We start from the raw sequence: 72,089 nt of genomic DNA, 5'->3' as shown, positions 1-72,089 counted from the left end.
GATAGGCGTCAAAAAGGATTATGTTTTAGATGTGGAGGAGCTTTTCTTCCTAGACATCAGTGCCCGGATAGACATCTAAGAGTTATAGTTATAGAGGAAGATGAGGTCATTGATGGAGAACTCAAGGTTATGGAAGGGATGATGAAGAGGTAGTAACAGCAGAATTGAACTCTATGAGTTTGTATGGGTTGATCACACAAAAGAAAGGACAGTGCGGGTCTATGAAGGTAGTAGGAAACATCCGAGGAGTGCCGGTGTTAATGTTGGTGGACAGTGGAGCAACCCACAATTTCATTTCACCTAAGGTGGTGAGAGCTTTGAGGTTGGATGTTACTCCGATGCCACAAATGAGAATACGGCTCGGAGATGGTCATCTTAACACAAGTGTAGCTCAATGCCAAGACATGTGGGTAGAAATACAAGGATCAGAATTCAAATTGAATGCTACGATTCTGGAGTTGAATGACATAGACATGGTGTTGGGTATGACATGGCTGACATGCATCGGGCGTATGTGGGTTGACTGGAATGAAAGACTGATGCGTTTCAAATCCGGTAGGTCGGACCAAATTGATAGGAACCCAAAGGATCCTATCAATGAATCAACAGTAAGGTAACCAATTAAGAAACAAATAGTGATCAAAGAAAATAGGGTGCTTTATTGATACGAATGAAAATAGTAAAATAGTAGAAGAGAGAGGATCTCTAACTACTCCCAGAGCAAAGCTCCGACACAACTCAGAGAGGAATCCTACTCTGGCCCTAAACAGAAAACTCAATCTATCATGTTCTCTAAAAGACTATTACTCCTACTTAAATACTACTAAAGAGATAAGCCTACTCATAAGGGATAAACTCTGAATGAGATCTTTCTAGAAGATATTATTCAGAGATTATAATTATTAAATAATGCTAGTAAAATAATTCTACTTAGACACCCTATAGTTTACTAATGCTCCTCACTATTAACTTTAGCCACTAGTCTTCTTATCTCTTCTTTTATAAACTCTCCATATCTTTGGTCTTCCTATAGTACCCTTCTCATCATTAGCGTTCCCATCACTTTAGTACACAGAACCAGATCATCACAGTATTTAGCCTGGAATGAAGTCTAGCTTCATAGGCTAATCATGTAAGTGTCGCGACCTTTGAAGCCTGGATATGCCAAATTAAAGGCATAAATGTACTTTTACCAATTCTCTCTTAACTTAAAGAACGTGTCTTATATTAGTTTTATACTAATATTAAGTGTTTTATTTTTGCCATATCATTACTATAACTTCAAAAGTTGTCGTATCCCTGCAAATGTGTTGCATTGTGTCTGCTGTTTTTAGTGCACAATACTAAGCTAACTAGTTATCATAACATGAATGGAAACATATACCTCTATATAGATTCATGCAAAAAAAATTAAATAAAAACAGTTCTGTGATTCTATCAAATTTATAAGGAGAAAACACAGAAGCATGTTCAAAAAATACCTTTAAATGACAGTAATGGGTTATTGAAATTGAAAGTAGAAACAATTTCTTCAATATACCGTGCCTCGAAAGCACCACCAGCATTCTCCATCACATTCAGAACCGAAAGACCATTAAGGACATACTTATATTACAAAGTTAACTTTTCTTCTCTTATTGGAAAAGAAACCTTTCTTGTCACCTTTACACTTCAAACTTTCACTCAGTCTCTGATTATCTACACTCCTGATAGAGAATTTGTAAAACGTGATGTAAATATTAACATACGAGAATACTGGGAATGTGAAGTAGCATATACTTTAATATTCAAACCTGATAACAAGCTGTCCATGACGAACACCTTTTGTCATCCAATTCTTCAGCATTTCATTATTCTCATGAGAATTATCTGACAAGCTACGTGTATCATACAAACAGATAGAATTTGAGTCTCTTGGAATCATATGCTCACGTAGGAAGTATGTTCCATCCCTTCTAAGTGAATTATCTGGGATTAAAAGATAAATTTAACGGAAATTTCTCAGGTCAATGAACAATTATTTATCCTGATGTTAAAAAGATATATTGATGGAATGAAACCAAATTACTTCTTTATTATTCAAGTCGATAGCAAAGTAAATCGAAGTAAGTGCTAAAAACCATACATGATACTTGTGCTCTTGCAGGTGCAAATTTGTCGTCATCGAACACCTTAGAGATTCTATTTATGAGACTACTTTTCCCAGATCCACTTGGACCAACCAATATGAGGCTTGTTGTCTGGTACATCGTAATCATGTAACTTTAAGCCCCCGGCTTTCTCAATCCATGTTCCAGGCCTATACCTGTGACAATTGAACAACACTCATGATAGACTTCATTCAATCAGGGGCGTATCCTTTCATTATGAAGGGGTAGCCTTGGCTACCCCAAAAAAATTATTATTCTTTAATTAGCTGGTATGTATTTATATCCGGCTACCCTAAATAATAAACATTGAGCTACCCCAAACAAGTTTAGTTACCGAAAAATAACATAAATAAAAAAGTAAAAAAAATTATTATATGATTGAGATTTATTTGTATTGGTTTGGTACTTTCGCTCTCAATAACAATTATAGAGAGAACCTTTTCAACAAAAAAAAACTAGCACAACAATAGTCATAATTAAACATTCTTTCAAAAAAAAAAATAGTCATAATTAAACATAACCTATTTGTGTACATTGAAAAATATATTATTAATCTATTTTGTAAATAGTCATTTATAGATAAAATTGGCTTCTTGAAACACATTTTGTCCAACTTTTTAAATAGCTATTGTCAATTTTTATCATTTGAGTTAACTTTCATGTATTGGTTAATTTTCCTTTCAAAAAAAAAATGTATTGGTTAATTTTCAGATTATTTTGATTTTAGTCTACAAAGCTTGCGCTTTTTTTAGTTAAGTTCCTAAGATTTTGTTTAATTTTAGTCCTTAATTTTTTGTTATAAAGATGAAATCCATGACTAAAAACACCTTTTTTTTTGTAAAATTTAAAAAATCGAGACAAAAATGGAATAAATTTATTTGCAAGGACCAAACCTAAAAAATTATAATTTATAAGACTAAAAATATATTTTATCTTTAAATTTAATACGTTGGTTTTAATTTTTTTTTTTATAGTTGGCCCCTGCATAAAATTTTTCCTAGCTTCGCCGCTGCTTCATTCACATTTGAAACTCCACATATGCGTCATTTGAAATTTGATTCAGAATGTACATGAAGTACCCAGCACAATTCCAAATATATTTTAAAAGGATTACAAATTTACATCCAATGAAGCATGTAAGGGTAAGAAAGAAGCATGATGCATAAATAATAACACTATCTAGGGGTCTGTTCTTTGTTATTCTGTTCTCAAATTTTTCCTCTGTAATACTATTTGCATGGCAAAAATGAAAAAGAAAACTCAACATCGTGTAGTTTCCTCAGAGCACGCGATACACTTTCGGTTGTTTGAATACAGAATTTCAAAACAACTAAAAAAAACTTAGATGCTTTTGTTTATTATTAAAACGTACATTGTTAAGTAAATAAAAATAAATGAAGTATGTGCTCAAATCAATACCTCAAAATTTTTAATTTTGCCCATTTCAAATTATTGCTATCAATCTTCAATTCATCATAACTTTGCAGGATTTCTTGGTAGATACTAAGGCTCTTCCTTTCACCAACAACTAAACCAACATGGTTTGAAGGCTGTGCAGTTTCTTCATTAACTTTCCCGAAATCTAATACATTCTTTTCATTCACTCTATTGTCTTTATTCCGCAAGCGCAGAGTATCCCTGAAACATTAGAAATCACAAAATCATCATCAAGTCACTGTAAGATTACTAATGCCAACCAAGTGATGGTACAATAGGGTGAAGAAACAAAAGGAATCAACATAAATGTACATTAATAAACTGAAATGAATACAACAACAACAACAAAGCTCTATCCCACTAAGTGGGGTGGCTACATGAATCAAACGACGACGCAGTGTTCTATCAAAAACCATGTCTTTCTCCAACTCATTGATATCTAGATCCTTCTTGATAGTTTCTCTAATAGTTTTTCTAGGTCTTCCCCTACCTCTAGTGATTTGACTCTCCTTCATCTGGTCTATTCTCCGTACTACATGTCTTCTCTCTAATGTTTTCATTTCTAATTCTAATTATATATATTTCGTCTAGTCTTAACACACGTTACATCTAACACAACATCTTCATCTCTGCTACGCTTAATTTATTTTTCGTGTTGGTTCTTTACCCCCCAACACCTTATTTTTGTACACACTATTTTCCCTAAAAACAGAAATGAATATTTCCCTAAAAATATAATACATTTTTGCACAAATTTATTTACTTCAAAACATTTACACATTATATTTTCATAAATAAATATTAATCAATATTTTTTCTTTAAAACTATAACTAGAATTAAATCCTAAATAAAAGATTCATAACACTATAATCCTTCAAGCTTATACCAAATTGGTAGCAGCAGTTGAACAAATTAAAAGAATTGAAACAAGAACAACAAAAAAACCAGTGATCATTCATCACATTACCTGGTAGTGGGTGGAAAATCATCATCCGAACAAGAATCTAAAAGCTGTTTACCTGCTTAATCATTAGGTCAAACACAAGAACTTATCAAGTTTATTTCTTGGAATTCAAAGAAAATAAAAAAGAAAGAATGAAATTAGGAGAGAATGGAAACAGAAACTACCATTATAAGAAACAATGGAACCACCACCCATGATGAAGAAGAAACCCTAGGTAGCGTTGCGTTCTCTTCGTATTCAGTGGGTTTTGGAGTAAGTTCAAGATAACTTTCAAGCTAAGTAAGAAGAAAATGTATCAGTGAGGAATCTTTATTTTGTTTGTACAAATGAGGAAACTATTTATTAACGTGACAATGGCTCCTATCATATGGCACTACTATATGTTTAATGTTCGTTTGAGTGTGGGTGGGAATAGGTCAGGTCATACTTTGATAGGCCTCAGCCTAGCCTAAGAAAAAATTTATAAGTCTGAGTCTGGCATGTGGCTTATCATAGGCCGTTTTTCATGGTTTGGTCTGACCTATTTAAAAGTCTGAACTGACCCGAAAGCCTACTTACAGGCCTATTTTACATTAAGGCTATCAAATACTCCCTCCGTTTCAAAATACATGTCCAATTTTTGCAATGTGCACTATTCACTTGGCTTACTTTGACCATACTTTTTAACTAATGTATAAATACAAATATTAGCATATAAGATGTTGTTTGATTTGTCTCGACAAATATTTCCAAAATATTAAATTTTTAGATAATTAAAGATATTAACAGTCAAAATTGTGCATTAACATGTGTGAAGTGGTTGACTTGGACATGTATTTTGAAACGGAGGGAGTAGTTCATTTAGGCTACTAAATAAGCTAAACAAGCCTTAAAGCCTACTTAAAAGCCTATAACAACAAAGCCTATTAAGGGATTAATAGATAGAGAAAAAAAATGTTTATATTTTTAATGTATGTAATTATTTTAATATAAAAAACATTTTTTAATAAATAAGTATTAATAGGCCGATCTATTAGGCTTAATAGGCTAATATGAAAGCCTAAACCTGACCTATTTAACTAAACAAACTTTCTAAAAAGCCTAAGCCTAGACCTATCTACTAAACAGGTCAGACCAGGCCGTAGACCCCTGTAGACCGACATGACCTATTCCCAACCATAGTTCCCACTATCTTAACACTCATATTCCTACTTATTAGTGTGTTCCTTGTACTTTAACAACAATAAGATAATAAATAATCAATAAAAAACTTCACAATGTGATCCAAAATCTTTTAACTTAACTTGGAAAAATATTACAAATCATAATATATTGGCCAAATAAAAATCATCTAAAATATTAAAAAGGTAAAATTACTATCTATAAAAATTAGGAATATAGCAAAATATATTTTAATATTATTTTATTTGAATATAAAAAAAAGTATAATTTTCATACATTGTCAATCTAAAAAGTTTTAAAATGTTCACATCAACGGTTTCTCTAATCTTAAATCTAAGCAAGAAAATTTAATCAAATTATATAGCAAACACTTTTTTTTTTATAAAATACTTATGAATAAAAAATTTAAATTTATATTTCCGAGTAAATTATATGGAATAATTTTTTAGTCAGTGAAACAAAAAATAATACTAAATACATCCAAAAGCATCCTATTATGTTTGATGTCCTCTTCCTCTGACCACAATATTGAAAGGCACCTTATGCATCCATAAGAATCTCACACACAACAACCAAAAGTGGAGTGCCCTAGTCTTCCGTAAGACCTCCATCCTCTTCTACCATAGCCTCTTCATCTTCATCTGCCTCTTCTTCAACTGACCTTGACGACTCTTCTTCAGACATGGGCATCCGACAAGGTTGCGACATCCTAAAAAACCACCTCATGTATCCCGATGCAATATCCCAAGTGTATTGAACGTGGTTGCCTCAGTCTTCTGTTGATAACACATGGTCTTAATACTGAGTAGACATATGTACACATGGTCTTAATATCTGATCTAGACACTCTTGATTTGCACGCGAGCCCTCAACCTTCATGACAACCAACCATTATGACTTTCTCAATGTTATCTTGCTCCTTCTCCCTATTCTCTCATCCTTGCGATCACCAAAATGCCAAACTTTAACTCTCTTATCACCCAACATATCGTTCCCTATCAACCATATTACACACTTTTACCATGTGAAAAAGGAATTGTTCCATTGTGGTGTGTTTGAGAACCAAAGTATGCTATTTTTCTAATGCCTTTCATTTCTTTTAAAAATGCTAAATGGCGAGAAAGTATTCACACAAAACACACAAATGAGTACAATCTTTGAATTGCTATTCATTTTTGTCAAATTTAATCTCAAATGAAGACGGAGTTTGAGTAGTTCAATTGATTTGAGCTAAGGGTTAATGAGTTGGATGTCAGAGTTTGAGCTCTGACAAGGAGAAACAACTAACATACGATTAATATACTAACATTTTTTTTAAAAAAAAAAAAAACTTAGTTGAAGACTTTCCTTTTTGTCAAAACACACGAATGAGTACCCCTAATAGCAAGGGTTTGTATGAGATTGTTTGATGAGAGTAGTATTTATATTTTTAACTAAAAAATCTCACAAAATCCACTCCATCAAAATCTATAGACTTTTGAATATCAAGAGATAATTTTTAAGTCATGAGAAATCTCAATTGAATACCAACGAATGTTGTTGACCTAGAAAAAAGTCATGATTAAATACCAAAAGATTTCTTTATATTTTATAAAAGTCTTGATTGAATATTAATAAACTTTTTTATTATAATTTTTTTTTTTAAAAATCCCTTTGAAATTCGAATCCAATAGTCCTAGTCGTTCTTCTTGCTCGACGCCAACACTGCTATACAACTTCTACTTCTTTTACTCTTCACGTTTACGTTTTCTTCTTTAATTTGATTTCATTTAACTCTAGTTGTTGTGGTTCTAAAGACCGAAGATCAAGTAAATGGATAAAAGGGTTAGGATGAAGGTTCTGTAGTTATGATCAACTAGTAGATGACACTTTACCGTCAAAAAATGAACAATTCCCTTACTTTTCTACAATTTAATTCACAAGTGGGTGAGTAAAAAAGAAAAAAAAATCACAAGTGTTAAAAAATTCAAAATGTCTTTGAATTTATATATGTGTAGTACTTCTCATTTTTTTTTAAGTATATATAACTAATGCCTTTAATATCACACATCAGATTGATCATTATGGGTTTTGTCATGTATTAGTGGCAGGCGTACGAAATTATCAAATTGACGATGACAACCTTTGGAAAAAGAACATAAATGAAAGAAAGTGAATGGTAAAATAATAGCTTAACAATTTTAATTAATGGTAAAATAGTATGCGTTTGTTGCATTTATATCGATTTTAGTGAGATTAGTGTAATTTTTCCTTATTTATTAATAAAAAAATTGAGGCCAGAAAACATTTTAAAAGCCATTATAAAAAATCTTTCAAAAAAAAAAGCCATTTTTAAAAAAAAAAAAACTCATTTGGTATCTCTGTGTACAAACATCGATCATCGAAGTCTGTCGAAGTGGCTGGTGTGTGCGAGTGTTGTAAACCTCAAGATATTGAGTCACATTCCTACTCGTAAAAAAATTCGAATTTCACTAAAAAGAGAGTATCATTAAGTAAAGTTCTAGTAGAACTTGCCTAATAAGTTAATTGGGAAGCAATGCACTGCTACAATTTTTCTAAAAAGATAGTTTATACTTTGGATTTCAAATTACCATAGCAAGGAACAAAAGTAATAGATCCACATGCTTATTGTTGTTAATTCAATGGTAACCAAGTACTCCTAATTACAACAAGTTAAGCATATAACTAGAGAATATATACAAGTTCAAGATATTGCGCGAATTTTGAACGCTCTATCTTGGGTTCAGGGGCGTCCTTTAGCAAAAGCAACCAGCTCTGGTCTCCAATTTATGAGGGCCTCAAATATTTGTAGGGTTAGCACTATAAATTATAATTGTTGGGTGTAGAGTTAAATTGGTAGGCACAAACCAAACATTTATTATTTGATTAAGAAAAAGAGTAAATAAACAAGTAAAGACCAACCCAACCCATACACATCCACCAACGCCAAAAAAAAAAAAAATCAACCAAACTAATTGAAATCAAAATAAAGCTTATTGTTAATTTGAAATTGTTCAAATTACCACTAATTTTTTTTATTAGTGATTGTGACATCTACTACAAGCTTGCAGTTGAGGTGCATGGAACTGGTGCATGAACTTCCTTTGTACCAAGCCAATGGCAAATCCTATTGCTAGTATCAGCAAAATCATGAATAGTGATAGAAATATTTTATGAACCTGCAAGCACCAACAAATTGCAAACTCAATGAGGTTTTATTAAAATCTGCATTGAGAAATAAAAAATCGAGATAGTGTTTGATTTGATGGTCTCGATTATAAGCAAAAATTAGTTGTTTTTATGGTCCAAATATATAAAATTTCAACCTATTTCACTAAGTCATATCAACTGAAGAAAAAAAATATTTTACTATCAGCTTATAGCTATAAATTTAGAGAAATAACACATACCTTATTCATAACATAGCTTTTCTGAGGAATATTTCTGTCAGCATGCTCAAGAGTATATCTCAACATTCCAATTATGGCAGATTGAAAAGAAAACAGTTCTGTTATTAAATCAAATTTATAAGGGGAAAACACATAAGCTTGTTGAGAAAATACCTTTAAATGATAGGAAAGGGCAATTGAAAGTAGAAACGATTTGTTCAATATACCGTGCCTCCAAAGCACTGCCAGCATTCTCAATCACATTCAGAACCGAAAGACCATTAAGGATACATATAACGGAATTAACTTTTCTGCTCGTACCGGAAAAGAAGCCTTTCTTGTCATCTTTACCCTTCAAACTTTTACTCGGTCCCTGATTATCTATACTCTTGTTAGAGAATTTGTAAAACGTGATGTAAATCTTAACATACGAGAATATTGGGAATGTTAAGTACTTAAATATACAAACCTGACAACAAACTCTCCATGACGAACACCTTTTGTCATCCAATTCCTTAGCATTTCATTATTCTCATGAGAATTATCCGACAAACTACGTGTATCATACAAACAGATAGAATTTGAGTCTCTTGGAATCATATACTCATGGAGGAAGTATGTTCCACTCCCTCTAAGTGAATTATCTAGCACCAAAAGATAAATGCAATGGACATTTAGGTCAATAAACAAAGATATATAGATGAAATGAAATCACTTCCTCATTATTCAAGTTGATATCAAAGTTAAAGTGCTAAAAACCGTACATGATACTTGTGCTCTTGCGGGTGCAAATTTGTCGTCGTCGAACACCTTAGAGATTCTATTTATGAGACTACTTTTCCCAGATCCACTTGGACCAACCAATATGAGACATGTGGTCTCTGGTACATCATAATCACATAACTTTAAGCCCCTAGGCTTCTCAGTCAATGTTCCAGGCCTATACCTGTGACAATCAAACAACACTCATGATAAACCTCATTCCAATTTTCAACTCCACATATCCTCTCTTACAATCTTTTGAAATTTTATTTCAGAATGAACATGAACTACAATTTCAATTACATACCAAGATGATAACAAGTTTTCATCCATGAAGCATGCAAAATCAAGAAGAAGAATGTGGCAGAAACATTCATTATGGAACAAGTACAAGAAAAGATAATGATTCTCTACTACTTGACTTTGACTAGGCCATTTAAATTTTGTTATTTTCTGTGATTAACTAATCAGAGATCAAATTTCCTTAGAAGATGCTAATGCTATACACTTTCTATTTGAATGATGAATATCAATTAAAACATGTGGCTAATGCTATACACTTTCCTTAGAAGATGCTAATGCTAATCCTTTGAAGCTTTTGCTTAATATTAATTAAAACATGTGGCTAAGTAGAAAAACTTAAATGAAAACACCTCAAGATTTTTTCTTTCGCCTCTTTCAAATTCTTGCTATATATCAATCTTCATTTCATCATAACTTTGTAGAATTTCTTAGTAGATACGAAGTCTCTTCCTTTGACCAACAACAGAAGAAGGCTGTGAACTTCCTTCACTAGCTTCTTCAAAATCTAGCCCATTCTTCTCAGTCACTTCATCATCCAAACCTCGATTATTCCTTAACATTATAAATCAAAAAATCATCATCAAGCCACAGTCAGAATGCTAATTTCAACCAAGTGATGAATACAATAGTATCAAGAAATAAAGGAACCAACTTCAACTCTAAAGCCTTAAAAGCACTGCTCCTAGAAAACAAGTTTCACATGATTTCTCTTATAAGCCAAAATGACATGTATTACCAACACTGTATATTGAAACACTTAAGGGAGCTTCTCATAAATACAATTTTAGGGCTCTTAATCTAAGGAAAAATCCATATAAGCTTTAAAGTGTTCATAGAGAATTTTCATTTTTCTAATATAAGAATCTAAGGAAAAATCCATATAAGCTTTAAAGTGTTCATAGAGAATTTTCATTTTTCTAATATGCAAATGTAAGTTGTTAGAACATTGTGGAGGGTGAAATGTTAACAGTAGGGATCGAAACCACCTTCTTAAACTCTTTCAGCGTCCCACCCTTTAACCTTTGGGCTATAGAGAAGTTATATGAGAGAGTCTCTACAAAATTTCATAAGCAAAGCTAATAATGAGGGGTAAAAAGGAAAACTATTCAAACAATAACTACACCTTGTAAGTTGTGACATTTTTCTATAGGCTAAAATATGGTATTGGTCCCTGTAAAATAGGCCAGTTTTGGTTTTAGTCCCTGAAATTTTTTTTTATAGTTTTTGGTCCCTGCAAAAATAGGCTAGTTTTGGTTTTAGTCCCTGCAATTTTTTTTTATAGTTTTTGGTCCCTGCAAAAATAGGCCAGTTTTGGTTTTACACGCAACTCTGCAATGGGTGTCAAATATTCAATTCGACAAATTGGACTTTGCAATGGATTCTAAAAGAGTTGTTGATCATGTTAATTAAATTGTAGATGATAATAGTGAGTTTGGTTGTATAATTTATGTTGGTAGACTATTGTTACAAAATAGATTTCAATAGGAGACAAGTAAATAGGGTTGCCCACGAGTTAGCTCGGGCAGCCCCATTAAATCCTAGCTCCCACATCATATATGATGCTCCTTCATGTATTTGGAGCATTTTAGCTAATGAAATGCAATGGATTTCTTCCTAAAAAATGTTATTAAGAGCCTGTTTGTTATAGTTTTTTTTTTTTTTTATAAGAAAAAAATCACTTTTAAGAGTATTGCATAGTTTGTTACATCTTTTAAAAAAAAATCAGAATCTAAAAAAAATCTAAAAACAATTTCAAATGAGAAGCTATTAAGAACAACTTCTCAAAAATTATTATTTTTTAAATGAGAGAGAAAATATAGATCAAAAGATTGAACTAATTTTGTAATACAAAAGCGCTATTATATAGTTGTATCCAAATAAATTAAATTATTTTAAAAAAATGATTTTTATTAGGATAAACAAATGAAAAAAGATTGTGATTTTTCATAAAATCTCTATAAAGTCACTTTTATTTTAATCTGTAACAAACAGACCCTAAAATATGTTTCAAAACTTTTAAATCAAGTTAATAGTATATAATGACAAAATGTCTTCAATTTTTTTTTTTGGGTCAATTAGTCTAGCGTCTACAAATCACTTTTTAAGGTAAATATAAGTGGGTGCCCGGGTTCGAACGATCTCTGCATATACTAATGCATTGTCCCTGTAACTGAGTTATCGAGTTATGCTCACTGTGACAAAAAAAAAATATTTGTGGTGATTAATAATATTAAATGTAGTGATACTTAAATTATGAATATAGCAAAATGATATTCTAATAATATGAACTGAGAGACAAAACTGAGTCAAAAATGTTACACCCACCATAAAACTTGAAACACTCCATGCATACCGTCAATGGAACCACGTCAACAAAAACTCCACCCTGCCAACATGAAGATTTGATACCACTACTCTGAATACTTGACAAGATATGACCATACAAATTACCTTTTGAATCCCAGAGATGACAAGGGATTGGGAAGAAGTAGAGAGATCAAAACCAGACATGGTCTATGTCTAGTGCAATATAGATTTTATAGAAAACTAAAAACTATTGTGTAACTATGTTATGTGACATGCATACACATAAATAGAGACATGCATGCACACATATTTCTACATTTTTTGTCATTTTTGTTTTAGATGTTAAAATATATGTATATATTTTATAGAGCTGCAATAATATGAAAGCCTTGATATATGGTATCGTTTGAATGCTTTTGAAATTGACTTTCCTTTTCATTTTACACGTTGTCTAGTCTTTTCCATTGAAATTGACTTAATGCAACATTTGTTACTGAATCCTTTTTTTCTTTCGAATACTACATGCTATGTATTCTTATTTAGTAATTATGATACGATGGTAATTATAATTTATTAAATATCATTTGATTATTCTGTAATGTTTACTTTAAACTTTTTGATTTCTTATTCATATTTGTTAAAATGTTTCAATATATCAAACAACATTTTAATTAATGTGTTTCTATTTGACGTTCTTTCCTTTTCTACAAACATTATCAGTTGTTGCTCGTATAGTGCTTAACATTGTGATTGTTGATATAGGTTATTAGAATTAACAATCTCTTTGAAGAATTAGTCTACGCAATTAGAATAAAAAGTTTGAAGGGGGCATAGTGATGGAAATTAATTGAAGCACTATCTAGAAGTACTATTTTGAGATTCTCAACAAGCGATTTTTTTTTTATAGAAAAAACATCACATAATTGGAAGCAATAAAATGAGGTGCTTCAGATGATAAAATAATATTTCGTCCTTAATTATAAATTCTTTTTAAAAAAACTCAAAAATTGTTGACGGTTGTTATTGTTTTACAAGTTTACCTCTTAAGAGAGATAATTAGTTAACGTTTTCATAAAATATTTATTATATATTGTAGAAAAACATGTAACACAAATAGAGGTATATTAGTCAAAAATAATTAATGTATTTTGAAATTTCAAAATAGTCTTCCAAAGAAGGACAAAAGAAAAAACTTGTTTTATAATTAGAGGCAGAGATAGTATATTCATAATTGTCAAGGGGAAAAACAATGTTGAAAATTGAAGAAAAAACTTAGAATAGTCAAAGGAATGAGTTTGATGATGATTCAAGAAGTTTATACTCAAACTATTTTGAACAAGCTCTAGAAAGCTCATTCCCTTTGACTATATGTTAATCTTATCTTTTAAATTTTCTTTGACTATATTGCTTGCCATTTGATAAACCTGTCAACATGTTCCTATTATATGGCAAAAAAAAAAGCTCTTATCATGATGGGTTTATTTTTATTTTTCTTTTGAATTAATGGTGCATATTTACCCTTTGGTTTTGTAAATTTGAAAAGGAAATTATTATTTGAGTTATGAGATAAATCTCATTCTACTTCACTTCACCAAAGTCTTCAAGTCCTCTCGCAAAAAATATCTCAAGTTCTTCTTCCTCTTTTCCCCCTCTCAAACTTCTTTCCTCTCTCTTCTTTCTCTTTTACCACTTCTTTCCTCAAACTAATTACTCTCTTCCTTTCTCCCTCAACAAAAAAATATCTTCAAAACTCTCCTTCTTTTTTTCTTTCTTTCTTTCTTTCACATTTAAATTATTTTCACTTAAATCCTCAAAAAGATGGGTTAAATGGGTTAATGAGAGAAACATGCACTACCTTGTGAATACGAGTTGAAGGGGGAAATTCTAGCTCGTAGGCCACAAAACCAATGTTGTGAAGGACTTTGATGAAGAAGAAAACAACTATAAAATTCCCCCAGAGATTTGTTTAAAATATTTCCCAATAAAAAGATACCTGTAAAATAAAAATCAAGAGGAACTAGAAGAAGAAATTGACACCTTTGTGGAGTTTGAATCACTTAAATAATTTGTAAGAGAACATACACGAAGAAAAACTTTTTAACCCCTACATTCACAACTCTGGATGATTTCCTCCAGCCATCCACTACAAGATCCAAATTCTCGACAACTCCAATTCTTTAGAAACCACCGCCAAAACGAACGAGCAAAGTCTTTGCTCCACCTTCGGTGTTGGGGGCTACAATCAAGACCCAGGCACTAGAGGTGGAGAAGATAATTTGTTCGGTCATGTTGACAATGATGTATAAAAGGCTAGAATTGTCAAAACTTTGTCTCCTGCAATGGAAGAAAGAAACTCATTACGAGTTGTGAGGGCAAAGTTCAAATATCGTCCTCCTTATATATTACCTTAAAATGATTTAAGTGATTGAAGATCCACACATGTGTAAATTTTTTCTTATAGTTGCCTTTGGTTTTCTTCGACAAATTCCTCGCGCTCAAACAATATTTTAGCTAATCCTTCAAGTGTTATAGATAGTTCTTCGAACCCCGATCAAGGTCCATCGACACATTAGTTTAATGGCCTAAACAACTCGACTTCCCCTCAACTTGTATTCACGATGTAAGTGCACATTTCTCTCTTACATCCTTTAGGGCAAATAAGTGGTAAGAGAGAGAGAGGGGAAACACATGTTGGAGCATCTCTAGTTGTCACACACACAATACCCAGCGATTCATCTAATATGTTACCATTTTCGTGAAACACACTACGCATGACAATGGCACCACAATGTCACCCAAGTGCTACCCCAACAACACAAATTGTGTTAACAACTATAACACTCCACGTGCCTTAATAATAAATGTCTCTGAAAATTGCAAACAAGCCTTTGGTGACATGCCTTTCTCGGCTAACCGATCAACGCCACATGTCAACCCGAACCTTGAGGAAAAATTTCCTCTTGGTTATGCGATTAATGTTAGTATAGCCTTGAATTTGGTCATAACTGACTCAAAATAGAGACCCAGTTGAACTATTTATTTTAATTGCAAAATTATACAAACTCCATAAACACAAAAAGGGGATATTAAACTAAAAGGATTCAGCTTTGAAATATTCTACAACCGTGGTAATACTATAAACCAAGTGGTTGTTGCTTTGATCCCTAAATACTCTGATGATATTTGATACTCATGTTGGTTATCTCCTGGCTAGCCCCATATTTTGTCACCCGACTCAGAATATTATGCATTAGAAAAAAATGAAAAATAATCTACCAAAAAAAAAAAAAAAATTCTTAAATTATAGTCTCATAATAACATGCAACAAATATACAAACTGACAAATGGGTTACTCAATTTTAAGGAAAGATTGTTTGTACCTGACTTTAAGGAACTGCGACAAGATTTTCTTTAAGATCACACTAATCATGAAGACCATAAATGTTTTTTTATTAAAGAAGAAGAACTTACTCAAAGCAGAACCACCAATTGTTCAAAAAGAATAAAAATAGAAGAAGAAGAAGCTAGCAAAACACCAACAAAAAATAAACATCAATCAAAGCAAATAAAAAGAGCATAACAAAGCATTCCATCTTGAGTGTGGTAACAATCTTTTAAACTCAATTTCACATGAATATTACAGTCCATATTCAGTAAGGTAAGACTTTACAAATTCTAAACCTTTAATATTAAATAAACATAAAAGCTTTTTTATTTCATTTTTCTTTTTATTAGTATTTATTTTTATCTTCTTCATCCATACAAACTACAAATAAATTAGAAAAAAGTGACAAAAAGACATCCATTTTTTTCAGCACAAAATACCCAAATTAAAAAAGGAAGAAGGAAGAAGGGTGGAGTTTAGCATGGGAAAGTAAAGAACATTCACCTTGGAGCCACAAAAGTTGAGACAAGGAAATATATAGTGTGTGTGGGTGTGAACTTAAAGAAGTTGAGTTGTATTATAATTTTTTTTATCCATATACTATTATTATTTGTCTATTATGAAAAGGAAATTTAGCAGATGGAGAAAGGGCAGTGGAGCAATAAGTGTGTTTGTTACATTTTTATAACAAACTATGAAATACTCTCAAACTGCATGTGATGTGACTCCAATATAACAAAGTTTTACAAGTACAACTAGTCGAGATACCCGTGCTACAGCACGGGTAGCGCGGCTTCGCCGCGCGGTACGGTGCGGCTTCGCCGCGCTTATCGACATGGTACGTTGCAAAAGTAATTACTTTTATTGTTGATAGTGAAAAAATGAGTTGTAGAACAAAAATGCAATATAAATTTATTGTAAGAAGAACATAGGAAAATATACCATTTCTCAAAGTTACAGAATAATTATAACAATAAGAATAATAGACTTTTAATATCGTCTAGTTAATCTAAATACAATAACGATGTTTTTTGCCATGATAGAGTCACACTTGAATTCTAGAAGAGTCTCAGGAGCAATGTGATTGCATGAGCAAAATCTTCTCCATCCACTTCCAATTATAACAATCGTGGTATTTGTTTGTGGATCATTTATGAATAGCAATTTACATATTGTGACGTTGTTAGCTGTTCCACATAATCTAAGATATTCGTGGTTTTTAGCTTGTAAAAATTTCCCAAGATCAGTTGGTAAAATCTGCAACACCAATGAAATGATATAAAATAGTGAAATATTTAGAGTTGTAAAAAATGGGAACTGTAATAAGTAGTATTAAAAAACTAACTATAGATATAAAAAAGCTTACCAATTTTGAACTAATTATTGAATTTTCTGGAACTGTGAGTTGAAATGTTAGATCTCGAGTAATGCAAGTAGTCAATCTATGGTAACGTAGATATTCATTTTTTGGTGTAGAACCATCAAATATTTTGATTTGGAATACACTATCACCTAAATATGTGAAAGACATAAGCAGATTCATTGCGATATGATAAAAATCTCTAAGTTCATGCCAACCGGTAGTAAGTATCGGTGTAGTGAGGATTTTGTTAAATTCAACTTGATGACAATTGCCAATACCATCTTGTAGCATCCATTGTTCTTGTAGTTCATCGAAATATTCTGCTACAAAAAGTGGATCTAATTCGCAAATAATCTGGAAAATAAAATAAATTATGTTAGTGGTGTAGCATGTATATAAAAGTCATGAAAGAGATATTGATAAAATTTATTAAGTTATGTATGCAATACTTCTGTGCAAACAACTAAGAAAGAAGGTCTATTGGATTCAATTGTCATCAATGGAGCTCTGCTGGATTGCCCTCTTCTTTGATTTGATGGTAGTTCACTGATAGAAGAAGCGCTGGACTCCATTGTTAGTGGATTGAAAGGAAAATGTTTAAAACAATTTGAATGAAAAATATGATAATGAGATAAGTGTGTTGATTCACGTGTCCTATATGTCTCCAACATCCTCCAGGTGCTTTCACTAAAAATAAGAAAACATACATGTTGGTTTTATTGATGATTTGCCAATTCAAGTTGCAAGACTATTGTTTGTATGACCTAGTAGCTAGGAGATGAAAAAATTCAATATAGGAATCAATGCACAATATGACAAAATTGAGGGTAGAAATGTTTTGCGCATGCAACTTGGGTACTTACAAAGTGCAGCATGATTTTTTGTAGCTTTTATGTAGCACATGTCCTTGTATTTTAGAGATAAGGTACATAAAAGAATACCAAAATAATATTATGAATATTAGTTTTTAATAACCTTTTGTTTCAGCAATATCACGTGAATTATTCAGCAACTTGTGATCACATGGTATTGATTCCATTTTGACATAAGTTAGAAATAAGGTGACAAAATAGTATTGTTTGTTTTGATAGCAATTGAAAGTAGATGTGTAGCTTTGTAAGCTTTATTGACAGGATCCAGATACATCCATTTATCTAACGTGAATTGGTCAAAGTTATAGTTGGATATAACTTACTATCAGGTTTTCATTGATATGCTTCCTGTCACACATCAGTTTGCCTTCCTCCATCTTGACTGACTTGTTACAAAATCTGCAAGCCTCATATGTCCATCCAAACTTGTTTGCATTGAGCTTTTTGATTTCAGCAACAGTCACACAGATGGTTTCCTACTCAAAATATGGAGGAAAAAAAAATCAATTTTATAAGTGTGAATTCTAATATGATTAAAACAGTAATAGATGACAACTGTTATAGTTAGCCAAATGTAACTAATGGTACGAAACAAAACTACTTACATGCATAACATGATTGATATTTACAATACAATATCTATGCAAACTTACTAATATAAAGTAACAACAAATATAACCAACTCAATTCACCTTTAATGTTCAAAATAAAATTCAATTTAAAAATTCTTTTGACTAATTTTTCCAATGAGTTATAAACATGAAATTTAACTTCAAATTCAATTCATACTTTCTTTTGTAACCTGAGTCAAAAATTCATACTTTCTTTTACTTTTTAATAATTTAAGACAACATGATTACCCTTCAAACCAGCCAGCAGATCTGTAGAATCCAAACCTTACTGTTTCTGGTGAAGAAGTGATGGAATCAAACACACACTCACAAACAAACAAAGCTTATAAAGTTGATGCCAATATTATCATGTGAGTGTGATTGCCTCTATTAAATTCAAGCATGTTTGGAACCCTTATTGAACTTGACTCTAATGTGTAAATAGTGGTAGAGTGAGAAACAAAGCTTATAACATCTGAAAAGAAAAACTTAGTTAAACTAAAATTGACTTTTTACCATGAAAGTTCTTGTAATTGTTCGATTTAGTTGATAATCAAAGATTAAAGTAAAGATCTAAGCTTTATGGCTATACATAAAACAAACACCACTTTTATCTAAGATTGAATTGAAAATCAAATTTACAAAGTTATAGCATATTACGCGGCAAAACATGAAATTTAAATCCAAAGATCATGAAACTAACAACAAACACCAAATGTATTTTAACAAAAAAAAAAAAGAAAACTAACACTCATACAATAGAAATCAAAAACTGACTTTTGAAGCATGTAATCTTTGCATGTTGTTCGATTAGGTTGTAATTTTACACTCATACATTAAAGTGAAGAACATCAACACGACTACAGTATAAAATGAGAAAAAAAACATCTTCAAGACCTTCACGCTTAATTGAACAACATCCAACAACATGCAATCGGTAAAAAAAAATAAAATCATTCGACAAAAAAAATGAGTTTTGATGATACCTGGGAGAGATTGTGATCGGCGCTGAGCTTGAGAGAGAGAGAGTGATGGGAAGAGTTGTATTTCACAGAGAGAAATGAGAAAGATGAAGTAAAGAGAGAGAAATGAGAAATGAAAGGTTTTTGGTTTATGTCTCTGTATCAGCTGTTTTGTGAAAGGGTAAAATATGTTTTTCGTCCCTGTAATTATAGGCCATTTGAATTTTCGTCCCTGAGCTTATTAATCCTCCCATTTCGTCCCTGTAAAAGTTAATCACTTGAAATTTCGTCCCTCGCCCCTTTTAATCACTGCCACGTCAGCAAATTACCAAAATGGCATGGGAAATGACGAAAATACCCCTGACTTATTTTTTTTCCTTAAAAAAATTTCAAAATTTTGAAAATTCTTTTTTTAAATTAAAAAAATCTGAAAAAATAATTAAAAAATTTCGGAAAAAAAATGTTAAAATTAAAACTGAAAAAACTGAAATTTTTCGAAGAAAAAATCGTAAAAAAAAATTCGGGAAAAACTGGGAAAAAAAATTTTGGAAAAATTATTTTTTTAAATTAAATTATCTGAAAAAATAATTAAAAAACATAAAAAATTTCGGAAAAAAATGTTAAAATTAAAACTGAAAAAACTGAAATTTTTCGGAAAAAAAATCGTAAAAAAAAATTCGGGAAAAAGCTGGGAAAAAAATTTTGAAGGAAAAAAAAAAAAAAATAAGCCAGGGGTATTTTCGTCATTTCCCATGCCATTTTGGTAATTTGCTGACGTGGCAGTGATTAAAAGGGGCGAGGGACGAAATTTCAAGTGATTATCTTTTACAGGGACGAAATGGGAGGATTAGTAAGCTCAGGGACGAAAATTCAAATGACCTATAATTACAGGGACGAAAAGCATATTTTACCCTTTGTGAAATGATGTGAACAGTGTTTTAACTTCTCTATGAAGAAAAAGCTGGATAATAGGATGTAGCGTGCAATACCCAGCGTGTATCCCGGTCTGATGTCATCTAGAGGCAAAAAGTGAGTTTTATCACCGCAAATGACCATCATAACCTTAGGTTTGTGAAAGGAAAAAATTGTTAAGTTAAATTGGTTTTGGGTAGTAAAGTAAAAATGGTAGTATTCTATTTTCATATAATGAGAGTGGATACTTTAACTTTGACCATAACCAATATTGGGGACCGCTATTTTGATAGATAAAGCTATTGCACTCTAGAAAAAAATTTACAAAAATTTAGTGTTTAATAGATGGACGGCACTTCAGTGCCATAGTCATTTGGTGACATTGTGCCATAGTTCCTATCATATTTTGACACGTGTCAAGGCTTATTAAAATAAAATTAAAAAAGAAAATGCAAGTTTAAATGAATTAAAAAACAAAACGCATGTGCAGAAGGGAAAACACAACCAGTATTGCCGCTCTTTCTCCTTGCCATTTCAAAGCAGCAGCGGTGACAAAAACGATTGCCGCTCTTTTTCCATGCCATTTCCGCCTCCGATGACAACCTCTGCCGCGCCGTCGCTTGATAGTCTGGCATCGTAAGGTTCGTTTCTTTCTTCCTTATCTTTTTTTTCCTTCATCTTTTGAATAGTTATGGTCATGAGAACAAACAAAAACCAAAATCAAAATTAAAATAGGAATAACTACACTTGATTAGGGAAAGAAAACAAAGCTTTTGAACCAATTTCAATTCTGTAGGATTAGATTTTAAGAAATTTAGGGTTTTATTTTAGGATTGAAGTAAACCCATTGCAAGGGGTAAATATGCTCTGTTTTTTAGGAGCAATACATATGCTCTGTTTAATAGTTAAGCATTAGATGAATTAGGTTTGTGTAGCTTTTGTTGCGTGTTATCGAGTATGCAGGTTGGAGCTTCACTTTTGGAGCTGTTGTGTTTTTTTATTTCTGTTTGTCTGTCATATCAGTGGTGGTGGTTTAAATTTGGTCTGATGTCTGAGTAGGTACCTTCATTTGGATGGATTGTTAACCTGTTTAGTGACACTCCTTGTTCTTACCTCTTTTATTTACCTGTCAGGTACCTTCATTTGGGTATTTGACATGGCTTCTTCAAATGATGATTGGAAGCCAAAACTTGGAATGAAATTTGACACTAGAGAAGAGGCTGAACAATTTTACCTTGCTTATGCTTTACGTGAGGGCTTCGGAGTTAGAGTACGCTTTACAAACAGGAAGAAAGACGGTAGTGTATCGTCATGTAGGTTTGTTTGTTGTAAGGAAGGAATACGGAAGAAAGAGGATAAATGTGCATATGAAGGAAAAATTCGGAGAGGCGAGACTAGAACGAAATGCTTAGCAAGAATTACACTTTCAAGTATAAATGGAAAGTTGGTTATCAATGAGTTTGTAGAAAAACATAACCATGATCTACTAAATCAAGAGACAACGCACATGCTTCGATCACATAGAAAGATAACTGAAGTACAAGCATATGAGATTGATATGGCCGATGACTCTGGATTAAGGCAGAAGGAAGTGTATCAACTTATGAGCACACATGCAGGGCATAGCGCTAATGTTGGATTTACAGAGGTGGATGTAAGAAACTACATCACTACAAAAAGACAAAGAAGTATGGTGTATGGTGACGCTGGATATCTTTCACAGTATTTTCAACGACAGTTGTTGGAGAATCCGTCCTTCTTTTATGCATATCAGATGGATATAGATGAACAGATTACAAATGTGTTCTGGTGTGATGCAAATATGATCTTGGATTACGGGTATTTTGGTGATGTTGTTTCATTGGACACCACATATTGTACCAACGATGCCAATAGACCACTTGCTTTTTTTTCTGGTTTCAACCATTATAGAGGTACGATCATTTTTGGTGCAGCTCTAATGTATGATGAGACAATTCCATCATTTAAATGGTTGTTTGAAACATTCTTACAAGCACACAACAACAAAAACCCAAAGACGATCTTCACTGACCAAAGTCAAGCAATGTCTAGGGCAATTGAAGAAGTGATGCCTGAGACTCACCATGGTTTATGCACATGGCACTTGTTGCAGAATGGAATTAAACATCTTGGAAACAGGATGAAGAAAGGAGCTTCTTTGCTAACAGATTTTAGCAAGTGCATGTATGAAATTGGCATTGAAGCAGATTTTGAGAAAGCTTGGTTGGACTTGGTCAATGAACATAATCTTCATGGTTCATCTTGGATCAAGTCAGTTTATGAAATAAAAAAAAATGGGCTGCATGTTATATGAAGGAAGCATTAACACTTGGCATGCGAAGTACACAAGTTAGTGAAAGTTTGAATGCTCACTTTAAATGTTGTCTAAAACCGAATTTGGGTATCCTGCAATTCTTCAAACATTTCGAAAGAGTTGTTGGGGAGAAGAGAGAAAAAGAACTGAAATGTGATTATGAGTCCTCACATAAGCTTGCAAGGTTAGTGTATGAAACTTCACCATTACTACTCCAAATGGGAGAGATATACACACACACACTATATTTGAGTTGTTTCAAAACGAGTTTAAGTTATTCTTGACTTTGTCTGTACCCATTAGACATGAAACTAACTCTCTATGTGAATATGTCATCACTAATGAGAAGCATGAAGGATCTTTTAGAGTGTCATTTAATCGTGTTTCAACTTCCATTACTTGTAGTTGTAAGAAGTATGATACATTTGGCATACTTTGTTCGCATGCATTAAAAGTATTTGAGCTGAACGATGTTAAGGTGATTCCTGATAGGTATATTTTAAGAAGGTGGACAAGAGAAGCCCGTTGTGGCATTGTGCAAGATTTTAGGGGAAAAGAGGTTGAACAAGATCCTAAGTTATCTAGAAATCGAATGTTCAGACTAGTTGTCTCTAAGTTCATTAGAGCGGCAACTGTAGCAGCATCGCATAGTGAAGAAAGTCTCATGTTTGTTGATAAAAGTGTAGATGAAATGTTCAAGAAAGTAACAGAATGTCCAACACAAGGTAGAGACAATGACAATGATCATCCATCATTTGAGAGTTCTGATGCCATGCAACCAAAGGGATTCAAGAAACAACCCGGCTCAAAGGGAACTAAGCGACATAAAAGTTTCCTTGAGCGTCAGCCCAAGAAAAGAAGTGCTCCTGCAAGTAAACACGCTCAATCTAGCCGTGTCCCACCTCAAAGAAGTTCACAGGTATATAAGTTGATATGTAGATTACTTGTTTTAGTTTTACATGTACTTTCACTTATTTTAATGTTGCATAATCATTTTAGGTTAGAGAATTAACAACTAATATGGTCGATGGAGTATCTTGTTCCGCGCCCCCAACTTATGAGCCCCCGCTAGCACGTGAGGATATGTTTGTGTTACACAACTATGTTGATGGTAATTTCATATTTTTTTTTCATAACTATTCTTATACTAATTATTTTTCATCACACAATCATGATTTAATTATTTTTTGTTATTAATGTAGGCACCTTTTGATGATACAAATATTGGAGCATTACTTTAACCTTCGATCTCAATCGAAAGAAACGGGGCTGGTTATTTTTTGAATATTATTATGTACAGTTAGTTTGCATCTACAGGGTTGTATTTTGGTTGGAATATACTGTAAAATGCAGTTATAAAAGTGGACTGATGTAGCAAAATAGTGTAAACAGAGCTGTTTCAGCACTGTTTTTGCAATGTTTCAATGTTTCAGCACTGTGTTTTTGTTAACAGAGCTGTTTTTTCTGCTGTCATATCAGTGCAGCAGCTGCTGCATTTTTTGGAGGCAGTTCAGGCTTGGGTTTTTTGGCAGTTTTTTCACTTGCTTGCTTGCCTGAGGTTAGGGTATGTGTTGGGGCCAATAGCGGCTTAGCTATGAGACTGAATTTCGGAGCCTATTTCGGATTTCATAGTCATAGCTTACGCCATTTTGGAGTGGCTTGGTGCAGCTGGTTTTTTAGTGTTATTCCTTACCTTTCCGGTTGGGATTTTAGTGGTTTGTGTCGGGTGATGTTACGCCTATATGCGGCATCTTTGTACTCTTTTATTTACATGATTAAATGACTTTCATTCAATTTCAAAACATTGTAAGGAAGTTGTTATATCAGTGTACCATTATTCTACAATTGATTCAAAATAGCACCAATACCATTGTTTTCAATCAAGAGTAACCATTGTTATGAGGAAATCATGAGAAAGCATAATACTAACCAAAAAATAAATTGAAAAAGAAATGATTTCATTGATGGATAAAACTTAATTTCATATACACGTTGAGGTCCAAATTACATAACAGATTACATGACAGAGACTTAATCTAATATACATGTAATCAAAATCTAACTTAATTGAATACACATAACAAGATCTAAGCCTTCTTTAGAGACTTTCCTTCCCAATAGCACATGTTTTCTTGTTCAAAATCCTTCAAACTGATCCAACCCTCCTGCGACCCTTCTTTAGAGACTAACGGTGCGGCGGAGGGCGGTGGTTACAGGTCATGCGGCGGCTGGCGAAGAAAACCAGTGGTGGTTACAGGCTCGGGGCGGGGCTTTCTAGAGAGATAGAGACCCATAAAGAGTTCGAGTATGAATCCGACCATATAAGGATCTTCCTCCATGCTGCTTTCACTAATATGCACGAAGACGAAAGTATGGCACACGCAACATTTTTAGTAAGGATAAATATTAAACATAACATTGTAAATTTGTAATTGTATTTCGCTGGTACCAATTAGTGAAATTCTTATTTGAGTTATGAGATAAAGCTCATTCTACTTAACCAAAGACTTCAATGCCACTCGTAAAAAATATTTCAAGTTCTTCCTCTTTTTTATTTTATTTTTATTTATTTATTTCCTTCTCAAACTTGTTTCCTCTCTCTGCTTTCTCTATTACCACTTCGTTCGTCAAACTAACTCTCTTCCTTTCTCCCTAAGAAAAAAATTATATTCTTTCCTTTGATAAAAAAATCTCCTTTTTCTTTCACATTTAACTTATTTGCACTCAGATTTCTCAAAGATGGGTTAAATTTTCTCTTGTATTTTGACAATAATAAGGACATAAAAGAGAAATGTGCACTATCTTGTGAATACAAGTTGAAGAGGGATATTTCAGCTTGTCGGCAACCAAACCAATGTTACGAAGACTGTGAAGAGTGAGACAACAACTAATAAAATGACTTAAATCTTGCTAAAATAATGAATGAAACAGAGATAATTGTTAAAGAAAAGCAACAGAAACTAAAAGAATAAATTGACAACTTTTTGGAGCTTGAATCACTTAGATTATTGCAAAAGTATTTATAAGAGGAACAACGTTTTAACTTTACATTCACAACTGTTGTTGGGTTTCTATCTTCCACTGCAAGAAACAAATTCTCGACAACTCCAGCTCTTTTGAAATTACTGCCAAAACGAATAAACAAAGTCTCTGCTCTACCTCCAACGTTGGGGGGACACAATCGAGATCCTGACGACGTTGGAGGAGGAGAAGTTAATTTGTTCGGTCATTCTAGCAATAATTTGTTACAAACTGGAGTCACAAAAAATTTATCTTATGCTATAAAAGGAGAAACCCATTCTGAGTTGTGAGGTCAAAATTCAAATATTGTTCCCTTAGAAATGCTCTTGAAGTGATTGAAAATCCACAAATATGCAAGTTATTTTCTTATGGTTGCTTTTGAATTTCTTCAACAAATTCCTCTTGCTCAAGTAAAATTTTAGTCAAAGCTTTAAGTGGTTTAGAGAGTTGTTTGAAACCCCATCAAAGGCCATAGACACATTAGTTTGGTGGCATATAAACTGGACTTTCCACATCAACTCATATTTACAATACGGTGTACGTTTCTCTCTTACATCCTTATTATCTTGAAAATCCAAGAGAACATTTTGCACTTTTCACTGATGATTTGAGTGAAAATATGTTGTGAATAAAAGGACTAGAGATTGTTTAGGGGAAGAAGTAGGGGTGGCAAAACGGGTCCGGCCCGTCGGGCCATCCCGTTTAACCTGTCATTTTATGCGGGCTGGGGTGAGATTTTGAGCCCATATTTCTACTTGACCCGCCATTGTTAAGTCCGTTAAAAAAGCGGGTCATAGCAGGGTGGGGCGGGTTGGCCCACAGGCTTATTGAACTTTCTATTTTTACTATTAGTGACCAAATTTTTAATTTACACTCTCGGTCTGAGTCTCATTTGCTCTGATTCACTTGGGTTTAAGGTAAGCTTTGTTGCTCATTTATCTTAGTTGTTGTTTGTGTTGAGTGAACTTAATGTTTGCGTTGATCTGCTTATTTCTTCCTTTCTTCTTTTTTGAAGCCATGATATGTTATATTAGTTTCTTTCTTGTCTTAATTCTAAAAACAAAAGTTTCTATTTAAATATCCTTAAAATGGGTAAAATTGAACTGATTTTAGTTTACATGACATTGTTCAATGTATGATGAATTTATTTTGAGATTTGTTTAATGTTAAAGTCTTTATATTGAATTTATTGTTTTTATAATAGCAGCTTATTTGTTAATAACAATCAACAAAAAAATATTTTAAAAAATAGACAGGTCAGCCTGCCAGCACGCTAATCCGCCTTTAGGCTCTGCGGGGTGTGAGTTTGAGTCCACCCCCTCAAGTTGGCACGCCCCCGCCCCATCCTGTTTTTGGCGGGCTAATAGCGGGTTGGGCCTAAACAGGACGGACTGGCCCGTATTGCCATCCCTAGGAAGCAGTGGTGGGGGAGAGAGGATTAAAAAAAGAGGAAGAAGATCGAGTAACTTTTTCAAAGGGACTAAAATATTTGGTGAAGTGCAATATGAACTATATTTGATAGAGCTCATATCAAAAGTGTATTTCTAAATTAATGAATCGAAAGTGTAAATTTAAAAAAAATAAATTCATCATAACAACACATCCTAAAAAAATATCAAAGAAAACATGGCACTATTTTCTATTTTAGTGTCTTTCTCCCCTAGCTATTTTTTATTCATCATCAATTTCCTCATATGTTTAGCCTTGCTTCATTTTAACATTGTGGGTTCATTTCTTGATTTAATTTCTTTATTTTGTCAAGATTTCCTGATTTAATTTAGTCACACTCATTTTTTTACTCATTTGGTTTATTCAGATATTTTACTTTTTTTCACTATCTCCTTTTTTGTGTTCAATATGAAGTTTCTACTCTTTTTTTTCAACTTTTTTTATGGATTTCAATTTTCTCTGTTTTTTTCCTTATTCCGCACATTTATCAATGACGAAATCAAACTTCAGTTTTATATAATACATAAAAAACAACAACATGAAAACAGAATATTCAATATTGTCACCGTCAAAATAAGTCGCAAGGGAAAACATGAAAATGGGACAATCTTGAACTCTTGGGGGGAGGTTAGTTGAATAAAGAATATGAAAAGTTAAAATGCAAATGACAATTTCAAATAAATTAAATAAATGATTCATTACCAAAATGAGAAAATGGTAGCAAGTATAAGAATTATAAAAAAAAGGAATAAAGTGCTTAATTATGATTGGAGTGTCTCAATGGAGTGCGATAAAAAGGGTGATCTTGATGTTTCATAAGTCTAAAATGGTTAGACTTGTTTGGGGTTTTAGAGAAGGATGAGAAGGGATGACTTTGAGGGATAAGAAAATAGAGAAATCTTTTAAAAAATTTGAGTGTTTTTGTAGAGAATGATAAATTAACACTTATCATTAATGTATTTTTAATTTTAAAAGTATTCAAACAACATATATTTAATTTGGAAAATTTATCCAAAATCTTCCAAATTTCTACTCCAATACAATTTTTTAGTTCCTCCAAATTAAGACAATTTTGTATTACGAAAAAAACTAAACCCTCCCAGAACTCTTCCCTCCCAAAACTCTCAATTATTTCCACTTATTCCTTTCTTTTTTACAAACTTCCTTTCCTTTCTCCTCTCCTCAAAACTCCCAAACATAACTTTAAATTTACTTTGACATTTGTTCGCGCTTATTAGAGTTGTTACTAGTTAGTTATGATTAGTTTCCTTGTTTCTCTAAAATAAAGTTTTGATTAGTTGTTAGTTGGTTATATTAGTACCTTAGAACAACCAAAGATAATTCTACACACTTTGTAAGTAAATCAATTTCATTCTCTCAATTTTGAATTTCTTATTTCTCTCATTTTATCATTCTTTTTGTTGGGTTCTGTCATGCTTCTCAATATTAAAAAATCGATTATTTTTTCTCTCAAAAAACAAGCGAAAATCTGAAAACACTTTTTGTCTCATGGATAAAGATTTATAAGTGATAGAAATGGAATCTATAGATAAGAACATCAGGTTTTTTCTCCTGAATCGTGAACCACATAAAGGTTTTTTTTTTTTCTTTAAAGAAGAAGAAAGAGAACTTCTCAAAGAAATACCAATTGTTCACAAAAAAAAAAACTAGAAGTACCAACAAAAAATAAATAACAATCAAAGCAAATAAAAAGAGCATAACAAGCCATTTCATCTTGGGTGTGGTAACAATCTTCTAAACTCAACTTCACATAAATATTGCAGTCTACATTCACTAAACATTTCAAATTCCAAACCTTTAATATTAAATAATTAACATAAGCCTTTTTCTTTCATTTTTTCTTATATTAGTATTTTATTTTTATCTTCTTCATCTATATAAACTACAATCAAATTAGAGAAAATGAGAAAAAAAGACATTCATTTTTTATCACAAAACACCCAAAACAAAAAAGGAAGAAGGAAGAAGAAGGAAATAACATTCACCTTAGAGCCACAAAAGTTGAGCCAAGAAATAGTGGGTGTGGGTTTGAACTTAAAGAAGTTGTGTTGTATTATAATAATATTTTTATTTGTCTATTATGAAAAGGAATTTAAACAGATGGAGTAAGGGCAGTGGAGCAATAAGTGTGTTTGTTACATTTTTATAACAAACAAAGAAATACTATCAAAATGCATGTGATGTGACTCCAATATAACAAAGTTTTGTAAAGTACTATACTTCGACATTGACAATAACCGAAATGGGGGACCACTATTTTGATAGGCAAAGCTATTGCACCTAAAATTTAGTGTTTATTAGCACAACATTGACAAGGTGAAAAAAATCCAATGTCTTTAGTGTTAGCAAGTCAAAAGTATGATACACAACATTTTTAGTACAAATGATAAATATTAAACATAATATTTTAGTATTTCATCGTTTCGAAAGAAATATACTAATAGATAAAAAAAAATCGTCATTAAACAAATAGAGAAGAGGAGTTGAATATCAGGTTGCAAATACGGTCTTCTAAAAATAGAATCTTTTAAAATAAGACATTGAATACAATTGTTTACCATAAATTGAATCCTAGACGCAATGGACCTTATAAAATAATGTACAAAATCAGTATAGTTGAGTATAATCTCAACAGGAAGCAGGGTGCATCTAGTTTTCCAATATCTTTGCTCAACAAATATAACGAGTTCAGTTAACATTACCTCAATTTTGTGGAGATCATTAGCAGCTAAGAGTTCAACATGATGAAGAGTTACCAAAGTTCTTATTGAATGGAAAATCAACAAGGTATTGCTTAAAATTTGCATTCAGACATGCTCATCGATGAAATTCTACCTCAAGGTCTTTGCACGACGGGGTTCATCCTCAATCTCATCCCATGTAAGATTACTGAAGAATGTAAATTATTGAAATTGTAGTTCGTTGGTACTAGGGTCGACCCATCAGATTAAGAGGCCTAAAGCAAAAAATTTAATGTGGCCTTTAAAATTATTATTTTTAATAGAAGATTTATATAAAATCAATTTTATGGAGACCAACATTTGAATTTATGACCAAGAGGCATTTTTGGTAAGAAGAATGCTTTATAGTACGAGAGGAAATCATGCACGACAACATGCGAATGAATTGTGGCCCTTGGATTTTCATCTTTCCTTTAACTAATTCATTTCTCTCTCCCCATGTTTTGCTGTGCTGCACATGATTTCCACTATTTACGGTCGTTGGCATTCGTCTCGTAACATATAGCACTTCTGTTTTGGTAATTAGTTAAGCTATGCAAATGTCTTGAATACCTCTGTCGCCACATCGCGAGGCATCAGTTTGAATTTTATACCATAGTCACAAAGTTCATGCACTAGCCTGAGAACCACAAACCTGTTCGCACGAACCAATTCCACAAACTGGTTTGTCAAAATTCACAAGGGAATTCTTGGAAATACACGGATAATACTTTGGTGACATAATGTCACCGTGACATTAAATCTGGGCCACACAAATGGTTGTGTTGTGTGGCCCAGATGTGTTGTATGAGTGACATTAAATCTGGGCCACACAAAGGTGTGTGTTGTGTGGCCCAGATTTAATGTCACGGTGACATTATGTCACCAAAGTGCCACCCGAAATACACGTACCAACAATCCATCTAAGAGACACTAGGAAAATAAACAAAAAACCTTGAACTAATTAAGAGAACGCCTGCACAACTTTGATGCAGCGGATGGAGAGGAATAAACAACGGTCTTTGGTAGTCACCATTGCTCTAAAGATCTTCTCAATCCCCTACAACCAAGAAGTGAACACCCTCTGGTTTATACCTCCTTTAAAGAGAGGAATAAGCCCTGGTCCCACCAATTAAAGGCATGGGATCTGTTATTCAATATGAAATGCAAAAGGAAGCTTCTTTATTTATAATATAGCTTTCCACTCAATGTTCCCTGCTAGCCGATTTGGGACAATTTTAACAGCTAGTACTCATGCTTTCAAACCTCTCTAGCTCTAAATTTTTGTAACGGTTAAATTTTATTATTTTTATTGATAGTATTAATACTTTCATTGTTTATTTTATATTTTTAATTAAATATTTTTGTTATCAATAGTATACTGATTATTAAATTTAAACTTCTAATGAACTCAAGCGTACCGACTCTATATACTCCCTTACGTACCGAATTTTTTAAGAGTGGCGAACCGCGTACCCGAATTCATACCACATACCGAAGCGAATTACAAACCGTGTGACTATGTTCTATACTATCAAAAATAAACCTTAAATCAAGTGGATCAGATAAATACTCAGAACGATTTAATTGTTTGTAAATACAAGATGATAAAGGAGGAAAAACTAGAGAATTACTGCATATCACATAGCTAACATATCTATTTGAATACTAAACCTGGAGTACAGAAAGTTAAATTTTCTTAGCAATACATTATGTATACATAACTTTATGATTAGTACAATTTACAAACCCATGCTTGATGCATTAGATAGAAAGACATTTATCTGTCATATATTAAAAATTTATCACATTATGTTTAACATACATTCACACCTCCACATATCATCAATCCATGTTAACAACAGCAAGCCAATATAAGTCTGTTTCTCAATCTTTGATATTTCTTTCTGTTTGTAAGATGGTGTTGTTCATTAACAAATATTAGAAAATTCCAAACATAGCACATAACAGTATCAGCATATCAAGTGCTTCCTCTTCATAGATTTTGTCATCAACACCTTCATCTGTAACTGTACCTTTATCTCTAGTAGATTCTGTTTCATTTTTCTTGTCCAACTCGGATTATTTATCATCAACATTCAACATTCTCCTCCATCAATCCATCTTCTTCTGTTTTATCCTCGTCTGTATTATCCTCTACTCTCTTATATTGTCCTCTACGTCGATTTTGTAGTAATGGCGAAGAAAATCAGGTTAGGTTATCCTTGGGCTTACCTCTCTTGTCATTGGAAACAGAACTAGGCAGAAAAACTATTGTGAGTAAACATGTGGTCGAAGCGAGAGTCAAAGGCCACCTTTGTTTCATGCTTCGGTGTGCACATGTGAAAATCGAGGATCATTGATAACATTGTCATGACGGGGTGGTGAATGACGCGCCTTAACCTTCTTCTTCTCCTTATTCTTGTTGTGGTTCTTCTTGTTTGTGTTTTTAGATTCCATTATAATATTCTAGTCAAACACTATTGATGTGACAAAGAAAAGGTAAGGCATTCGATAAATCGACATTTACATTGAAAAAAAGTGCTGTCAATTTCGATTCGGCAAATAGAATTTGATCTTGTAAAGTACAAAGTGTTTTTGAAGGAAGCTCATAAATCTGTTCAAGCCATATAATGATAATCATCAATCTTTAATTCCAGAAAATGTGTAAAAATGCACAAGAAATTAAAATCACCTGCACAATCCTTCTTAGCATTACTTCAGATTCTCTAATAAAGTCAAGTTGGACTATAATAAACAATTAGAAGAGGAAACTATCGATAACAAACGCAACGTGGTGAGTGAATAGATTTAATGCATGTCATGTATTGGCAGAATCAAGGTGAGGCACTGTGATACTTTGTAGCTTCAACCAGACATATACACTTGGTGCATATTTAGATTCATGGTGAATTTGACGCTGTGATTTTGGCACACATTACACTTTGAAGATTCAATAAAATCTCAATGTCATTATGATTCCGTCAAATTCATCATGATTTACAACACACACTTATAACATTACTAAATAGGTTTCGTTTGATTTAAAAATGGTTTTATCTCCTCGCCTATTTTCTCAGAAGCCCCCCATAATCTTTTCTTTTTTTACCAAATTGACCCATTCCGAGTTACACAATTCAGACGAGATTTATGTGAATTGTACAATCCAGGCACGTTATTTTTCTGTGCGTGTTCATAATTTTGAAACTCATCATCATTAGGTTCCATGTACAATCAGCATCTGTAGCATTTAATTTTTTAAAACTGTATGTTATTTTTTAAAAAAAAAATCATTAATGGATGTTAAGGTTAGAAGAATGTCTTGTATTAAGGGACGACAAATATAGAAACTGGATCTTATAATTAGGGATAGAGATGAAGTGTCGGAGAAGATGAAAAGACAAAATGAAACACGCACACAAAGGATCATGCTAACATATAGAATGAACACATTAAATACACAAAGTATGGTTGTCAGCAGTGGCGGTCGAACCCTTTGCTTTGTTTGGGTATCGACTAATGTCACCTGTTAACAATACCACGATTATATGGAAATTATTAGCAGCTAAGAGTTCAACATGATGAAGAGTTACCAAAGTTCTTATTGAATGGAAAATCTACAAGGTATAGTTTAAGATTACTGAAGAATGTAAATCATTGAAATCGTAGTTCACTGGTACCTAACCAGAGAAAGGAGTGAAAACCTACCAATTGTTATTATATTGCATAAATAATCATATAGACATTTTGAATACCTCTGTCGTCGCAACATCGTGAGGCATCAATTTGAATTCTATACCATATTAGTCATAGAATTCGTGCACTAGCATGAGAACCGCGAACCGGTTCGCACGAACCAGTTCACATTACTTTTGCAAACTGGTTTGTGAACCGCGAACCGGTTCGCACGAACCAGTTCACGGTACTTTTGCAAACTGGTTTGTCAAAATTCACAGGGGAATTCTTGGAAATACACGTACTTGGTTGCAAGGGATCAAGAGGGAACACTAGAAAAATAAACAAAAAACCTTGAACTAATTAAGAGAATGCTGAGGGACAGAATGCCTAGGGACATGATCCCAGACGGTGCACAACTTGGACATAGGGGATTGAGAGGAATAAACCTTGGTCTTCAGAAGATCCTCTCAATCCCCTACAACCAAGTGAGCACCCTCTGGGTCATACCTCCCCTTAAAGAGAAGAATAAGCCCTGATCCCACCAATTAAAGGCATGGTATTCTCTATTATTCTATTGAATTGCAAAAGGAAGCTTCTTTATTTATAACATAGCTTTCCACTCAATGTTGCCTACGAGCTGATGTGGGACAATTTTAACTACTAGTACTCATGCTTTCAAACCTCTAAATCTAAATTTTTGTAAAGGTTAAATTTTATTATTTTTATTGATAGGATATTAGGATTAATACTTTCATTGTTTATTTTATATTTTTAATTAAATAATGTTGTTATCAATAATATACTGACTATTAAACTTAAACACCGACTCTGTATACCCCCTTACGTACCGAATTTTTTAAGAGCGGCGAACCGCGTACCCGAATTTGTACCACGTACCGAAGCGAATTACAAACCGTGTGACTATGTTCTATACTATCGAAAATAATCCTTAAATCAAGTGGATCAGATAAATACTCAGAACGGTTTACAAGATGATAAAGGAGGAAAAACTAGAGAAGTACTGCATATCACATAGCTAACATATCTATTTGAATACTAAACCTGGAATACAGAGAAAGTTAAATTTTCTTAGCAATACATAATGGATACATGTCTTTATCATCAGAACAATTTATAAATCCATGCTTGATGCAAAAATAAAAAGACATTTATCTGTCATAATAAAAATTATCACCTTATATTTGACATACATACACACCTCCACATATCACCAGTCCATGTTAACAACAGCAAGCCAATAAGTCTCTTTCTCAATCTTTGATATTTCTTTCTATTTGTAAGATGGTGTTGTTCATTAACAAATATTAGAAAATTCCAAATAAAGCACATAACAGTGTCAGCATATCAAGTGCTTCCTCTTCATAGATTTTGTCATCAACACCTTCATCTGTATATGTATCTTTATATCTAGTATATTCTGTTTCATTTGTCTCGTCCAACTCGGATCCTTTATCACCAACATTCTCCTCCATCAATCCATCTTCTTCAGCTTTATCCTCATTCGTATTATCCTCTACTCTCTTATTATAGTCCTCCAAGTCGATTTTGTAGTAATGGTGAAGAAAACCAGGTTTAATTTTGAGGTAATTAGGTTATCATTGGGCTTGTCTCTCTTGTCAATGGAAACATAACTGTACTTGTCAAAAAGTACGGTCAGAATTCTAGGGTTAGGAATCGTATACTAGGGTTTTTGGCTTGATGATTAGATGCCTTGGGAATGATCCCAAGAGTGGTATTTATAGCCTTCCTTGGGCTTGGGCTTTGGTTACTTGGTTTCCAAGCAATAGGGGTATTTACGGATTTATGTAAATCTTAGGCGGTTTCTAGAAGACCAATAGGTCGGCGCCCCTAGCAGAACGCGCCAGGGCCTAGGGGTCCTTTTTGGAGGGCGCTCATGCCCTTCTAGAGGTCTTACGCCCCTTAAGGAGGTCTTGGAGTCCTTCGGGAGGCCTCCTAAGACCCTAGGAATATCATGACGGTCCACAGCCCCCCAAGCACAAGTCTTGGGACAAGGCGAAGTGATGATGACAAGGGGATGGACCTTCTGGAGGCCATTAAGTCTTTCTCAGGAATATCATGACGGTCCACAGCCCCCCAAGCACAAGTCTTGGGACAAGGCGAAGTGGTTAGTACGCCTGACGTCAGTTGATGCACGCCGTTTGGGCGTTCTATGATTTACGCTCAAGGTTCTATTTGGAGTTATGGCGACGTTCCTCGTGTGGCGTTCTTGAGACAACGTCGGCTCGCCTTCTGGACGCTTCGTATTCTTCTCGTCCCCGATGATCGCCACGTGTCAAAATCTAAATGACGTTGTTCTACTCAATCGTTTCAGACACGCTTCCCAAGGCGGCCTCGTCTTTTTAAAGGACGCGTTTGGCTTCTCATTTACTCTCATTTCTTCGCTTCCGTTTGCTGTGCCAAGCTTTTTCTTTTTTTCCTAACTTCCTTCCGGTTTAAGCGGCTTCAGCATACATTTCTATTTTCCAGCACAGGTATTCCTCATCCTCTCTCACTTTTTACTTTTATTTTTACGCTTCGTGAGAGTCCGAATTTAGGTATGGTTTTGATTAGAGAATGCGATGAGAGGGGGAATCTGATTCATCCCACTGATCCATCTGAGAGGGATCGGTTGCGCAAAGAGTGTCTGAGACATGCAACTGGTCCGGATGGGGTTATTAACTGGGATACTTTTTATCAAGGGTTACACGGGGAGGAATTGTTTAGCGATTTATCCAGTGACTCCAGCGTTAACTCAAGTAGAGATAGTGACTGTGTGTTTCTTTCTGCCACTTCAGGGACGAATCGTCAGGAGGACGAGTGTCTGGAGATCTGTTCACTCCAGAATCCGTTGTCTGATTTGGCAGAAGGGGAACCTGGTGATAGCTTAGTAGGGATGGACTCTTTTGCAGAAGAAGTTTTAGCGGAGGAATCGTTGTACGTGGATGTGTCCGCCATGGACCTATTTAGAAGCAAGTTTGATATCTCCGCTACCGGCCGCGAGGAGGACGTGGTTCTTTTGTCTTGTGATCCCGACGAACGCGTCTGTGACCAAGAGACGGGGGAAGGCGATGAGTCGTACTTCGTATATACCGCCGTACTGGAGGAGTTCGGCGTGAAGGTTCCTTTCTCACGTTTCGAAATGGACGTGCTGAAGTATCTCAATGTGGCGCCCACCCAAATCCGCCCCAACAGCTGGGCCTTTATTCGGGGTTTTGAGGTTTTATGCAAGTCCCTGGACCTTGAGCCCTCCGTTGGTGTTTTCCTCTGTTTCTACGGTACCAAAGATGTCAACAAAGGTACTTGGATTACGATTTCCGCCCATTCGGGAAAAAGGCTGTTTCCCCCATATGCCAGCAACTTCAAAAAGGAGTGGCGCGACACCTTTGTAAGGGTACAAGGGGCACCAGAGTGCTCTACAGCCTCGGTGATGGAAGCTGGAAAGCCTAAGTTTCCCCTTCGTTGGACAAAGAGTCCTCTGGCTGTGGGAGGGTACCACTTGGGCGAGATGTCTCTTTACGAGCGGAAGCTAGTGCAGTTTTTGGAGAATGTCCCTCTTACCAATATTCATGACCTTTTGAATAGAGAAGGCGATGATGCCCGTATGGAGGCTTACTTGCGTGAGTGTTTTTACTCGTTTTGTCCGTAGTTTGAGCTTTTGTACTAATATCTTTTTAGGAAGCTTTTAATTCGAAACTTTGTGACTTTGTTTTTGCAGGAGAGATGATGCCCCTAACTGGAGCGGAGATGAAGAAGTATATTGCGGAGTTGGAGAAAAGTAAGAACCCGGAGGGGTATGTGTCGAGCAATCCCGCCGGCGTATCGCTAAGAAAGCTGAAGAGGAAAGAAGCTGCCAAGGGTGATGCCGTTGTGATCGAGGTGGAGGGTTCTGAAGGCGGGAGTGAGGGGAACGCCCTTGCTCGAGCTGACTCACCCGTCCCGAAGAAACCTAGGGCTGTGAAGGGAAGCCAGGCTAGCGGGAGTCGCCCAACGGCGAGTAAAGGGTTTGGAGGCGTTTCTCTCAACGATGAGGCCATGGAGTCGTTCTGGCACTCTGAATTCGACTTTCGACGGTATGCTCTCTTGTCTTAAGTTGTTTCTTCACCGTGGGTTCTTGTGTTGTATCTTAATGAGTTTGTTCTGTTTGGCCTGAAGGTACATGGCGGAACAGGTGCCCTTCGCCAAGGTTGATGTTGAAGCAGCGGTGAAAGCCAAAGCCAGCGATCTAGTGGCTGATGCGGGCACAGCCGCCCTGCGTGTTTTGCTATTGAATCACGCTCTGGAGTTGAAATACGGAACGCTGGAGAAGAAAAATATTGATGCTGCGGAGGATGTGGAGAAGTGGAAACATAAAGCCACTGGTCTAGAGGGGCGGCTGTCAGAGGCATTGCGGGATAAGAAGGCCGCCGAGGGCGCTTTGGAAGAAATGAAGAAGGCAAAGGTGGCCGCCGAGCTGGAGAGAGACGAGAAAGACCGAGCTCTGAAGAAGTCGGATCTGGCTGTTGATGAAGGAAGGCGCTCTTTGGCCATCTACTTTGAAAACGGCTTCAAACGAGCAACTGAGCAGGTGTTGTTGTTCAACCCTGATGCTAAGGTGGACGAGCTGGATCCTTTCAAGATTATTGTGGATGGCAAATTGGAAGACGATGAATGAACCTTTGTTGTTTTTGTTTTTCCTTTAAGTTATTTTGTTTTGTTTGGTTTACTGTAACTTAACTCTTGGTTGCTTTTCTGAACAATATGGCCCTTTATTTTGTCGAGATTATATTTATGCTTTGTTTAAAACCGCAATTTTAACGCTGTGTGCTTTTCGTATTTCTTCTTCTAACTTTTTATATGGAATCGACTTTTCCTCTTGGATATCTTTCTTGGTGCAGAGCGAAAGAGAGGCATACTGATTATAGCGTTATTTAATTATACGTTGCCCACTATTTGTTTCGGGAGCGTCGTATGGTGTATTACGTATTATGGTGTATTGTGTGTTTGGGCGGGCCTCGCTTCAAGGGTAACGAGTTTGCTTCGGCTTGGCGAGCACCGTCGGAGCCTCACTTGAAGGTTGACGGTCGCCGAGGATGCTTGGGACCTCTTTTCAATTTGTCAGAGCCTTGCTTAAAGGTTGACTATTTCGACTTGGCGAGACCCTTCAGAGCCTTGCTTAAAGGTTGACGGGCTCGCAGGTCCTTTGGACCTCTCTTCAATTTGTCAGAGCCTTGCTTAAAGGTTGACTATTTCGACTTGGCGAGACCCTTCAGAGCCTTGCTTAAAGGTTGACGGGCTCGCAGGTCCTTCGGACCTCTCTTCAATTTGTCAGAGCCTTGCTTAAAGGTTGACTATTTCGACTTGGCGAGACCCTTCAGAGCCTTGCTTAAAGGTTGACGGGCTCGCAGGTCCTTTGGACCTCTCTTCAATTTGTCAGAGCCTTGCTTAAAGGTTGACTATTTCGACTTGGCGAGACCCTTCAGAGCCTTGCTCAAAGGTTGACGGGCTCGCAGGTCCTTTGGACCTCTCTTCACTTCTTGTGGGCAACGAAGTTTATCTGTAATGGAAAATAACAAGGGCGAGTAGACAACATATATGAAAGGAATTGGCGCCTCGTTAAAAACCCCTGCCCTTGCAGGGGAAAAGAGTGCTACCTAAACCCTGTAATATCAATAACATTCTGGTGTTGCATCTGCATACATCTTTATTGTAGGAAATACTAGTGATAGAAATATAAATAACAGAAAATTAACTATAGTAGTGTCTTAGGTTTGCCACGTTCCAGGTACGAGGCACTGCCTCTCCACTTAGTTCTTCCAATTTGTATGCTCCGTGACTGCACTTCTCCCGTATTCTATATGGTCCCTCCCAGTTTGGGAAAAGTTTTCCAATCCTGGTTGGGGCGACAACTTGCTTCAAAACCAGGTCGCCTTCCTTCATTTCTCTGGGTACTACCTTGGAGTTATAGCGGCGAGCTGCTCTCTGTTTGGCGGCGAACTCCCTGATGTGAGCTTGTTCTCTGACTTCATCAATGACATCCATGCTGACCGCCAAACCTACTTTATTTGCTTAGATAAAGAAAAAAGGAATTATAAACTCAAGCCTTTGTAAGAATGATGGGCGTTCCTGCATACACAGAGGTTAGTTTAAGCATAATACTAAAAAGGGTAATACCTTCTTCAGAAAAGAACTCTCGTCGCCAAGTGGGAGTATCTATTTCTACTGGGAGCATGGCGTCCGTACCATACACCATTGTGAATGGCGTTTCCATTGTTGTAGAGTGGGGGGTCGTGTGATAAGACCATAATACCTCATGGAGTTGCTCTGCCTAGAGACTTTTGGCGGCTTCTAGCTTCTTTTTGATTCCGTTGAGGATAACTTTGTTAGCGGATTCAGCTTGTCCGTTGGCTTGTGGGTGGATTACAGAGACGAATTTCGTTTGTATTCCTAAGTGCTTGCAGAAATCGATCACTGTTGAGCTTGCGAACTGAGTTCCATTGTCTGACACTATGCATTTCGGAAGGCCAAAACAGCATATGATCTTTTTCCAATAAAACTTCTTGACTCTTTCCGCTGTTATTTTGGCAACTGCTTCTGCCTCAATCCACTTGGTGAAATAGTCTACTCCGACTATGAGGAACTTAAGTTGTCCTGGTGCAAGAGGAAATGGGCCGACGATGTCAACTGCCCACTTGTGGAAAGGCCACGGAGAATAAACAGAAGTCAACTCTTGAGATGGGGCGTGCTGCTTATCTGAAAATCTTTGACATTTGTCACACTTTTTGACGAAATCGGAGTTGTCTTGAAGCATGGTGGGCCAGAAATATCCAGCTCGAAGAAGTTTTGCGGCTAAGGCGCGGCCTCCGATATGGCTTCCACACACTCCCTCGTGTACCTCCAGAAGAACTAGGTGAGTCTCATCCTCGCCTAGGCAGCGTAATAAAGGAGTCGTTCGTCCACACTTATATAACTTGCCGGAAACTATGATAAATTTTGAAGCTCGCCTCTTGACCGTTTGTTCTTCTTCGCTATTGGTGGGCGTGAACGAACCGGTCAGGTACCTCAGTAATGGTTCCATCCAGCCTTCTTTGCTTTCGGTGATGTGATGGACTTCTTCAATCTTCGTGCTGGGAGCAGCGACTACCTCCTGGATAACGGTCCTGTTGTTCCCGGGTCGTTTGGTGCTGGCGAGCTTTGCCAATAAATCTGCCCTGGAGTTTTCCTCTCGCGGCACGTAAATTGCTTCGAAGAATGTGAAGTGTTTGGCGAGGTGCTGTACCTTAGCTAGATATCTGGAAAGTTGGGCGTCCTTTGTCTGATATTCGCCCGAGATCTGACTTGTTATGAGTTGGGAGTCACTCTTAGCTCTTAAATTTTCAGCCCCCATTTCCTGGGCCAAAGTCATGCCGGCGATCAATGCTTCGTATTCAGCTTGGTTGTTGCTCGCCTTGAATTCGAACCTGAGGGATTGTTCTATGAGAATGTTGTCTGGTCCTTCCAAGATCACGCCTGCACCGCTGCCCTTTAAGTTGGAAGAACCGTCTACAGACAGAAGCCATACGAAAGGGGCCTTCTCCTGAACTGGCGAGGAGAGCTCTACGACGAAATCCGCCAAGACTTGAGATTTGATGCTTCCTCGGGGGACAAATTGTACGTCGTACTCAGACAGTTCAACAGACCATGCTACCATTCTTCCTGCCAAGTCTGGCTTCCCAAGTACTTGCTTGATGGGGTAATCGGATTTCACGACAATCTTGTGGCTCTGGAAGTACGGCCGTAGCTTCCTCGCCGTTGTCACTACGGCTAGTGCTAGTCGCTCTATCTTCTGATATCGTAACTCTGCTCCTTTAAGAACCCTGCTAACGAAGTAAATTGGTTGTTCTCCTGCTTCTGATTCTTCTACCAAGACTGAGCTCATGGCGTTTTCTGAGACCGCCAAGTATAAGAATAAGACGGCGCCTGAACTTGGTCTTTTGAGAACAGGCGGGCTTGACAGAAAACTCTTTATCTGCTGGAAAGCCTCCTCACATTCCGGCGTCCACTCAAATTTTTCCTTCTTCTTGATGGAAGCGAAGAAAGAGAAAGCCTTGTCTCCGGCGCAGGATAAAAAACGAGATAAAGCTGTTAATCTTCCTGTGAGTTGTTGTACTTCTTTGATGCATGAAGGGCTTCTCATGTTGATGATCGCCTGACACTTCTCGGGGTTTGCTTCAATGCCTCTTCTGGTTAAGAGGAAACCTAAAAATTTTCCCGCCTGTACTCCGAAGGAACACTTTGCTGGATTCAAACGAATTCTGTATTTCCGAACCTGGCTCAGAATTTCTTCGAGGTCGTCTGCGTGATCACGCCCTTCTTTTGTTTTTGCTACTAGATCATCAATATACACTTCTAGATTGCGCCCTATCTGCTGAGAAAAGGCTGTGTCCATAGATCGTTGGAAAGTGGCGCCTGCGTTCTTGAGGCCAAAAGACATGACCTCATAGTGATAGTTCTTCGTGTTGGTCATGAACGCCGTTTTGGGAGCGTCCAGGGGGTCCATACGTATCTAGTTGTAGCCGGAATAAGCGTCCATAAAACTCAGGGTTTTGTATCCAGAGGCGTTGTCGATCAGGTGATCAATGTTGGGGAGGGGATAAGGGTCTTTAGGACATGCCATGTTTAGGTCAGTGTAATCTACGCACATTCTCCACTTCCCGTTAGCTTTCTTTACGAGGACCGTATTGGCCAACCAGGTAGGGTACTTTATTTCACTTATGAAGTGGGCGTCTACCAACTTTTTTACTTCGTCGTCTACAGCTTTTCTTCTTTCTTCGCCCATTTTCCTTTTTCGCTGAACAACTGGTTTCACGCCGGGTTTTATTGACAAATGGTGGCATGCTACGTCAGGATCCATTCCTGGCGTTTCAGATGGGCTCTAGGCAAAGAGATCCAGATTCCTTCGCAGCAAGTTTATCAGGGCGGTTTCTTCCCCAAGGCTTAAGGACGTACCAATCTTCGTGGTATGATGAGTTTCTGGTCCAATAGAGATTTCCTTTAAGTCTTCGGTGGGCTCCAGGCGTTCTTGTTGAAAATCCTCCCTGGGGTCTAGGTCGATCATGTTAACCTCGTGTGTTATCTCGTTATTGGGCTTCTTCTTTGCTTTCTGCAGGCGCAAACTATTGTGGTAGCATTCTCTAGCAATTTTCTGATCCCCTCGGATGGTGCCGACTTTCCCATCATTCAACGGATATTTCATCACTAAGAATTTAGTGGACAAGAATGCTCCCAGGAGATCGAAAGATGGCCGCCCTATGATAATATTGTAAGAACTAGGCGCGTTGATCACGAGGTACCTGACGCGAATGGTTTTGGCGTGAGAACCACTTCCGAAAGTTGTTTTTAGGGTGATATAGCCCCTTACATGAACCTGCTCGCCCGTAAATCCTGCCAACGTCCCTTTGAAAGGTTGTAGTTGTACCGGATCTAAACCCATTCGATCGAAGGTGTCATAGTACAGTATATCGGCCGAGCTGCCTGGGTCTATTAAGACTCTCTTCACATCCCAGTTAAAGATCTGTAGGGTGATGACCATAAGGTCGTCATCGTGTGGCACAACATCTCGGTAATCTCTGGCTGAAAAGGAAATGTCGGGCACGCGCTGCTGATCATGCTCCTAATACTCTTGGCACAACATCACCTGGCGCACGTACTTCTTCCGGGATGAACTCGACTCGCCCCCTCCGGCGAAACTGCCGGATATAGTGTTCAGTGTGTGCCTTTTTTCTTCGGCGACTTCTTCCTTCTTGCTCGCCTTTGGCCTTTCGTCCCTTCTGTCCCGCGCGTATCCCCGTAATTTTCCGCTCTGGATCAGTTTCTTAATTTCGCGGCGAAGATGTATGCACGAGTCGGTGTCATGGCCCCTTAGTTTGTGGTACTTGCACCACTTGTCCCTGTCTTCCCCCATGGTGGTGCGTTGTGTCGGAGGCGGCTCTGGGATCAGTTTTGTTTCGTAGATTTCTTTCATGATGCGCTCTGGCTTTGTGTTCAAGGGGGTGAAGTTCTCCAAGTTCGGCTTGCGATAGTAGGGATTGAAAGGTCGTTTGTCAGTTCCTCTGTAGGGGGCGCGGTCCCTACCGCCGGGCGGTGGGTAAGGACGCCGCTCTGAATTGTTGGGCGCACGTTCCCTTGCGTCTCTTGCTTTCTTCTCAGCGTTACTTTCTTCACCTTTGATGTAGCATTCCGCCCTGGCCATGATTTCTTCCATGGAGTCGGCGGGCTTCTGGGCCAGGGACTCGTTGAATTGTCCCGCTCTTAGACCGTTCTGGAAAGCTCCTACGAACACTTCTTGGTTAGGGTTGGTCACCTTTATGGTTGTGTCGTTGAACCTGGCTAAATAGTCCCTGAGGGATTCGTTGTGTCCCTGGCACACGTTAAACAGGCTGGTTGCTGAACATTGCGGTGGCGGCTGGCGGAGAACTGCTGGGTAAGTTTCCTGGTCATGTCTTGATAACTGAGGATGGAGAATCGCGGAAGGCTCATGTACCATCGTAGGGCGGCGTCGGAAAAAGTACCCGCCAGCAGTTTGCACTTGAGGGAGTCTGGAGCTCCGACTACGGCCATCCGAGTGTTGAAGGCCGTAACGTGTTCCATGGGATCACTCTTGCCGTCGAAAACGGAGAGGTGAGGAGGTTTGAAGTTCTCTGGGACTGGCGCGTCCCAGATTTCGGCGGACAGAGGTTGTGGTTCGGGATCGTCCATCTCGCCCTGATTCGACTCCTCCTTTTCCTCTAACTGTTTCTGTTGAATGTTCTCCATCGAAGCTTGTTGGGCATCGTTTTGATCTTGCAGCTGGGCGAGTTGGGTTCGCATGGACTCCAACTCTTCCTGTGTTGCCATGAGGAGAGGCTTTTCTCTAAATCGTACGTGAGGTGCGATCTAGGTTTGTTTGAAAAAGGGGAGGGGTTTCCAAATCGTGAAGGGGTTCTACGATTCAGAGGTCTAGTATTAGGTTTCCCGAATCACGATTTGCGATTCGGAAACGTGGTCAAGGCTAGTTTTACCTTTTCCCACAGACGGCGCCAACTGTACTTGTCAAAAAGTACGGTCAGGATTCTAGGGTTAGGAATCGTATACTAGGGTTTTTGGCTTGATGATTAGATGCCTTGGGAATGATCCCATGAGTGGTATTTATAGCCTTCCTTGGGCTTGGGCTTTGGTTACTTGGTTTCCAAGCAGTAGGGGTATTTACGGATTTATGTAAATCTTAGGCGGTTTCTAGAAGACCAATAGGTCGGCGCCCCTAGCAGAACGCGCCAGGGCCTAGGGGTCCTTTTTGGAGGGCGCTCATGCCCTTCTAGAGGTCTTACGCCCCTTAAGGAGGTCTTGGAGTCCTTCGGGAGGCCTCCTAAGACCCTAGGAATATCATGACGGTCCAATAACTAAGCTCTTGTCAATGGAAACATAACTAAGCAAAAAAAACTTTTGTGAGTAAACATGTGGTTGAGGCGAGAGTCAAAGGCCACCTTTGTTTCATGCTTCGGTGTGCACATGTGAAAATCGAGGATCATTGATAACATTATTGATTCCTTAACCTTCTTCTTCTCCTTATTCTTGTTGTGGTTCTTCTAGACGAACATTATTGATGGGACAAAGAAAAGGTAAGGCATTCGATAAATCAACATTTACATTGAAAAAAAATGCTGTTAATTTCGATTGGGAAAATAGAATTTCAGATTATGGGAAAATAGCATTTATATTGGGAAAAACCCAAGTCTCAATTTCGAGATCATGTTAACCCATTGCAAGGAGCATAGTAACATTAACACAAGATGTTAACCCATTGCAAGGAGCATAGTAACATTAACACAATTGCAAATAGAATTTCAGATTATGGGAAAATAGCATTTATATTGGGAAAAACCCAAGTCCCAATTTCGAGATCATGTTAACACATTGCAAGGAGCATAGTAACATTAACACAAGTTTTTTCGAATAAAGGGGCTCTAAGCATAGTAACATTAACACAAGTTTTTTTTGAATAAAGGGGCTCTAAGAACTGAAGTCTGTGTGGACATGGATGAGGAGAGACATGGATGAGGAACAGGCTCTAAGAACTGAAGTCTGTGTGGACATGGATGAGGGACATGGATGAGGAGATAAGAATAAAGGGGCTCGATTGGGAAAATAGAATTTCAGATTATGGGAAAATAGCATTTATATTGGGAAAAACCCAAGTCCCAATTTCGAGATCATGTTAACCCATTGCAAGGAGCATAGTAACATTAACACAAGATATTAACCCATTGCAAGGAGCATAGTAACATTAACACAATTGCAAATAGAATTTCAGATTATGGGAAAATAGCATTTATATTGGGAAAAACCCAAGTCCCAATTTCGAGATCATGTTAACACATTGCAAGGAGCATAGTAACATTAACACAAGTTTTTTCGAATAAAGGGGCTCTAAGCATAGTAACATTAACACAAGTTTTTTCGAATAAAGGGGCTCTAAGAACTGAAGTCTGTGTGGACATGGATGAGGAGAGACATGGATGAGGAACAGGCTCTATCTGTGTGGACATGGATGAGGGACATGGATGAGGAGATAAGAATAAAGGGGCTCGATTGGGAAAATAGAATTTCAGATTATGGGAAAATAGCATTTATATTGGGAAAAACCCAAGTCCCAATTTCGAGATCATGTTAACCCATTGCAAGGAGCATAGTAACATTAACACAAGATATTAACCCATTGCAAGGAGCATAGTAACATTAACACAATTGCAAATAGAATTTCAGATTATGGGAAAATAGCATTTATATTGGGAAAAAACCAAGTCCTAATTTCGAGATCATGTTAACCCATTGCAAGGAGCATAGTAACATTAACACAAGTTTTTTCGAATAAAGGGGCTCTAAGCATAGTAACATTAACACAAGTTTTTTCGAATAAAGGGGCTCTAAGAACTGAAGTCTGTGTGGACGTGGATGAGGAGAGACATGGATGAGGAACATGCTCTAAGAACTGAAGTCTGTGTGGACATGGATGAGGAGAGACATGGATGAGGAGATAAGAATAAAGGGGCTCTAAGGGCTCTAAGAACTGAAGTCAGTGTGAACATGGATGAGGAAACACAAGTTTTTTCAAAACACAAGTTTTTTCAAATAAAGGGGCTCTAAGAACTGAAGTCTGTGTGGACATGGATGAGGAGAGACATGGATGAGGAACATGCTCTAAGAACTGAAGTCTGTGTGGACATGGATGAGGAGAGACATGGATGAGGAACATGGATGAGGAGATAAGAATAAAGGGCTCTAAGGGCTCTAAGAACTGAAGTTCAAAACACAAGTTTTTTCAAATAAAGGGGCTCTAAGAACTGAAGTCTGTGTGGACATGGATGAGGAGAGACATGGATGAGGAACATGCTCTAAGAACTGAAGTCTGTGTGGACATGGATGAGGAGAGACATGGATGAGGAACATGGATGAGGAGATAAGAATGAAGGGCTCTAAGGGCTCTAAGAACTGAAGTCTGTGTGGACATGGATGAGGAACATGGATGAGGAGATAAACATGTTGTTTCTTCTTACATATTCTGTTGAAATTTGAGGTCTAACCCATCCTTACAAAACCGGCTTGTAAGGTGAGGATTGCTTCCTCTATATAAACTCTCATCAAAGAGTCTCATCTATCCGATGTGGGACTTGGGTTTTTCCCAATACACCCCCCACTATTTGGGCTTGGTGCATGAATAGGCAGGTGACACTTGAATTCGACAAGCTCTGATATCATGTTGAAATTTGAGGTCTAACTCATCCTTACAAAACCGGCTTGTAAGGTGAGAATTAACAACGTTTTAACTTCACATTCACAATCCAATTGAAGTTTCTTCCTTCCACGGCAAGAGATTTGTATATTCTCGACAACTCAAGCTCTTTTGAAACAACGGTTAAAACGAACAAACAAAGTCTCTGCTCTACCTCCAACCGTTAGGGGCCACAATCGAGATCTTGATGGTGGAGGTGGAGAAGAGAATTCATTTGGCCGTGCCATCAATTATTTGTTAAAAGCTGGAGTTGCCAAAAAAGTATCTCCTGCAATGGGAGGAAGAAACTCATTCTGGATTGTAAGGGCAAAGTTCAAACATCATTCCCTTATTCTTCAAAAGATTTAAGTGACTGAAGATCCACAAATGTGTAAAAAAATTCTTATGGTTGTTTTTGAATTTCTCCAGCAAATTCCTTTTGTTCAATCAATATTTTAGTCAAAGCTCTGAGTGGTTTAGAGAGTTGTTTGGAACCCTATCAAGGTTCATCAACAAATTAGGATGAGCTGAACTTTCCCCATCAACTCGTATTCACAATACGGTGCAAGTTTTCTCTTATGTTGAAAATAAGAGAACATTTTACACTTCTTATTGATGATTTAAGTGAAAATATGTTAACTGTAAAAAAAAAAAAGGAACTAAAGTATTTGGTGAAGTGCATTTCTAAATCGATGAATCCAAAGTGTAAATTTAAATAATTATTTTTAAAAAATAAATTCATCCTAAAAAATAATCAAAATTAGTCATATTATCCAACAATCTCATTCATGTATCCGTTAACAAGTCTAGCCAATTGATAAATGTTAAAAAAAGGCACTATTTTCTATTTTCGATTTTTAGTGTCTTTCTTCCCCAACTATTTTTTTAGGTTAAATTACACCTCGGGTCCTTTAAGTTTGAGGTTTGTAACAGATTGATCCTTTAAGTTATTTTGGTCACACATAAGTCCTTTAAGTTTAAGGTTTGTAACAGATTAGTCCTTTAAGTTATTCCGGTCACACATAAGTTCTTTAAGTTTGAGATTTGTAACAGATTGGTCCTTTAAGATGATATGGCATAAGGACTAAATCGAAAACGTTTACAAACTTAAAAGATTTATGTGTGACCAAAATAACTTAAAGGACCAATCTATTACAAACCTCAAACTTAAAGGACCCCTGGTATAATTTAACTTATTTTTTATTCGTCGTCAATCACCTCATATGTTTGGCCCTGCTTTGTTTTAACATTGACAGGTCATTTCTTGATTTAATTTTCTTTTTTGTCAAGATTTCCTGATTTAATTTAGTTACACCCATATTTTACTCATTTGGGTTATTTATAAATTTTACTTTTTTCCACAGTCTCCTCCTTTGTGTTCACAATGAAGTTTCTACTCATTTTTTATCTAACATTTTTTATGGATTTCAATTTTCTCTATTTTTCCCCTTATTTTGCACATTTTAGTATCAACAAAAAAATCTCAATAGTTCATTGCAAAGGGGGAGAGTTAGCAACATAATCAACGACGAAATCAAACCCAAATTTTATATATTACATTAAAAACAACAATATGAAAACAGAAAATTCAAGGCTGTGACGTTAAAATAAGTCGCAAGGGAGAACATGAAAGGGACAATCTTGAACTCATGGTGGGAGATTAGTTGAATAAAGAATATAAAAAGTTGTAAAAATGTAAATAATAATTTCAAACAAATTAAATAAAATTAATTAACAAAACGAGAAACCGGTAGCAAGTATAAGAATTAAAAAAGTGGATAAAGTGGTTAATTATAAGAGTAAAATACACTCCACTCCTCTCAAACATGCTTGAATTACACTTCTTCTTATGTTAAAATATACATTTTTCTCCTCTCTTATTTAAAAATATTTGAAAACATTTCACTCCCATTCCCTAAGTATTGCGAGTCTATTTTAATATAATCAAAATTTGAATACATATTTTTCCCTATTTTTTATTTACAATAGATTAAAATAGATTATAAAAAATTTCCCTGTTAAAATAGATCAAAATTTAAATACAAAATTAGTGTATATCATAAAAATATTTATTTATATTAAAATATAATAAAGTGTAGTGCATATTTAATTATTAAGGAAGACAATTGTAATTCAAACATCTTAAAGGAGAGGAGAATATACATTTTACTTTTCAAAGATAGAGAGTGTATATTTTAACATAAGAGAAGAACATATTGTAATTCATGTTTCTCTTAAAATAAAATAAAAGTATAATTTAATCTAATTATAGTTGAAGTGTGTTAAACACAGTACGATAAAAAGTGTGACCTAATATTTCTTATAAGACTAAAATTGTTAGATATAGATAGAGTTTTGTTAGTATTAATTAAGGTGGTTACTAGTTAGGTTTGATCCGTTGCTAGTTGAAAAACATTTTTCTAAGCCTTTTTTAACATACTAATAAAAAAAATACTAACCAACAAACAAATTAATACTACAAACATTAAGGTAATAAGGTAACTACAAACATTTTTCTAAACCGGTAGCAAATTAAGCCTTTAATATTAAAGAAACATAAGCATTTTTCTTTATTTTTATCTTCTTCATCTATACAAACTACAAACAAATTAGAAAAAGTGAGAAGACATCCATTTTTTCATAACAAAATACCCAAAATAAAAAAGGAAGAAGAATGAAAGAACATTCACCTCGGAACCAAGTGGTTGCGTCTCTCTCCATGTTCGCAGCAAAAGATTAACATGATGAAGAGTTACCAAAAGATTATGGAAATCATCAGCAGCTAAGAGTTTAACATGATGAAGAGTTACCAAAGTTCTTACTGAATGGAATATCTACAAGATATAGTTTAAAATTTGCATTTTGACCTGTTCATCATTGAAATTCTACCTCAAGGTCGTTGCACGTTGGGTTCATCCTCATAAGATTATATAAGAATGTAAATCATTGAAATCGTAGTTCGTTGGTACCAGGGTCGGTCCAACATATTAAGAGGCCTAAAGCAAAAAAAATTAATGTGGCTTTTAAAATTATTATTTTTAATAGAATATTTATATAAAATAAATTTTGTTGAGACCAACATTTGAATTTATCACCAAGAGTAATCCAGACCTTGTTGGTAATTAGTTAAGTTATGCAAATGTCTGTAATTTATATATGTCATGTAATATACTTATAACCAAATTAATTTTTTAGAGGCCTTTTTTTCACCCAAATTTTTTAGGCTTAAAGTCTTTTTTTTGGGTTGTTTGGCCCTTAGGCCGGCCCTGACTGGTACCTATCCAGATAAAGGAGTGAAAACCTGTCGCACGAACCGATTCACAATACTTTACTTTCGCAAACTAGTTAGTCAAAATTCACAAGGGAATTCTTGGAAATTAACGTACAAGCAAAGCATCTAAAACCTTGCACTAATTAAGAGAATGCCTAAGGACATGATCTAGAGGGTTCTGATTTATGCAAGGGATCAAGATGATTAAACCCTGGTCTTCGGTAATCACCATTGCTCTGAAGATCCTCTTGATCTCTTGCAACAAAATGAAAACCCTCTTGGTCATACCTCCCCTTAAAGAGAGGAATAAGCCCCGGTCCCACCAATTAAAGGCATGGGATTCTCTCTGATATTCAATACGAAGCGCAAAAGGAAGCTTCTTTATTTATAACATAGCTTTCCACTCAATGTTGCCTACTAGCCGATGTGGGACGATTTTAATACGAAGCGCAAAAGGAAGCTTCTTTATTTATAACATAGCTTTCCACTCAATGTTGCCTACTAGCCGATGTGGGACAATTTTAACTACTAGTACTCATGCTTTCAAACCTCTAACTCTAAATTTTTGTAAAGGTTAATTTTTTGTATGGTGGTGGCCAGGGATTGAACCCCGGACCTTGCATATTTTATGCATTGTCCATACCAACTGAGCTAAGATTAATACTTTCATTGTTTATTTTATATTTTTAATTAAATAATTTTGTTATCAACAATATACTAATTATTAAATTTAAACTTATAACGAACTCAAGCGTACCAACTCTGTATACCCCCTTACGTACCGAATTCTTTTAAGAGTAGCGAACCGCGTACCCGAATTTGTACCACTTACCAAAGTGAATTACAAACCGTGTGACTATGTTCTGAAGGACTTGTTAAAACCTCGGCTACATGGTGTAGGAATGGTTTAGATGATGCTTCGTCGGCTGAAGTTTATGCCTTGTATGCTTCCATGGTATTGGCTGCTACTTGTGGATTCCGTCAAGTGGAGTTTGAAAGTGATTGTAAGACTGTTATTGATAAACTGAAGAATAAGCGACAAAAGGAGAAAACTTATCTAGGGTCTATTTTAGATGAGATCTGGAAGCTGAGTGGTCAGTTTGATCTTTGCAGATTTCATTTTATCTCTAGATTAGGAAATCAGACAGCTCATCTCTTAGTCCATTTGGCCCATGAGGAGCCCAATCACATTTGGTGGGAGGCTGTTCCTAACCAAGTCCAACACTTGTATTTTGCTGATCTCGTTCATTAATTGATTTGTTTGTTTTTCAAAAAAAAAAAAAGAGATTTACTTTTCCCACCCTACCGCCTTCTCGCGCGCCCTGCAAAAATTCCAAAAATACCCCTAGTTCGGATTTTGTTTTCCGAACCAGATTGTTAGTTACTTCCGGAAAATAAATTCCGGACCAGATGTTGTGCGCTTTTTTGTGTCTTTCTTTGATGTCAAGGGTCTCTGTTGACCGTTATATGAACCCCACACAAGCTGAAATGCTATTGCAGGGTTCATATGAACGGTCAACAATGACCATGACACCACCTACACCCCTAAAAAACTAAAAACATTTGAAGAAAATTGAAGAAAATAGGTGAAGTGATTTCCGGAAAATTAAATCCGAACAAAATCGATATGAATATTTTGTGTCTTTCTTTGATGTCAAGGGTCTCTCTTGACCGTTATATGAACCCCACACAAGCTGAAGTGTTATTGCAGGGTTCATAGGAACGGTCAACAATGACCATGACACCACCGACACCCCTAAAAAACTAAAAACGTTTGAAGAAAATTGAAGAAAAGAGGTGAAGTGAAGAATGGAGGTATTTGTTGAAGATGGAAGCCTATTTATAGCCTTAAACAAGTCCTAGGTCATTAATACAGTCAATGAAAACGTGTTAGTGGTTGTAACCGTCCAAACCCAAATTAATGGCTCTCTTTCAAAAGAATACAATGCTGAAGCGTTCCGGATTTTACATTCCGGAATGTCCTTAACCCTACAGGAAGTGCCAACTTTTCCCTCGTTCACCATTATCGCATTAATCCGGAAAGGATATTGCAGAAACCAAAGGTGCATTCCGGATTGTATATTCCGGATTGCATCAGTGTCATGGCCGGTGGTCTGCACCACACGTTTTTATCGGTGGTCAAGTCAAAAAAACGTGTTTCACCACGTTTTTTGACTGCATTTATGGCTTCCCAACCATTTTTCACTCACCCCTCCCTATAAATAGCCTTCCAAACCCCACCATTTCTCACACCATCCTCTCCCACCCTCTCCTCCTCTTCTTCCTTCTACAACCATGGTTTTCCATCGTTGGCCTTTCATAGATAAGGGCCTCGTTGAAAACTTTCAGGGTTTGTATGAACGGTCAATGAGGATGGAACCGCGCTGCAACGAAGGGCGGTTCATCTGAGGGTCATGTGGGTCAGTGTGGTTCTTAGCTTCGCCTGTCTGGGTGTAAGTCTGAGCACCCCCCACCTCCCTCAGGGTCATTTGTTTCTTCTTCCCGCCCTCCTCTTCCCTCCTCCTCCGGTTTTCCTCCAATAGCCAAACTACTGGTATGTCCTATCACATACCAGTGGTTAGGCTCTTAGAAGATTAGAATTAGGCTCTTTGGAGATTAGAAATAGATTTAGGATCTTATGTAATAAGCTTAAAAAGCTTGAAAATTATTGTAATGAATTGTTCATATATTAATAAAATGAGTTGTTTTTATGTTTGTGTCTTTTTATTTCTGTTTTTTATTTTATTCGCATTTTATTTTACGAATTGTAGAGCTTAAAATTGCAAAAGTTCTGCTAAAATACTATTCCGGATTTTAAAATCCGGAAACATCTGAAAAATACTAACAATACATTCCGGAATACGAAATCCGGACCAAGGGTAAAATTGGAAAAAAAATAGGGCGCGCGAGGAAAGACATAGGGTGGAAAAAGTAATACTCTAACCAAAATGGGGGACCACTATTTTAATAGATAAAGCCACTGCACTCTAAAAATAATTCTACAAAAATTTAGTGTTTAATAGACCTAAGAAGCACAACATTGACATGCTGATAGGAAGTCAAAAGTATCGTACGCAACATTTTTAGTACCGATGATGAATATCCTTTATTATAAAAGCTAGAGTTGATTAGCTAGCATGTTTGCCCTAATCACTAGCTTTTTTCCCCTCCTAATCATGTATCTAATCTCCGCCGTTGGTTTAAATTCTATGCTGATCTAATCTCAGCCGTTGATTCCAAGACTATGTTTAAACTACACATTTCCTCTCTCATACAGATATGTCATAATGGCCATTGAAAACGTAGTTAATGCTAATCAAATCACCATAACTCCTAACGATTACCCTTTATTATAAAAGCTAGAGTTGATTAACTGGCATGTAATCTCAGCCGTTGATTCAAAGGCTATGTTTAAACTTCTCATTTCCTCTCTCATGCAGATATGTCATAATGGTCATTGAAAACGTAGTTAATGCTAATCAAATCACCATAACTCCTAACGATTACCATCTCCTACCACTACCATCACCCACCATTATCGTCTCTTACCATCATTTTTATGTACAGAAACTCTTAACGATTACTAAAGGCGAAGTTCCCCCCAAATTTTACCACTAAAGTTATAGGAAGATATGCGTTTTACCACTAAATTTTACCACTATATAATACTATAGTCATTCACATTAAAAACACGCGAGTGAATATACCTAGCTAAAATTCCTTTACAAAAAACTTTCTTAAAAAAATACATTTAATTTACACTAATTGCTTTCAACAATGGCTGCTATAAATAGATAGTAATTGCTTTTAATAAGAATTACTTTTAATAAAAAAACTTTCTTCGAATAAAAATTGCTTCACATCGTAATATCCTTTTCATACGTGTTGTTTTTAACTACAAAGTATACTACTACACCAACAAAAAGAAAAAATATACACACACATTGCACCTTATTTACCATTACCAATAGTAAGAAAAAGCAGTGTAATAAAAATAAAAGCTAATAAAAAAATTGATTAGATATATTTTTGGTCCCTCTAAAATTTTCTTTCAACTTTTGCTCTCGCAAAAGATTGTCTTCCACACTTTTGGTCTCTGCTCTTAAGATTGTCGCCCACACTTTTACATTTAATTTGCACTAATTGCTTTTATGTTTGCAATAAATAGGAATTACTACCAATAGCATGTTTTCATCACAGTTACCTGATAGAGACATACTTGTGTCAATCATTATGCATTATTCTAGCATTATACTAATCAAATTCATTTCTCATTATTGCTACTCGAAATTTCAGGTATGAGAGCATTGCAAATCAATTCGCAATAATTGCATTTTATGGCTACAATGAATAATAACTGTTTTGTAAGCGAAAATAACTTGTCAATACCTGTTTAAATGCCAGTTAGTTATGAGAATACATCTATTCTGTTTTGTAAGCGAAAGTATCTGTTTTTCTCTTTAAGATGGCCAACATTTTCACCCCCATTTCAGCCGTCAAAGGTGGGAAGAAGGATTTGAAGTTGCTTGTGCGTGTGGCCCATATCTGGCTCATCCGTGATAAGGAGAATCCAGATGACATCATCTTCATGAACATGATATTGGTTGAAGAGAAGGTATTTTATATGAACCTAATGTCTTACCACATACAATAATCGGCGTATGATATAAAACTTCTATCGCCAATGTATGGTTACATTATTTTAATTGATTCGTTTAACTTCTACGTGGTAGGACCCGTGCGGTAGCACGGGTCATTGGTCTAGTTAAACATAACATTTTAGTATTTCATTGTTTTGAAAGCAATATACTAGTAGATAGAAAAAATCGTCGTCAAACAAACATAAAAGAGGAGTTGAATATCAGGTTGCAAATACGGGTCTTCTAAAAATCCATTCTTATAAAATAAGACATTGAATAAGATGGTTTACCATAAATTGAATCCTAAACACAATGGACCTTATAAAATAATGGACAAAATCAGTGTAGTTGAGTATAATCTCAACAGGAAGCATGGTGCAAGTAGTTTTCCAGTTTCTTTGCTCAACAAATATAATGCTGTAAATGTCACTAGTTAACATTACCTCAATTTTATGGAAATCATTAGCAGCTAAGAGTTCAACACGATGAAGAGTTACCAAAGTTCTTATTAAATCGAAAATCTACAAGGTATGGTTTAAATTTTGTATTCTGACCTGCTCATCATTGAAATTCTACCTCAAGGTCCTTGCACGACGGGGTTCATCCTCATCCCATGTAAGATTACTGAAGAATGTAAATCATTGAAATTGTAGCTTGCTGGTACCAGGGCCGACGCAACAGACTAAGAGGTCTAAAACAAAAAAATTAATGTAGCTTGCTGGTACCAGGGCCGACCCAACAGATTAAAAGGCCTAAAAAATTTAATGTTGCTTTGAAAATTATTATTTTTAATAGAATATTTATATAAAATCAATTTTATGGAGACCAACATTTGAATTTATGACCAAATTAATTTTTTAGAGGGTTTTTTTTTTTCACCCAAAATTTTGAGGCCTAAAACCCTTGCTTGGGATGCCTAAAACCTTAATTTAACTTTTTAGAGACCTTTTTTTTTTCACCCAAAATTTCGAGGCCTAAAACCCTTGCTTGGGTTGCCTAAAACCCTAATTTTTAGAGAAAGGTGTAGTCAAAATCACCCCCTCCTCATCAGTCAAAGAATTAAACATCAACTCCTCAACACCCGTTCGCGATAATCTAACTACTTTAAAGTAATCTTTGAAGTGATTAATGACCGCCCCACATATACCTTTAACCCCTTTAACCTGAACACCATCAACTTGAATCGTCAAAAGAGCATTTGACCATCAACCTGATTTTTGAAGGGGGAAACTTCAACTCGTAGGTCAACAAACCAATGTTACGAAGGAATTTGAAGAGAGAGACAACAACTAACTAAATCCCTTAAAATTTGGCTAAAATATTGAATGACCAGGAGATACTTGTTAAAAGAATCAAGAGAAACCAAAAGAAATTGGCACACTTTTGGTGCTTGAATCACTTAAATTATTGCAAATGTATTTACAAGAGGAACAAAGTTTTAACTTTACATTCATAACTCTTGTTGAGTTTTTTTCCTTCCATGCAAGGTACAAATTCTCGACTGTTCCCGCTCTTTAGAAATCCATGTTAAAATGAACAAATAAAGTCTCTGTTCTACCTCCAACCTTGGGGGGAAATATCGAGATCCCGAAGCTGTAGGTGGAGAAGAGAATTTGTTCAATCATGTTAGCAATAATTTGTTAAAAGCCGGAGATGCCAAAAATTTATTTCCTCCAATAGGAGGAAGAAACTCATTATGAGTTGTGAGGGCAAAGTTCAAATATCGTTCCCTTATAAATGCTCTTAAAATGATTGAAGTAATTGAAGATCCACAAATGTGTCAATTATTTTCTTATGGTTGCTTTTGAATTTTTCAACAAATTCCTCTTACTCAACCAAATTTTATCAAAGCTTAAAGTGGTTTAGAGAGTTGTTTGAAACCCTATCAAGGTCAATCGACATATTAGTTTGGTGGCATAGGAGCTGGACTTTCCCCATCAACTCGTATTCACAATGTAGTGCAAGTTTCTCTCTTACGCTCTTATTATGTTGAAATTCCACGAGAATATTTTACACTTCTTACTGATGATTTGAGTGAAATATGTTAATTGTGAAAAGAAAATAAAAAGACTAAAGAGTGATTATGGGAAGAAGTGGTGAGGAGAGATAGAGATAAACACAGAGGGAAAAAAAATAGAGGAAGAAGATCTTGAGTAACTTGTACGTATGAGAAGTGCATTTCTAAATTGATGAATCCAAAGTGTAAATTTAAATCATTAATTTAAAAAAAAGTTCATCCTAAAAAAATAGTCAAAATTAGTCACATCATCGATCCATGGATTTTATTCATGTATCCGTTAGCAAGTCGAGCCAATTGATAAATGTTATATAAAATGGCACTATTTTCTATTTTAGTGTCTTTCTCCCTAACTATTTTTTATTCCTCGTCAATCTCCTCGTATGTTTGGCCTTGCTTCGTTTTAATATTGAGGGTTCATTTCTTGATTTAATTTCTTTTATTTTTTGTCTAGATTTCCTGATTTAATTTAATCACACTCATTTTTTACTCATTCGGGTTATTTATAGATCTTACTTTTTTCCACGGTCTCCTTTTTTATGTTCACAATGAAGTTTCTACTCATTTTTTACCCAATATTTTTTATGGATTTCAATTTTCTATGTTTTTCCCCTCATTCTGCACATTTTAGTAGCAACAAAAAAATCTCAATAGTTCAATGCAAAGAGGGAGAATTAGCAAACGAAACCAAACTCCAATTTTATATAATACATTAAAAACAGTATGAAAACAGAAAATTCAACTACGAAATCAAACTCGAATTTTATATAATACATTAAAAACAATATGTAAACAGAAAATTCAAGCTGTCGCCGTCAAAATAAGCCGCAAAGGGAGAACAAGGGACAATCTTGAACTCTTGGTGGGAGGTTAGTTGAATAAAGAATATAAAGTCTTTTTTGAAGAAATAAAGAATATAAGGTGAAAATGCAAATAATAATTTCAAACAAATTAAATAAAATTACTTAACAAAATGAGAAACCGGTACCAAGTATAAGAATTAAAAAAGTGGATAAAGTGCTTAATTATAATTGGAGTGTGTTAAACAGAGTACAATAAAAAGTGTGACCAAATATTTCTTATAAAGACTAAAATTGTTAGATATAGATAAAGTTTTGTTAGTATTAATTAAGGTAATTACTATTTAGTTTTGATTCATTGCTAGTTTAAAAGCATTTTTCTAAGCCTTTTTTAACATACTAATCACAAAATACTAATCAACAAGCAAATTAATACTACAAACATAAAGGTAATTAAGGTAACTACAAACATTTTTCTAAACCGGTAGCAAATTCTAAGCCTTTAATAATTAATGAAACATAAGCAATTTTCTTTATTTTTATTTTATTATTATTTATTTTATTAGTATTTATTTTTATCTTCTTCATCTATACAAACTACAAACAAATTAGAAAAAAGTGAGAAAAAGACATCCATTTTTTCATCACAAAATACCCAAAATAAAAAAGGAAGAAGAAGAAAGAACATTCACCTCGGTCATGCTAGCGATGATTTGTTAAAAGCTGAAGTTGACAAAATTTCATCTATTGCAATGGGAGGAAGAAACTCATTCTGAGTGCAAAGTTCAAACATCGTTTCCCTTATGAATGCTCTTAAAATAATTTAAGAGATGAAAGATCCACAAATTTGTAAATTATTTTCTTATAGCTGCTTTTAAATTTCTTCAACAAATTCTTCTCGCTCAAGCAATATTTGAGTAAAGCTTCAAGTGGTTTAGAGAGTTGTTTGAAACCCCGTCAAGGTCCATCAACATATGAGATGAAACTTTCAACATCAACCCGTATCCACAATGTGGTGCACTTTTCTCTCATACATCCTTTTTATGTTGAAAATCGAATATAATATTTTACACTTCTTACTAATGATTTGAGTGAAATCGTTGGATTTTATATTTTACAAATTATAGTTTCAAATAAATTAAATAACGTTAGATTTACTTTGAGATTTGTTAGTATTTATTACAGTTGTCATAGTTAGTCATGAATAGTTTGTTAATTTCTCTCAACAAAAAAAAGAAATATTGTTTAGTTGTTAGTTGGTTATATTAGCTATTTCGTACCTAAGTAGATCAATTTCATTCTCTCAATTTCAAATTTCTTGTTCCTCTCATTTTACCATTCTTTTTGTTGGGTTCTTCCACGCTTCCACAAAAAATACATTAAATGTGCAACTTAATTCCCTTTTGATCAATCTTAGAAAATCGATTACTTTTTCTCTCAAAAAACAAGCGAAAATCTGAAAACACTTTTGCCTCATGGACATAAAGATTTATAAGTAATTGAAACGGAATCTATAATTAAGAAGCTGAGGCTTTTTTTTCTCATGGATCGTAAAGCACATAAAGGTCTTTCTTTTTCAAGAAGAAGAAAAAGAACTTACTCAAAGAATACCAACAAAAAATAAATATCAATCAAAGCAAATAAAAAGAGCATAACAAAGCATTTCATCTTAGGTGTGGTAATTTCCTTCAAAAAAAAAACTTAGGTGTGGTAACAATCTTCTAAACTCAACTTCACATAAATATTGCAGTCCACATTCACTAAGACATTTCAAATTCCAAACCATTAATATTAAATAATTAACATAAGCCTTTTTCTTTCATTTTTCTTATATTAGTATTTTATTTTTATCTTCTTCATCTATATAAACTACAAACAAATTAGAGAAAATGAGAAAAAGACATCCATTTTTTATCACAAAACACCCAAAACAAAAAAAGGAAGAAGGAAGAAGAAGGAAAGAACATTCACCTTAGAGCCACAAAAGTTGAGCGAAGAAATAGTGGGTGTGGGTTTGAACTTAAAGAAGTTGTGTTGTATTATAATAATATTTTTATTTGTCTATTATGAAAAGGAATTTGAACAGATGAAGAAAGGGAAGTGGAGCAATAAGTGTGTTTGTTACATTTTTATAAGAAACAAAGAAATACTCTCAAAATGCATGTGATATTGTGACTCCAATATAACAAAGTTTTGTAAGTATTATACTTTAAATTTGACCATAACCGAAATGGGGGACCACTATTTTGATAGGCAAAGCTATTGCACCTAAAAATAATTCAACAAAAATTTAGTGTTTATTAGCACAACATTGACAAGGTGATATGCACGACTTTTAGTATGATATGCAACATTTTTAGTACAGATGATAAATATTAAAGGCTTAAATATGTTTTTCGTCCCTGCAAATAGGGGTCATTTAAAATTTCGTCCCTGCAATCGCTAATCCTTTTTTTTTGCCCCTGCAAAGTTTAATCAGTTAAAAATTCGTCCCTTGACCAAGTTAATGACTGCCACGTCATCAAATTAACAAAATGGCATGGGAATTGACGAAAATACCCCTGGCTTATTTTTTTTTTGTTTTTTTCCTTCAAAAAAAAATTCAGTTTTTTCCCGAATTTTTTTTACGATTTTTTCCCGAAAATTTTTCAGTTTTAATTTTAACAGTTTTTTTCCGAATTTTTTTTTGACTTTTATATATTTTTTCAGCTTTTTTTAATTTAAAAACGAATTTTAAAAATTTTGAAATTTTTTTTTTTTGAAGGAAAAAAAAAATTAGGCCAGGGGTATTTCCGTCAATTCACATGCCATTATGGTAATTTTGATGACGTGGCAGTCATTAACTTGGTCAAAGGACGAATTTTTAACTGATTAGACTTTGCAGGGGCAAAAAAAAAGGATTAGCGATTGCAGGGACGAAATTTTAAGCGACCCCTATTTGCAGGGACGAAAAACATACTTAAGCCAATATTAAACATAATATTTTAGTATTTCATCGTTTTGAAAGAAATATACGGGTCTTCTAAAAATTCAATCTTATAAAATAAGACATTGAATAGGATGGTTACCATAAATTGAGTCCTAGACACAATGGACCTTATAAAATAATGGACAAAATCAGTGTAGTTGAGTATAATCTCAACAGGAAGCAGGGTGCATCTAATTTTCCAGATTCTATGCTCAACAAATATAATGCTGCAAATGTCACTTGTTAACATTACCTCAATTTTATGGAAATCATTAGCAGCTAAGAGTTCAACATGATGAAGTGTTACCGAAGTTCTTATTGAATGGAAAATCTACAAGGTATAGATTAAAAATTGCATCCTGACCTGATCATCATTGAAATTCTACCTCAAGGTCCATGCACGACGAGGTTCATCCCCATCCCACGTAAGATTACTGAAGAATGTAAATCATTGAAATTGTAGCTCGCTGGTACCAGGGCCGACTCAACACATTAAGAGGTCTACAACAAAAATTTTAACGTGGCCTTTAAAATTATTATTTTTAATAGAAGATTTATATAAAATCAATTTTATGGAGAACAACATTTGAATTTATGACCAAGAGGCATTTTTGGTAATAAGTTAAGCTATGCAAATGTCTTGAATTCTATACCATAGTCACAAAATTCATGCACTAGCCTGAGAACCACAAACCTGTTCGCACGAACCGATTCCACAAACTGGTTTGTCAAAATTCACAAGGGAATTCATGGAAATACACGTACCAACAATCCATCTAAGAGACACTACGAAAATAAACAAAAAATCCTTGAACTAATTAAGAGAACGCCTGCACAACTTTGATGCAGCGGATGGAGAGGAATAAACAACGGTCTTTGGTAGTCACCATTGCTCTAAAGATCTTCTCAATCCCCTACAACCAAGAAGTGAACACCCTCTGGGTTATACCAATTAAAGGCATGGGATTCTCACTGTTATTCAATATGAAGTGCAAAAGGAAGCTTCTTTATTTATAACATAGCTTTCCACTCAATGTTCCCTGCTAGCCGATTTGGGACAATTTTAACAGCTAGTACTCATGCTTTCAAACCTCTCTAGCTCTAAATCTTTGTAAAGGTTAAATTTTATTAGTTTTATTGATAGTGTCAATACTTTCATTGTTTATTTTATATTTTTAATTAAATAATTTTGTTATCAATAGTATACTGATTATTAAATTTAAACTTATAACGAACTCAAACGTACTGGCTCCGTATACCCCCTTACGTACCGAATTCTTTTAAGAGTAGCGAACCGCGTACCCGAATTTGTACCACATACCGAAGCGAATTACAAACCGTGTGACTATGTTCTATACTATCGAAAATAAACCTTAAATCAAGTGGATCAGATAAATACTCAGAACGATTTAATTGTTTGTAAATACAAGATGATAAAGGAGGAAAAACTAGAGAATTACTGCATATCACATAGCTAACATATCTATTTGAATACTAAACCTGGAATACAGAAAAGTTAAATTTTCTTAGCAATACATTTTGTCTACATAACTTTATGATTAGTACAATTTACAAATTCATGCTTGATGCAGCAGATAGAAAGACATTTATCTGTCATATTAAAAATTTATCACAGTATGTTTAGCATACATTCACACCTCCACATATCATCAATCCATGTTAACAACAGCAAGCCAATAAGTCTCTTTCTCAATCTTTGATATTTCTTCCTGTTTGTAAGATGGTGTTGTTCATTAACAAATTTTAGAAAGTTCCAAATAAAGCACATAACAGTATCAGCATATCAAATGCTTCCTCTTCATAGATTTTGTCATCAACTCCTTCATCTGTATCTGTATCTTTATCTCTAAAAGATTCTGTTTCATTTGTCTCGTCCAACACGGATCCTTTATTATCAACATTCTCCTCCATCAATCCCTCTTCTTCTGCTTTATCCTCATATGTATTATCCTCTACTCTCTTATTATCCTCTACGTTGATTTTGTAGTAATGGCGAAGAAAATCAGGTTTTGAAGTTAGGCTATCCTTGGGCTCGCCTCTCTTGTCGATGGAAACAGAACTAGGCAAAAAAAACTATTGCTGGTAAACATGTGGTTGAAGCGAGTGTCAAAGGCCACCTTCGTTTCATTCTTGTTGTGGTTTTTCTTGTTTGTGTTTTTATATCCCATTATATTCTAGTCGAACACTATTGATGGGACAAAGAAAAGATAAGGCATTCGATAAATCGACATTTATATTAACAAAAAAATGCTGTCAATTTCGATTTTGCAAATAGAATTTGATCTTGTAAAGTACAAAGTGGTTTAGAATCAAGCTCATAAATCTGTTCAAGCCATAAAATGATAATCATCAATCTTTAATCGCAGAAAATGTGTAAAAACGCATAAGAAATTAAAATCACCTGAACAATCCTTCTTAGCTTCACTTCAGACTCTCTAGTAAACTCAAGTTGGACTATATTAAACAATTAGAAGAGGAAACTATAGATAACAAACGCCACGTGGTGAGTGAATAGATTTAGTGCATGTTTGTATTGGCAGAATCAATGTGAGGGAACGTGATACTTTGTTTTAAAACACACACTTATAAGATTGCTAAAGAATGAATGAACTAAAACAAAGAAATACAAACGTTCATGAAAACATAAATTCACAGCATTACCCAGAATCCAGTTGATTGCAAAGATAATTTGTATTAAGAATTTGAGATGCGGATCCAAGAAGAAAAACGGGTTTTCTTGATTGAGGGGGAAGGAAGAGGAATTTGAAAATTGGAGAGTAGAAGAGGAATTTGAAGAGTCAGAGTGAGACATAAAAACCTTGAACTAATTAAGAGAATGCCTAAGGACATGATCCCAGAGAGTGCCACATAGCTGCAAGAGATCAAGAGGAATAAACCCTAGTCTTTAGTAGTCAGTGTCACCATTGCTCTGAAGATCCTCTCAATCCCCTACAACCAAGTGAGCACCCTCTAGGTCTCCCCTAAAAGAGAGAAATAAGCCCTGGTCCCAGCAATTAAAGGCAGGAGACTCTCTTTGTTATTCAATATAAATTGCAAAAGGAAGCTTCTTTATTTATAACATAGCTTTCCACTCAATGTTGCCTACTACCCGATGTGGGACAATTTTAACTACTAGTACTCATATTTTCAAACCTCTAACTCTAAATTTTTGTAAAGGTTAAATTTTATTTTTTTTATTGATAGTATTAATACTTCCATTGTTTATTTTATATTTTTAATTAAATAATTTTGTTATCAATAGTATACTGATTATTAAATTTAAATTTATAACAAACACAAGCGTACCGACTCTGTATACCCCCTTATGATAAAGGAGGAAAAACTAGAGAAGTACTGCATATCACATAGCTAACATATCTATTTGAATACTAAACCTGGAATACAGAGAAATTTAAATTTTCTTAGCAATACATTATGGATACATGTCTTTATCATCAGAACAATTTACAAATCCATGCTTGATGCAACAGATAAAAAAACATTTAGCTGTCCTGTCATATTAAAAATTTATCACATCATGATCACATTAAACTTGACATACTTACAAACCTCCACATATCACCAGTCCATGTTAACAACAGCAAGCCAATAAGTCTCTTTCTCAATCTTTGATATTTCTTTCTGTTTGTAAGATGGTGTTGTTCATTAACAAATATTAGAAAATTTCATATAAAGCACATAACAGTATCAGCATATCAAGTGCTTCCTCTTCATAGATTTTGTCATCAACACCTTCATCTGTAACTGTATCTTTATCTCTAGTAGATTCTGTTTCATTTGTCTTGTCCAACCTCGGATTCTTTATCATCAACATTCTCCTCCCTCTTCTTCTGCTTTATCCTCGTCTGTATTATCCTCTACTCTCTTATTGTCCTCTACGTCGATTTTGTAGTAATGGCGAAGAAAATCAGGTTTGAGGTCGAAGTGAGAGTCAAAGGCCACCTTTGTTTCATGCTTGGGTTTGCACATGTGAAAATCGAGGATCATTGATAACATTGTCATGATGGGATGGTGAATGACTTGACTCCTTAACCTTTGTTTCATGCTTGGGTTTTTCTTGTTTGTGCTTTTAGATTCCATTATATTCTAGTCGAACACTATTGATGCAACAAAGAAAAGGTAAGGCATTCGATAAATCTACATTTAACATTGAAAAAAAATGCTGTCAATTTCGATTGGGCAAATAGAACTTGATCTTGTAAAGTGCAAAGTGATTTTGAAGCAAGCTCATAAATCTGTTCAAGCCATATATTGATAATCATCAATCTTTAATTGCAGAAAATGTGTAAAAAGGCATAAGAAATTAAAATCACCTGAACAATCCTTCTTAGGTTTACTTCAGACTCTCTAGTTAAGTCAAGTTGGACTATATTAAACAATTAGAAGAGGATACTATAGATAACAAACGCAACGTGGTGAGTGAATAGATTTAGTGCATGTTTGTATTGGCAGAATCAATGTGAGGGAACGTGATACTTTGTTTTAAAACACACACTTATAAGATTGCTAAAGAATGAACGAACTAAAACAAAGAAATACAAACGTTCATGAAAACATAAATTCACAGCATTACCCAGAATCCAGTTGATTGCAAAGATAATTTGTATTAAGAATTTGAGATGCGGATCCAAGAAGAAAAACGGGTTTTCTTGATTGAGGGGGAAGGAAGAGGAATTTGAAAATTGGAGAGTAGAAGAGGAATTTGAAGAGTCAGAGTGAGACAAAAACTAGACCCTCTCCGAGTTCAGACAAGATTTATGTGAATTGATCAATCCGAGCGCGTAGTTTCTTCTGCGCATGTTCATAATTTTGAAACTCACCATCATTAGGTTCCCTATACAATCAGCATTTGTAGCATATATTTTTTTTAAAAGTGTATGTTATAGAGGGAGTACTACGAAGTGTGGGAGAAGATGAAAAGACAAAATGAAACACATATATACAAAGGATCATGCTAACTTATAAAATGAACACATTAAATACACAATCTATTTTTCTTCATATATTTGAAAAATGAGAAGACACACACAGCAAATGATAAATGACTAATGTTATTCTAAAATAAAACTGCACAATATTACTCTATCAATTCATATAATATAGTGTATACATATATTACAAAGCACTATAAGCATAATTAAAACTCAAAATGATCTTCCCAGTTGCATGACCATCAATACTCTTAGACCAACCATCTTCAGCCTTAGCTAGAGGAAATTTGGAGTCTATAACTGTTTTAATCTTTCCTTGCTTAATCAAATCAACAAGAAACTGAAGATCCTTACCCTTTGGAATTAGAAGCAAAGGCACAAGTTGTTTTTTGGAGAAGGTAATTTTAGTAAGAGCAAATGTCAACATTGAAGTAGAGCTAGGAGTTATATCTACAACCTTACCATTCGTGTTCAAGTTAGGCTCAAAAACTGACCATGCAATATCCGTTGCACAATGAACCACTGCGTCATATTTCTTACCAGAAGGACTCTTTAATTCAACACCAATTGGTGTTTTATAGTCAATTACCTCATCAGCTCCTAAGCTTTTGACAATTTCCATGTTTCGAGCGCCGCAGGTGGCTGTTACGTGAGTGTTACCTAGCTTTGCTAATTGAACTGCATAGTGTCCTACACCACCTGATGCAGCCGTGATCAAAATGTTTTTCCGCTCGCCAGTTCCATCAAGTTTGATTCCTATGGATTTGGTGAGTGCTTGGAGAGCTGTTAGACCGGCGACAGGTAAGCCGGCGCATTCAGATGCTGAGATTTCTGGTGGTATTGAAGCAGTGAGACTCTCCTTAACAACAGCAAACTCAGCTAGACCTCCACCACTCTAACATAATAAAATTTCATGACTCAAAAAACAAGACAACGAATAGATTTAAACTAAAATAAATTTATAAAACCTTTTTTCTGATTCAAAATACCAAAAAGAAACAGAAAACAAGCCCTTGACTTGGAGTTTCAACCATTTAACCGTAACCCTTAAAAACTGAAAGCTGAGCTGACGGGCCGAGAAAATTCCGAAAAGAATGTTTCCGATGAAAGGACACAGGTTAAAGGGTTGAAACTCCAAGTGGCTTGGAATCTGAAGTAGCTAAATTGAAGACTGATAAGAGCTCATTAAAACAGTTGACAACATGAAATCAAGGTGATACTTTTGTAATTATCAATCGAAAACAATAACTGAAAACAGAAAAGTTTTTTCAAATCCAACAACCCTTAAAAATAGATTCATCAATGAAATGGACTGAGTAGCCGGCTAAGAACTTACAAAGGGGCTGACTACGCCTACAACTTTGTCACCAGTTTTGAACTTCTTAACACCTTTACCAACCTCCATGACCTCTCCTGCTACATCAGTACCTATTATAGAATGCAGTATAATCAACATGACACTTCAAATATTTGTAATAAACAAGGGAAGCCCGGTGACCTAAAGCTCCCGCATACGCAGGGTTCGGGAAGGGGTCCCACCAATTGGTGTATAAACTTGCAGTCTTCAATTATTTGTAATAAACAATATTAAGACAGAGTTTGAATGACTTGGTTAAACTCATGTTGTAAACTATTTTGTAATCAAAATCAAGTAAAGATCAAAATTTAAATATCAAATTCAATTTGTAGTTTGTAATTTATTTAAAATTGTTCCATGTATTGAGCTTTTGATTAATATATGTTAGTGAAAAGTGCAATGATATAGTAAGGTCGAAGATTGCAAGTTTATAAAACCAAAGAACTTCTACTACATGAATCCATGTTTTGAATTAGATGCGAGAAAGGCATTGATCACAATGTTGTCAATCTCGGATCCCGAAAAATAGCAGTTTGTTCAAATTCTGCTATGCTATAGTGTCACTATAATTGTTAGTATTTGACAACCCTTTATAATAAATTCAACAACATTGCGATATGTTCGAATTCTGATACGCTATAACACTGCTATAACTGAAATTCAACAACATTGATATTCAATATTTTAACAGAACACTAGTTTTTGCATACAAATCATAAATACATTTCAAAAGAAACAGATATTTAACAGATTCTTGTCAAATGCAGGTGGTTTAAAATATATGTTTAACTACCAAAAATCTTAAATCTTTGACAAAATTAATATATAGTGAGCGGGAAAGGAAGATACATGGTATATATGGGAACTTGGGAGGCAAAAATGGCCACAACATGCGTTTCTGTACTTTCCAATCAAATGGATTTATACTAGCTGCTTCCAATTTTATCAAAACTTCATCTTTACTAGGACTTGGTATGGGAACTTCAACATGCTGCAATAAGTCAAAATTATATAAACAAACAACATTTGTTACTAATTACTACTAATTTTTTTGTCATTGGATACTGCTAAATTCTAATAAGCACAGTGACACAAATGCTTCCTACATCATATTGAAATATTTTGTGAGGAAACATGTAGTATAAACATATAAAAGTTACATATATTTGATTCTTAAGATATGGATATGGACTGTGAAGGTGAATCCGTGATGGTTCTTAGTCTATCTATCATAAGAAAAGTTTTTTTCCAGATGACATGTGACGAAATTTTGCATCTCTGCTGATTTTTGCAACAACGCATGATCTTTAGTTAACATTTTAAAATGTGTCATCCACATGCTGATTTTGATGAGTTAGAAAAGAGAACTGCAACATTTATTATCCAGCTAATTTTGATACCAATGTAATCCCAGGGAATACAATTTTTCACATACTGTACCTATTGTTTAACTTAACAACTTAGGGCCTGTTTGGATAAACAGCTTGTTTGCAGCTTATAGCTCAAGCGCTTCTTATGTAAAGTGATTATGTTAACAACTTAGGGCCTGTAGCCTGTTTGGATAAACAGCTTGTTTGAAGCTTATAGCACAAGCGCTTATTATGATAAGCGTTTATGTATAAGCTTGCATAGGCTATTTTCATCACAAATATAAAATAACGTTAAATTGTTTTCGTATATGCTATAAGTTGTTTTTATAATAAGCTATATTGGAGAACTTATGAAAATAAGTTGAAGAAAGCTTATGAAAATTGTCATAAGCTGTTTTCATAACTTCACCCAAACAATCTCACAAAACTTATGTCAGTAGATAAGCTAACAAGACAATCCAAACAGGCCCTTAATATAGAACTAATGAACTACGCATTCTTAATAGCTAGACATTACCATGATGAGAATGTATATTTTGGTGGAGGAGGTTCATCCTATAACAATGTTGTTCTAACTTAACATAAGATTGGATAGAAAAAAACTCACAATCACCGGCGAGGTTTTAAAAGCTGTCGACAATGTAGAAGTTATATGACGAGGGAGAAAATACTAACATTAGTTATTAAAAAAACAAAAATCTAAAACCTTGATCACTAATTACAAACATAATCAATTGCGGTTGGTACATATGGTTAGACCTTCCGCTCGCACCAACAAATGTGCCTCCCCTAATCTAAAGGTAATCATCAGAATTATAATATCTCTATTTCTCTTCACTTTAATCAAATAATCCACCCAAATCACATTGACAAATACATAATTGAGTTAAATCAGAAATGAGATATATCTGAGAGTATAATAAAAAGAAGTAGAAGAACCTTTAAGGCAGTGGATCCTCCACCATAGGCATAGTACTGAACAGCACGCATGAGTTTGTTCTCCATGTCCACAGCGAGAGAGTGAGTGTGTAGGACCACAAAGTATGATACCAATTGGAACAAACAGAAAGTGAAATGAAGTTAATATATAAATGTATGGTTAGAAACAAGACAAGTAGTTGCATCCTAGGTCACATAGGTTTTGCCGTAACAATTTTTGTAACATAGGTTATTTTAGATTAGATTAGATTCTCATTTTAGTTTGTTACAACAAATTCACTAGTTAACTTTTTTACTTCCTCCGTTTCAAAATGAGTGTCGTTTTAGATGTTTACACACATATTAAGAAATGCAATGATTAAAAGAAAGATAATGATTATTTTACCAAATTATACTTATTAACTATTGGTTAGTTTTAAAATTAATACTTTGGAAGTAGTGTGCAGAGTATTAATTGGAGGGTACAATTGAAAAGAAAAAGTTATTATTGCATTGGAAACTGAAAGTGACATTTATTTTGAAACAATTTTTTTTTCTAAAGCAACACTCATTTTGAAACGGAGGGAGTATAACTTTTTTATAGAGTGCTAACAACTAATTCACTAACGTACTTTTTTCAATAGACACTTGTTTGAATTTTACGGGTCTGACTAAACTATGTAGATCATCTCATATAAAATTAGTGGAATCTATATAAATTTCGATCAATAAAAAAAAATGTTATAAAGTGTGTTGTTACTTAATATATGCATCATAGTCATTGTAGGAAAACAATTCATGGTACAGTTTAGAACGGTCTTAAAAGAAAAATATACTCTTTGATCGATCCAAAGATTAAAAGTTAAAACTACACATTGTTTGGTTTGAATTACTCATTTAAAAAATATGATTCGATATAATCCAAAGATTAAAATCACACATAATGACACCATTAAAAAATTTGTGGTTTATATTGGATCATTTTTTGGTTGATCCACTATAGGATTATAAAATTGTATTAATAGTGATATTATAAAATGACAATTAAATAACAAGTTACCCCTCAAAAAAAAAATTAACAAACCATTTTGAAACATAATGGTAAAAAACAAATACATTACATTAAACTAATAAATATTGTTAAAAGAGTACTTTGTGAGTGTAAAATGTTTTACATTGTCAACACACTACAATCATTTATATATCCATATATATGGCTTTAGAAGTAGTTAGGGCAAAAGTAATTTTTTTTAATGATCTAACGGTTATGATTAATTAACCATCTAAAAATCATTTACACTAATTGTGTATATGAATTAAACTTTTATTAAAACTATTAAAAAAAATTGGTAAGTTATGAGTATTAATATGAACCGAAATATTTAATGGACACTCCAACTAGGTTGATATCCCTATAAAAACAACTATCTAGAATTGAAATTGGGACATAATCCAAACTATGTTTGGCGCTGCATTTTCAGTGCTAAGGTGGTTGTTAGACAATGTGCCCGCTGGAAAATTGGTTCTGGGTTTAATATCCCTATTGTTGGCGAGCCTTGGATAGGGGCAGGGTCAGGCATTCCTCCAGTTGGCCTTGACATGCTGGCCCTTAAATCTTATTCAGTGGAACATTTGATTGATCAAAGCACTAAAGTTTGGAATGAACAACAAGTCCAAGGCTTATTTGCAATTGAAACATCTCAAAATATTTTAAATACTCCCTTGCATCAACAAGTTGATAGAGATAGATTGGTCTGGAAAGCTGAAAAGAATGGATGTTACTCTATTAGATCATGTGCTTATTGCATTTGCATTGAAGATGTTATCAATAATGATCATTTGCGGAAACCCGGATACTGGAGTGGTATATGGAAATTGAAATTGAAATTACTTCCAAAAGTCAAAAACTTGGTGTGGAAAGTTTGTAAAGAAACATTGTTTATAATGTTCAAACGTTAGCGCAATAAAAAGAGCGGAAGACAGGCTCGCGAGTGCCATCTTTTCGCTAGTAATAAACAAGGTAAATTGGGGGAGGGGGATATGCAAGATTTTTTGTTTGTGATTAGGCCCCTTTGTGCAACATTGCTTCTCTAGGACTGGTAGGAAATTATATTCTTTGGGGCCATTGCGAATGTTAAGCATAGTCATACAAGAGAAATTCTCGATCTCTCGACGACCGATTCTAGAAT

At 35.0% G+C, this 72,089-nt stretch overlaps 3 protein-coding genes and 3 pseudogenes across 5 annotated transcripts in view; 1 reads left to right on the top strand and 5 right to left on the bottom strand.

The window, feature by feature from the left end:
- LOC146906924 (uncharacterized) overlaps positions 1–5,405 on the bottom strand; it is an 11,355-nt pseudogene extending 5,950 nt beyond the window's left edge. The window contains exons 1-6 of the transcript XR_015020625.1: positions 4,717–5,405; positions 4,556–4,610; positions 3,570–3,788; positions 2,126–2,305; positions 1,794–1,968; positions 1,482–1,706 (exon numbers count right to left, since the gene is read on the bottom strand). The product of XR_015020625.1 is annotated as an uncharacterized LOC146906924 (transcript). The remainder of the gene's footprint in view (positions 1–1,481; positions 1,707–1,793; positions 1,969–2,125; positions 2,306–3,569; positions 3,789–4,555; positions 4,611–4,716) is intronic.
- Positions 5,406–8,751: 3,346 nt separating this feature from the next.
- Positions 8,752–10,757, bottom strand: LOC146906923 (uncharacterized; annotated as a pseudogene). Its single transcript, XR_015020176.1, has 5 exons — positions 10,518–10,757; positions 9,867–10,048; positions 9,568–9,746; positions 9,124–9,490; positions 8,752–8,892 (listed from the first exon to the last, which is right to left on the bottom strand). The product of XR_015020176.1 is annotated as an uncharacterized LOC146906923 (transcript).
- A 5,988-nt stretch (positions 10,758–16,745) lies between these two features.
- Positions 16,746–19,834, bottom strand: LOC146906922 (uncharacterized). Its single transcript, XM_085726845.1, has 4 exons — positions 19,692–19,834; positions 17,672–18,570; positions 17,226–17,576; positions 16,746–17,116 (listed from the first exon to the last, which is right to left on the bottom strand). Exons 2-4 carry the CDS (start codon positions 17,891–17,893, stop codon positions 16,850–16,852), a joined length of 840 nt encoding a protein of 279 aa, XP_085582971.1. The 5' UTR covers positions 17,894–18,570; positions 19,692–19,834; the 3' UTR covers positions 16,746–16,849.
- A 1,111-nt stretch (positions 19,835–20,945) lies between these two features.
- LOC146906921 (protein FAR1-RELATED SEQUENCE 5-like) lies at positions 20,946–23,100 on the top strand (annotated as a pseudogene).
- Positions 23,101–42,714: 19,614 nt separating this feature from the next.
- LOC146906920 (uncharacterized) lies at positions 42,715–44,675 on the bottom strand. The gene is made up of 3 exons (XM_085728998.1): positions 44,351–44,675; positions 43,477–44,255; positions 42,715–43,353 (listed from the first exon to the last, which is right to left on the bottom strand). The coding sequence occupies exons 1-3, from the start codon at positions 44,673–44,675 to the stop codon at positions 42,715–42,717; spliced, it is 1,743 nt and encodes a 580-aa protein (XP_085585124.1).
- Positions 44,676–66,262: 21,587 nt separating this feature from the next.
- On the bottom strand, positions 66,263–70,037 carry LOC146906919 (chloroplast envelope quinone oxidoreductase homolog). The gene is made up of 4 exons (XM_085725174.1): positions 69,922–70,037; positions 68,462–68,603; positions 67,592–67,683; positions 66,263–67,150 (listed from the first exon to the last, which is right to left on the bottom strand). The coding sequence occupies exons 1-4, from the start codon at positions 69,985–69,987 to the stop codon at positions 66,440–66,442; spliced, it is 1,011 nt and encodes a 336-aa protein (XP_085581300.1). The 5' UTR covers positions 69,988–70,037; the 3' UTR covers positions 66,263–66,439.
- Between the last annotated feature and the right edge of the window lie 2,052 nt (positions 70,038–72,089).

This window comes from Medicago sativa, chromosome 7 (assembly GCF_051527215.1).
Source record: "Medicago sativa cultivar Bolivia chromosome 7, Bolivia_mono, whole genome shotgun sequence".
In the NCBI taxonomy this organism is placed as follows: Eukaryota; Viridiplantae; Streptophyta; class Magnoliopsida; order Fabales; family Fabaceae; genus Medicago; species Medicago sativa.
The sequence above is the reverse complement of the archived record's forward strand: the minus strand, read 5'-3'. Positions and strand labels throughout refer to the sequence as shown.

Coding starts and splice junctions, on each gene's coding strand:
- LOC146906922 (XM_085726845.1), bottom strand. CDS start 17,893: ATGTTGGAGACATATAGGACACGTGAATCAACACACTTATCTCATTAT. Junction 17,577..17,671: donor TCTTAGTTGTTTGCACAGAA/GTATTGCATACA, acceptor TTTATTTTCCAG/ATTATTTGCGAATTAGATCC. Junction 17,117..17,225: donor CAATAATTAGTTCAAAATTG/GTAAGCTTTTTT, acceptor TTGGTGTTGCAG/ATTTTACCAACTGATCTTGG.
- LOC146906920 (XM_085728998.1), bottom strand. CDS start 44,675: ATGGCAACACAGGAAGAGTTGGAGTCCATGCGAACCCAACTCGCCCAG. Junction 44,256..44,350: donor CAAGTGCAAACTGCTGGCGG/GTACTTTTTCCG, acceptor CTTACCCAGCAG/TTCTCCGCCAGCCGCCACCG. Junction 43,354..43,476: donor GGAAGAAGTACGTGCGCCAG/GTGATGTTGTGC, acceptor ATCACCCTACAG/ATCTTTAACTGGGATGTGAA.
- LOC146906919 (XM_085725174.1), bottom strand. CDS start 69,987: ATGGAGAACAAACTCATGCGTGCTGTTCAGTACTATGCCTATGGTGGA. Junction 67,684..68,461: donor CAAGTTCCCATATATACCAT/GTATCTTCCTTT, acceptor ATTCTATAATAG/GTACTGATGTAGCAGGAGAG. Junction 67,151..67,591: donor TAGGCGTAGTCAGCCCCTTT/GTAAGTTCTTAG, acceptor TTATTATGTTAG/AGTGGTGGAGGTCTAGCTGA.